The sequence below is a fragment of the Lissotriton helveticus genome, chromosome 2_1 (genome assembly GCF_964261635.1).
Source record: "Lissotriton helveticus chromosome 2_1, aLisHel1.1, whole genome shotgun sequence".
NCBI lineage: Eukaryota > Metazoa > Chordata > Amphibia > Caudata > Salamandridae > Lissotriton > Lissotriton helveticus.
In genome coordinates, this window is record NC_136059.1 from 282268167 (window position 1) to 282340255 (window position 72089).

Below are 72089 nucleotides of genomic sequence, written 5' to 3' on the forward strand. Positions count from 1 at the left end.
AGCCAGCATGGGCAACAAGTTTGTAACCGCCCCTGTGCAGAGCCATACAGCGCCTCCCCATGAGATGAGTCTCCTGCAACAATACAACGTCTGGCATTTGTCGCCTAATGAGCTGACTCACCATGGTTCGCTTTATCTCATCACCCAATCCATTCACGTTCCAGCTGAGTACGGAGAACCCCAGTCCCTGTCTAACGGAAGCCATTCATCATCTCGGAGCATAGAAGATCCACGAGCGCCCACATCAATCTCTGGTCAAACGAAACAAACCAAACAGAACACAAAAATCCCCAACACCCAGACCCACAACCCCCCACCCTGCACCCCTGCATGCAGCTAATGCACATCCCCAACTCGCAGTGTGCCTGTCACCCCCAACTAACTACAGATATCTAAAAGTAGAAAAACGGAGGAGGACCTTACAACAGGCCGCCCACCCCCACCACCCCAAACCAACCCCTGTTCCCCCCATTCGGTAAAAACACAAAAAGAAAAAGAGTCTTGATCAAAATTGGACCAGAAGGGGGAAAAATAACGGGGATAACCCCCACCAGACCCTTGTACGCCAACGCTACAGTCTGAAACAGGTCACTGTTCCTCGTTGTCCGATCGGGCCCGATCCCCCTGCTCTGACCCTACAATTCGATCCAGCCAGTCCGCAGCCATTTCAGGATTGTCAAAGAACCAAGTCTTTTCGTCACGTTCAACCCTCAAGCGAGCCGGATACATCATAGAGTACTTAATGTCCCGGGCCCTCAGTCGCCGTTTGATTGACAGAAACCCTTGCCGTTGTCTCTGGACCAACTGCGTAAAATCCGGAAAAAAGAGCAGCGAAGCATTCTCGTAGGCCAACGGGCCCGTTGACCGTGCTGTTTGCAGGATAGCGTCCCGGTCTCGAAAATTCAGTACCCAGGCAATGATGGGACGCGGAGGCGCCCCGACCTTCGGGCGGCCTCCGGGGATCCTGTGTGCCCTCTCCACGGTAAAGAAATTGCTGAGGCCCTTAGGCTTGAGATGTTGCAGGATAAGGTCCTCGACAAAGAGGTCCGGAGTCGCCCCCTCGGAACGCTCCGGAACCCCCAGGATACGGACGTTGTTGCAGCGGGCCCGACCCTCGTACTCATCGTGCTTCCCATCGAATTTAACGCGGGCCCGCGGGAAGATCATGCACTGCCTTCTGGAGCTCCGAGACATCCTCGAGGAGACTCCCCGTCTTGATCTCAAGGTTCTTGACCTTCTCAGTGGTTTTGGTGAGGTCAGCCCTGATGAGACCCACCTCAATAGTGACAGTGTCCAATTTGGTGTCCATCTTGCCCAATGAAGATTGAATCCCAGCGATAGCCACCATTAAGTCCTTCATGGTGGGGTCCTCGACGTCCGGGCCTCCCTCCGCACCCCCGGACGGGGTTTGTTTCGCATCCACTGGTGACCCTTTGGAAACGGCATATTTGTCTATGCGACTACACTGGACCTGCCGGACAGATTTAGTAGATCTCGGCGGAGGCTTCTCGAGATCCCTCGACGCCATCTCGACCACGAAGGCAGGAGAAACCCACCACTCATCAGTCGAGTGGAGGCGGGTCCTGCGATAGGTAACCTCAGGACTGAAGAAAGAGGCCCAAGACGTCTCGTCCGCCACCCGGAAGTGACAAAGTGAAATCCGACCGGCCACTTCCGGTCCCGGACGCCGATGTTGTTGCACTGCACCCCGGACAACACCAAACCAGGGGTCCCGGGCTCCGGGATCACAGGCCCAAATCTTGTCGGCGAGGATAGCCAGGCACCGAAACAGCCAAACGAGCCGGAATTTCACCTGGCGACTAAGGTACTGGTCCCCCACCCGTCTGTGGGGACGGGGTTCAGGATGTTATGCCGGATAGTCGGTCAGGAGGTGGCGGCCGGCGGAGCCGATGCTCAAGCAGCCACCTTGGTCGCTGGCGTGGCTCCTCCCCAGACTTGCTGTTCTTGAGTGCGTTCAGGGCCTCACGTTCTCCTTTGGTTATGTTGTATTTGACATATGCCTTAGTTGTACAAGCCTTAAGGACATCTCGAGCAACAACACTTTCGAATGTTAAGATCTTGTGTGACATCATGTAGCTGGGTGGCATGAATGTAGAGGGTGGTCTCATTCTGGTGGTTGATGTAGACGGTAGTGGGGTGGAGTATCTATAGAAGTGTCGTAGCCGCACTTTCCGGAAGAATCGGTGTAGTTCTGCCTTGACATTGAAGCAGTTGGGAAAAGAGATCGGTACAAAAGATAGTCCCTTGTTAAAAATGCTGGTTTCATCCTCTGATAGAGTGTGTCCTGATAAATCGATTATTGGGCTGTCACCCTTGTTACCATCTGTATGTTCTCTGTCTGGTAGTGATCTCGCCATGGTTCTCTGGTTGAAACCTGACCTGTTTTGGGTTCTGTCCTATTGACGTTCGGTCTCCCATGTCTGTTGATGCTGTCTGCGATGGGGCAGTCTGCTCCAATTGTAGCCGCGACCCCTGGGCAGTCTCCAATGGGTATCCTGTTAAAAAGGACTTCCAGAAGTGTATTGGCCTTGAGGAGGTTGGTACCATTGTTCCTGTTGTTGGTATGCACCGCTTGACCCTGCTTGTTCACTGTCGCTCCCTGTGCTGTAGGATGAGTCTGAAAAGTTGGTGGGACATCTGTTGCCTCTATATCCTCCTCTCCCTCTGTGAAAAAAGCGACCTTGGGTGTCCTGCTTATAGTAAACCTTATGGAGGTATGGATATGTGTTTTTTTTTGTCATAAAACCACACGTCTTTGGCTAATTTGTCAAGCTTCTTGGTTTGTGTATTTATTTCTAAGTCCTTGATGGTCTTCTCAAGTCTCTCAAGGGTCTCCTTCGCGTTGGTAAGTGTGGAGTCACCGCTTATTTCCAAATTTAAGTTGTGGATCTCTTTGGTCAATTTCTCTACTTACTCAATTGCTGTTTCCAAGCCCAGCACCATCCAATGGCGCGAGCAATTGTTGGCCACGAAACTGAACCCTTCTTTGAATTTGGGTTGGTCTACAAAGATAGCAGGTTCATTGTGGACCTGCAGTCCAGATGGCATTATGTTTGCTTGCAGGTATTTTATAAGAAGGTGGCCCTGGAGTCTGGTCCGTTTTTTTTCAAGACGTTCCAATTTATTCATTTTCTCATTCAAGGAGAAGTCAATATTGGGAGTGCTAGATGATAGGAAGGTCGATGTAGAATCTCCTTGTATAAAATTGTTTATGCATTCCTCGGTGTAAGAAAGTGTTTCCCTCTCTGACATTATAGGACCGATTCATTCCTGAGCAAAAAACCCTCGCAAGTGTGCACTTGCCCTTAGAGTATTGAGTATAAAAGGGGTTAACCCGTATATAACCTGACCTGGGTCAATAAGTACAGTACAAAACAGCATGGTCCTAGCCAGGTGAGGTAGTATATACGGGTTAACCCCTTTTATACTCAATATGCAGCATAATATAGCACATTAAGAGGTCCCACTGTGTGCCAGGTGTGGGCCATGCCCGTGCAAGGCCCAGGCCAAGGACAGGTTGGCCTGGGCCTGTCAATGACTAGCAGAGGTTGGGCCTGGCCCCCCTTCATTCGTTTACCACATGGCATTAAATATGGGCAAACGAAAATCCACCTGAAACAAATGCTCAGCAGATTTTAATGTCCCACATCTATTATCTCATATCTCACATCGGCAGTGCTGGCATTGACTGAAGAGATACAAAGTGCAGAGGAAAAACTAGGTCTAGGGGTGGACAAATGTTTACAGAACCCCGTATGACAGGAAAAATACCTTTTCCGACTGAGCAGGGGTGCTCGTTGACAACTGAGACTACTTTAAGTGGGCCCACTGCAGCCGAGGCCAACCTGACCTCTGGTCCCCAATTTTTTGAGTGGGCTACTCCAGCCTAGAAAAGGAAGAAGAAAGATCCGATGTGAAGCTCCACAATTGGCTAAATACATTTCGCCACCAACAAGGAGAATGTCTTGATTCTTGATTCTTGTGCTCCCCTTTTTAAGGCTACTTATTGAATACTATGCCTTTAGCCAAATTGGGGTGTAACATTCAATGAGTGTTGGAGCCTATGCTCAAGGATTTACATTATAGTACTGTGAAGCTAACTCACAACATAGTGGAGGGGCTGCAGGCGAAGATGGGAGTTTTAGAAGCCTCTATTGCTAACCTGAGTGCTATAATACCAGGGAACTTGGTGAGTACACCTGGCCAAATCTCTAATAGTCCCCTTGAGGCACAACACGAATGTATCACACCAAGTTGCTCCAAACCCAATGAGACCCCTGGAGAAAATCAAGCATATATGTTTGTTCCTATGAAGAAGCTAAATACAACTGAGTACCTATGTATTATTAGGGAATCAGGGGGCAAGGTCCTATCTCTTCCTCTCTCCTTGATGCCACTTTCCTCTTTGGCTGTTCCTTCTCATAGCAATAATGATATCTAGAGAACCCTTACCCACTCATCACCCAAACAGAAAAGGATCCTGGCAAAAAGTTCAAGGCTGCAGCTCCTTCTCAAATCCACCCCACTGGAGGCAATTCTGGTAGACATGGCTGAGGCAGGCGTATTGTAAACCAGCCCCAAACTTATTCACAAGGTTGCACATTGGTGTAACAACCAACTGTGGGATCGACAGTATGTGTCTTCACATATCATCATGGCCAGAAGAGTGGGATGGGTAGGATTGAGAGAGAAAACAGAAGAGAGAGACTGCATTATTACTGACTTTGATCAACCAAATATAGCAGGATTGTTGATATAGCAGATATGCATTGCTAGTGCACACTCTACTGGTATTAAAGTGTTACTGTTGGGTTTCTTTTACCTACCTAGGGACCTACACTGAACCAGGAGTGTTAGAAACCCATTAGGAGGGCATAGAGAACTGGCAAGAATGGAACAGGTAGCCTAGCCTCTATCCAGTTGACTAATCAATTTCAGCCTTTGAGTCTCCTTGATAATAATGACTGGCTGATTCCTGTGCCCATGAGGTCCATGCAGGCAGAGGATAGGATAGGGCTTAACGGGTTTCCCATCCAGTTAAGATAGCAATATGACAAGATTCAACCAGACAAGATTCCCAGTTGAAGGTGGTGAGTTGGAATATTGCAGGACTGAGTAACAAAAGGGAGAATGAGAGGTGGTTCAACAGCACATAGTGGGTTTACAAGAAACCTGGGGTAGAGACAATTCTTTTCATATGGATGGGTTTACTTCTTCTTTTTCAGCTGCCCTCCTATTACAATCGGGCACGGCAAAGGGTGGTTTACTCATCCTGGTTTCCCTAAACATCCCATGTAATTCTATGCAGATAAAAGGAAGAGCTAATAATTTGCTGGTGATCCAGTTAAATTGTAAGAATGTGCCTACTTTATTGATTGTAAATTTGTATAAGTCTTTTGCGTGGGTTAAACCTATAATCAGTTGTTATTTTTAAATTCTTTCCTTGAGTCATATGCTGAAAGACAGAATTCCCCTTAGTCAGTTATAATGATGGTACATTTTTTAACATTTATTTGTGTCATCCAGTATGTCATATGTTTGGAGATGTTTATTTGCACACGTGACCATAATATCAGACACTTTGAACATATCACCCAAGGTGCCCTGCTTTATGGTATTATTGCTGATTATAATTTGCATCCTATTGGGCAATGTACTGAGGTAGAGGATATTCCAACATTTATTGGTAGATGTTCTAACTCTACTATTGTTTATATATTTATGCTGGTTGTTCTGGTACAATTCGTTTGACATTTTTAGGTCCAATGGAATCAGTTTCATGATCATAACGCTAATTTTTACTCCAGAATGGAATTCTTAGCCCTACTTTTGGACCCAGGAATACTGACATTTCCCCCTCAGGACTAGGCTTGTAGCACAAACAATGAAACTACTGCCGCCCCAATTAGCTTTTTTCACTTGGGGGACGGTCACTTGCTTTGCTTCCGAGGAATGCAATGTTCTTCCGGGGACATACTATTTTAGGCGTTGTCTCAGATAGTCAGGGCTACTGCCCATCAAGGACTTAAAGACCGTGGAAAGCTATTTGAATTGTGCACGTTGTTTTACTGGGAGCCAGTGAAGATGTCGAAGTCCCTTGCTCACTGAGACGAACCTTGGTGTGCCCGTTAGCAGCCTGGCTGCCGCATTTTGCAACAGGTGGAGTCTGTTCAGATGTTTCTTTTGAATGTTCAAGTACAGACTGTTACAATAATCCAGCCGTGACAAAATGAGCGCTGTGACTGCTGTCCTAAAGCTATCCTCTGGTAAAAAGAATGTTATTTTCCTCAAAATTCTGAGGAGGAAGAAGCTTGTAGAGACAACCTTGCTGACCTAATCACCAAAGGTATGTTTGTTACACCTCCTTGTTGCTGAGGTATGTATCAAGTGTAGACCTAATGGTCTTTAATATCCTGCCTCTTCAAGTAGCATATCTCCTAGTATCTGATCTCACTTTCACAGTTTATATAAAGTGTATTTCATAGCATCTGTATGAATCTGGTGGACTACCTTTTACTTGGAACCCCGAGCAGGGCATATCAAGGGTAGCAACATTTGCTAGGCACATTAATTGAATGTCATGCTTCAGAAGAATTAATATATATTGAATTTGAAAAAGAAAGTAATGAAGATACTTTTACCTTTATGCTGCTGTTAATTGCAGTGCAAAAGAGGAATGCTTTATTTATTTATTTTGTGAGTGTTATACAGCGCTGACAAGAATACAGGGGGTATCAGAGCGCTTCACAGAAAGGTAGTTGTATAGTTACAAGGGTACAAGCAATATAAACAACATTACAGGGCACAAGCAATAAAAACGACATTAGAACAGGGAGGCCCGGAAAGAGACACCATCGGTCACAACCGTAGCATATTTCAACAGGGGGGAGAGTAAGACAGCGAATACTCTTAATTAGAACATTTAATTTACTTATAAGTCCCTAGAAAATGGTACTACATGTATCCAGTGCCTGTAAAGTAAATGCTACAATGGACTGCAGCACCCATTGCGTCAACTGCAAAGGTAGTGCTGCAAAACATGTCTCAAGCGTGCTACTACAGCCAGTAGTGCAGTTTTAAACTGCCATGTCGACCTAGCAAAATAAACCTTTGCCAGGGCTAAACCTTATGTTTTAATACTTATAAGTCACTCCTAAAGTAGGCCGCAAAGGCTGATAGGAGAGGGAGCATGATATTTGAAATGTAGAACATGTGTATGTAACATGTCCTGACAGTGAAACACACCTAAAATTGTTTTTCACTGTAGACTACCATTGGGTTACCTTATTATAGTTAATATGTGATAACTTCAGTTTGGGAATTGATAGAGAAATGCATCTTCCCCTTACTTCAACTGTAATTTAAACATCCCCTATGATGGTAAAGTTGGACTTTAAGTTATTATTCTGAAAATGCCACTTTTAGGAAGCTATTAATTTTCTTTCTAAATCAAAAGTGCTTTTCTGCCAGTGTCCAGGCTTACATGGCAAGGAATGGCTCTCCTGTGCGTTGTTGTGCATTCCTTCTAGACATGGGGACAAAAGGGCCTTTGTTGTGGGGCAGGGTGATCCTCTCCTGAGCAGGCTGTAATGGGGGCTTTTACTCAAATGGTAGCCTGAAGGCTGTGCCTCCCCCTTCCTGACATCTAAAGGCCCCTGCCCTGCCTCTCACAATCAATTGAAGGTCAGACCTAGGCCAACCTGTCTTTCCCCTCCAGATAGATTGGAGATAAACCCAGGAAACGTTAGACAAGGGGGGCATCCTCCTCCCACAGGTTAGCTCTGGGATTAGGAATAGCTCCATCAGAAATTATCATCCAAACACTCCTGGATCTGTGAAGATTTAGAAGAGGGACTGCCCTGCTGTGTGAAGAAGGAAGACTGCACCTGCTTCCCTTGACCTGAACTAGGACTCTCAGAAGTGACTTCAAGGGTCAGTCAGCTGACCTCCTACTTGAGCTACAAGGGCACAACAAGCTTTTATGGGCCTGTCTTGCAACTGCCCAGAAGATTAGCTCTAACTGGACCTGTCTGAGCCCTGCTGCTGGCCCCAGGAGGTTCCCCCAAGCGTTGGACACATGGCAGGCATCAGAGTGTACCCCTCCTGCTTCAAAACAAGCTCCAGGTGATGGTCTAAAAGTTGGGTCTCTTTTAACCACAAGAGGGATCCTCATGTCATCAAAGATCGCCACGTCTTATGCCAACACAAAGTTCTGACACCAACCTGCTCTTTGCACCAGTCAACGACCACTACAAAAGACAAAGGGGCAGATTTACAAACCCCTTGCGTCACTTTTTCGTCACTTTTAACACGGAAAAAGTGCCGCAAAAGTGGCGCGAGGGGCTTGTAAATCTGCCCCAAAATATTCAAATTTCAATCTGCAAGATAGTGTTTTAGAAAACGTGTGTTATAGCCGAACAAACTCATACTAGTACTTATACTAGCAAGTAAAGGGGCGTTAAAACACATGGGGCCATATGTATCAAGTACACGATTTGCGATTCTGAAATTGCGAATTTTACCAAATCACAAAATCAGAATCGCAAATCGGCATGTATCAACACAATCGCAAATATTTAGCGATTCGCCCATAATCGCTAAATATTTGCGCGATGGACAATAGCGATTCCCAATCTGTAAAATATCGCAAAATTGCGAGTTCGCAGCGAGAAAATCGCAAAATTTGCGAGATCGCAGCAAGAAAATCGCAAAATTGCGAGATCGCAGCGTTAAAATTGCAAAATTGCGATGTTCCATATGGAAAATTCGCTAATTTGCGATTTTCTGGAAACTTCCAATAGCAATCCTGATGCTTTATGATGACATCACCATCCAGGAAGTGAGTGATTTCCCATGGTGCTCCAGGATAGTCTCTGAGAGAGTGTGAGAGTGTTGGTTGCTACTCAGGAGCCATGGCAGAAGGTGGAAATAAGGATGTCCCAGCTACCCAGCAGGAGCAGCAAGAAGGGGAAGCAGCCAGGAAGAGAACACTGAAGTTCTCTGAGGCAGAACTTGAAACCCTCATCACAGAGATGGTGCCTAACCATGACATCTTATTTGGGAGGAGTTCACACAAGGTGCCTGAAACAAGGAAGAGACGGATCTGGGAAGGCATTCAAGCCAAAGTAAATGCCCTTGGAGTGACACACAGGACTGTAGAAGTGTTGCGCAAGCGCTGGTACGACCTGCGCCAGCGCTCCAAGGAGAAATTGGCTGCCAGGCTGGAGCAGTCCCAGCTCACCGGTGGGGGAACCTCCAATGTCACAGACTCCACACCACTGGAGGAACTGGTAGAGGGCACACTGCCTCCACAGAGTGTTGCGGGCGTGTCCGTGCTAGACAGCTCAGCCCAACCAGCTGCAAGACCAGGTAAGAAGCATGCCTTCCCCACCCTAAACCATCCCCAGCAACCCCCTGCAGAAACCTAGGGATGAGGGGAAGCACATGTCAGCCTAGAGCAAGTACACAGGCAGTCACAACAGTGCATTATGGGAGATGTAGTCACAATAGTCAGTAATGTTGGAAGTAGCATCCATCTAATGCAATTTTCACATGTGCAGGTCAGGAAAGGTGAATGACACAAGTAAAGTTAGGGTACACTGTGAAATGATTTATTTGTACGTCACATGACAGGAAAAAAAAATGTGTGCTGTTCTATCCACAGCACCTGCAAGTGGACAGGCAACAGCCAGTGCAAGTGACACAGGACCCCAAGCCTCTGGAGAAGCTATCCAGGGCCAGGACACAGATGGGGAGGACAGTCCTTTCATCACACCACAGGGACACAGAAGGAGGATCGTGAGGCCTCTGAGAATCATGGAAGAAGAGGATGAGGATAACAATGAGAAAGTGCAGGCTGAAGCACCAGTTACCCAGCAGCAGGAGTCAAGACCACAGGGCACAGGCAGGCGTAGACCCCGCACGGGCTTCAGCTCCAGGGAGCATCAGGATGATTCGGGTTTTGCTGGGCTCGAACTGCACATGCTTCAGGTACACCGCCCACAAGCAAAACATATAAGGGCAATTCAGCGAGAGATTAGGGCAGGGAACAGGGCAATTTGCCAAGAGATCAGGGGGGCTGTGCAGGAGCTAACTGCTGAGTTGCGTGCAGAACGCGCAGCCAGGCGCAAAGAGATTTCCCGCATGGACCACTACACTTGCGCAATTAACCGGCTGGCCTCCTCTACCAACATGCTGGCAAGGCGTACCATAGAGACCCAGCGTGAGTTCTCTCACGGAATTCAGGATATTGCCACTGTGGTAGTGCAGTCAACTGCTGCCCTGCATGAACTGCGTGCCCTGCGTACTGCTGGTCCAGGAATGCTGACCCCCAGTGAGTAGGACTCCCAGTCAGTGCGGAGCTCCAACACCCCACCACCCACTGCTGAGAGGCGCCGTAGTGGCAGGAGCAACCGGGCTGCCACACACCAATAGGAACTGCTGCCAAATGACAATTACTCACAGGGGAGAAATAGGGCCAGCAACAGTGTAGCATTTGCTGTTGTTACACTAAAATTGTTGCACTGTGATTTCAACATGTGCATTGGATTGGGAGAGTTATTTTTTGTTTATGTAGATGTGTGACATTGTTGCTATTGGGAATTAAACACATTAGCAAAGGCTTAAGTTGTCATTGTATCATTATTACTCACCTAGAAGTAGTTGCGCATGATCTCATCACGCCTCTGTCGCCCAGCTGCAGCACCAGCTACGCCAGCTTCCATGTGTACATATCCAGGTCCCTCCACGTCGGACGATTCTGAGTCACTCAACTCCATTGGTGTCCCTTTCCTGGTTGCAATGTTGTGCAGCATGGCACAAGCTACTACAATTTTGCAGCACGTTTCAGGGCTGTATTGGAGGGCTCCTCCACTTTTATGAATGCATCTGAATCTGCTCTACAATATGCCAAATGTTCTCTCGATGGTTCCTCTTGTTGAAATGTGTGCCCGGTTGTAGCGCCGCTCCCCAACAGTGGCAGGATTTAGGTAGGGTGTCAGGATGAAATCCCGGACTGCATAGGCACTGTCCCCTGTGGGTGGAAATGTTTAGAGGTCAGTCACTGTAATGCACATGATAGTCATTAGAAATGTGGCCTGTCATTGTGTGCTGTTACCTAGTAGGTATCCCTCTCCAAATTCACCTCTTGAGAGTCTACGGTATAGCCCACTGTGACGGAATATAAAGGCATCATGTGTGCTTCCAGGATACTTTGCCACTATGTCGGTGATTATGTTTTTGGCATCACACACCATCTGTGTGTTAAGTGAGTGGTAGCATTTCCTGTTCCGGAATACATACTCTATGTTTGAGGGGGGTGAAATGGCAACATGTGTCCCATCGATACATCCTATGACGTGAGGGAATTGGGCAATGTTGTAAAAGTCCTGCTTGGTCTGTGCTAGTTCCTGTGGTGTGCTGGGGAAGTGGATGTGGTGTTGCATCCTAAGTGTCATGGCGTCGAGGAACGCACGAAAGAAGCGCGACAGGGCACTTTGTGACACCCCTCCTGCTGAGGCTATGACCCCCTGAAAACTACCTGAGGCCAGCAGGTGTAGTGAACACAGGACCTGGATGTGTGTGGGTATGGCTTGTGTCCTGCGGGTGGGGTGTTCTAGGTGGGGCCTGAGTTCCTCAATTAAATCAAGTATGCTCTCTTCCTCTAGTCTGTAATGGGTGTAGATGTCCTCCTCAGTGCGCTGGAAGATGGTGGTGCGCAAACGGAATATCCTCTCCTGCCGTCTCCTCCTCTGCGCCACAGGTCTCAGTCTTCGCCTCCTCACTATCATGTAGAGCCCAGACATTGTGGAAAAGAGAGTGTTGCATTCTGGGCTTCATTTTATACTTTGCACCTGGTTACCACCTGCCCCCACTTGATGGTAATTGCGATTCCTTAATTTGCGATTTTCCTTAAATCGCTATTTGCGAATGGTTGATACATACCATTGCGAATTCTTAATTGCGATTTCCAGATTAGCGATTTTCGCTAACCGGTTTCAGCGCAAATTAGGAATTCGCTATGATATTCGCTATTTACCAATTTCGCTAGGTTTGAGACTCGCTAAATAGCGATTCCTTCTTTTGTATGCATTTTCGCATTCATACATTGGGATTAGCGATTTTTTAGTCGCAATCGCTATTTTTAGCGATTCGCAACGTTTGCGACGGGATTTTCGCTTCATACATATGGCCCATGGTGAATAAATGACATTTGCATATTGGCATTGCAGCTGTGGGTACTCTTGCTGTATGAGAGATGCAACTACTTGTGATTGAGTGTGGCGGGCCTACATTGGTTGCACCTGGCACAATCCAACAGTGGTTATGTAACTGATGTAAAATGCATCCATTTTTATCATCTCTTTGCATCAAATGTCCACATAAGGATTCTCTCAAGTTTCTGCAATCGAGAGTTATCTGGAAAATGGTGGAACCTAGCATAATGTTGTCTAAGAACAGATCAATGGGCAGTGGGTCATGTGACCACCATTAGACAGACAGCTGTAGAGGTCCTGTGTCTCTTGGGTGAGCAGTTTGCTACTTTTAACTTGTAGCTTGGTAGGAAAATGGAGCACAGTCTTAGACTGTCCGAGGCCGTGTTAGAGATACTACCATTATCTAACCACCACTAGGCTACTTGACAATTTTATGTGGCTATGAGCCATATGTATCAAGCCGTTTTTGAATCGCAAAGGCCGAAATTCTCAGAATTTCGGCCTTTGCGACTCACAAACGGCCGTTTTGCATGTTTTGGAATGTATGAAACATTCCCAAACTAAGGAATTGCAAACTTGTGCGATTCCTTATTTTTCCACAGCATTTAGGGAATCGCAAATTTGCGATTCCTTAAATGCTATGTATGTAGCATTTTTGGCTTGCGAATTTTGTTTAAGAATTCGCAAATTACCACCAACTTTTAGTTGATGGTAACTTGCGAATTCATCCAGAAATCCACAATTTGGCATTTTTAAAGGTGGCATGTGATGCACACACATGCCCATAGGGCATGTATGTGCGCCATATGCACACACATGTTATTTTCAGAGGTGCAGCAGGGTGTCTTTGAGACACCCCTGCACCCTTGCAATAATTCTCAAATTGCGATTAGCAAATTGCAAATTCGCAATTTGAGAATTATTTTGCATTCATTCCTATGGGCCTCCTGGCCCATAGGAATGCATTGGAAATTATTCCTTAATTGCGAATTCTCAAAATGCGAATTCGCAATTAAGGAAGCTTAAGGAATCGCAAATAAAAAGCGTTTTTTTTCATACATACCATTTTGCAATTCCTAAATAGCGATTCCTTAAAATTCGCTGTTTAGGAAATGCAAAATAGTTTGATGATACATATGGCCCTTAATCTTTACTGCCATAGCAACCCGTAGAAAATAAACAATTGTTTAAAAAAATTGTGTGTTCAGCATCATGAACCCCACAAAAATGTCAAAACAAGTAAAAAGAACAACTATGGAAAGGAGGTACAGTTTTGTATTTGGCTCATAATTACACTTAAACATTTAGGGCCTGATCTACAGTGGGGCTTAATGAAAATGCTATCCGTAGCAGAATCCATTACTCCCCTCAGGGGGGAGACGTTCAACTAGTGGATTTTTCTGCGAATTCAGCTCTACGCCCTCATATCAGATGCCATTCTTCTGTTTCCAACCAAATCTAAATATGGTCCATTGACTAGCAGATCGTAATGGGCGGATGGCATGGTCATGGCATGGTCATGTACCAAAGGAAATATGTGGGAGATAGAGACTTGCAACCTCTAGTATCACAGCAAGAATCTAAGAGCATCGATACAGTGTGAGGTGAACAAATTTGCAAAAATAGTTTGGGGGGTTCTATTTGCTACTACAAAATATTTGCCTATCCCAGAGGTAAATGTTCTCGAAGTTTCCTATTGAGTTTAGTAAATGTGTAAACTTCTTTTGGAAACGAATGCATTTCCGCATCCTGTGTGATCTGAGAATCTTTCAGATTCCAGCACAGATTCCCACACGCGGGTGCCTAATACCAGAGGAATGATAGGAGAGAGCTATATCCGTCATACTGGTGAGTCACAAGTACATCATGCCTCATTACCATAGGGATTCAGGCTGAATGACATCCAGTTTTTCCTGATTCAGGCAGCTGTATAAAATGCTTGTGCTCCTAAGTGCAATGGTTTTTCACTGGATGTATATTCACAGAGGGACACAGAGGGTTCACTATGGAAGACATTGCAGCGGACGAAGAAAGAGAACTCCGATACTACGGGGTACGTAACAGACCACAAGTGTGTTTTTCAGGGTATCTGCCTAAGTAGCTCATCACGTTTTAAAAAGTATTTTATTAAATAGTAAAAAGAAAAGGGTGCACGTTTCTAAAGGGAACTAACTTGTCAGTTAAGTGAAGAGACTCTTGGTAACCTTTCAAATTGTGTAGTTATACTAAGTTCATCTCAGAAATTATAAACAATGTTATTAGACAGTAACTTTTTAAAACGTGCACACCCATAACAAAGACCCAACTAGAAAATATATCAAGTGCACAGATGAGGGAACTGAGGGAGACATAAAGTAAGTAGTATGCCTAGTAACACGCAGCGTTAGTTAACAAGTGAATTTTGGTGCCAAAATCAGCAAGTTGTCATTGGGGAACATCTCCTCCCTATTTTACAAATTCTGTTTAATCCTCAGTTTGGACTTGCAAGGAATGCAGGACAACAGCATCCCCGCTGTTCTTCGTTGTCCCCGGACAATTCAGCAACTCAAAGCTTATGACATTTCATTGGTGTAAATGGGCTGAAAATGCCCCAAAATCTTAGCATTCACTTTTATTACACTTAGAGACAGCTTCCTCGTACAATTCATCACTACATGAAAAAGTGTGCCTCCATGACAGGCATCTCCTTTCAAATATAAACAGTGTTTTACTTTATTTAGTGACCAATCACTATTACCTTTGACATAGCAAGCACAAAAGCCATTAACAATCTTTTAATTTCCTGTGAGAAACAATCTAACCACTCAGTTCAAAATGCAAGGCAAAAAACCCCACAGGAGGTAAGGAGGGACATTTAAATAATGGAACAAGGAATATGGCCGCCGGAATGATGCCAATTACCTGTAAGTAATGAGAACATTAACTGTTGGGGTTTCTTTCTCAATCTCTACCTTTTTAAGTGAGTATGCACCATCCCCTTGCCTAACAATCAAAAACAAAGGAAGCTGTTACAAACGTACTGATTGTTTAACTTTTTGTGAAATGATTCTTTTTGGCTAAATTATTTTACAAAACATTGATGTTTCTATGGGAAAAAAATAACCTGCCCCCAATTTCCAATGTTTACCTGTAAACAAAAACATTTTGACTGGTACTGGCTGTTCAAACTTAGCAACAAATAAAATGATAAAAGTGCAATTCCAGAGACGTAATTTTGATTTTCTCATAATAAAACCAACAAAGCACATTTTGATTTCTTGTTCTATAGAACTTTAAAACATCCCAATTATGGAAACCACTACATTCTATATTATGTACAGCTTGGCCAATCTGAAGTGTTGCACCGTACCTCTCGTACATAGAAATCTGTAGATTTCCATGGAGGCACAAAAACAGTGAGATTCTGTGGAATTCCGCGAATGGGCGGAAATAGGCATATTGCACTGCTCGCGCTGTGATTTAGCACCAGGAACTCGTTCCACACTGATAAATCAGTGCGAAGGGCACCATGCAGCAAGCCAGAGGGCACAGCTTCTTGGGTTGATTTTGCTGCTGCTTGAGTAGATTTTCTACTCAATCAGCAGCTTTCTGACCGTGAACGGCCACAACTGGCTGCAACTATCCACAACTGCCCACGTTGAAGAAATCTCGCCATGTGCCCTCCTAGTGACCAAAAATCCCACCAAGGGATGCCAAATTTCACCTGCACTCACCAAACTGTTGTTTTCGAGCTGCACGCAGGGAAAACTCCACCACGCGACGGTTAGCAGAATTTGACCAGAACTCTGTGTACAAGAGTAACGCAGAGTGACCAAAATTCTGCCACTTCTGCAGACGGTGCAAAATATATCGCACATCCCTGGAAATGTGTTCATTTTCCTCCCCTGGGGACGTATCCTCGGACTGAACATGAGTAAATTTCTGACGTCAGGCAAAATATGCCTCTCTTAGGTTTACTTGTGTCTTTGTAAGCGCAATATTGCATATGTATCATAGCATTTACTCTATTGGTCATGGGGAGCATTTGTGTGGGGCAAAATTCCCAGTTCTTATGCTCCTGCTTGTGTGCCTTATATTTGTTCAGTGTTAATATGAATATATTCGTCCTCAGCTCAGGGTGGTCTCTCGTCATTACCTCATCATCCCCCTTTGCTTTCCTTACTGAATTGAAGCAGTCCTCCGTCACTAGACAATAACTTATGGCCACTTCTCCTGTTCTTTTTTGTCTAACCAGGGCATATGTGGGACAGCAGGCGCATTGCTATGCGTTAACAAATTCGATAAGACTCTACCATCAAGTGGACGGCCAGGTTAATGAGGGGCAGGCACTGAGCCGATTAATTGCCCAGTGGGGGCACAAAGCTGTGAACCTTTAAAGCACTTCCTCTGGCATTAATTGACTGTGATTTCGTTTGACCAGTCCGGGGCTAAACTTGCGGGTCCAGAGGGAGGGTCCAGCATAATCAGGAGGCTATCAGGGTGAAGCGATGCAAGTTGGTCACAAGCTTTCATTATTTTTATATGCTGGCAAAGGTTTCCTGTCGTTGACTGGTTATTGGAGGGAGTGAAGTTGTTGGTTTATATTGGGGCCTGTTCACAGGGGATTGGTACTTGACCAGAAACGGTATTCCTTTTCGAAGTAGACTTTTTCCTCTGGGGAGGTGTTATTCATGATAGAAGGGAAGAGAATGTGCAAGAGAAGATTCATTTCGTCACCTCCTGGGATGAGGGGGGGGGGGCAATTGCAGCCAAGAGAAATGGGTTTCCTCCTGTTCCTCAACCTCTAGTGGATGAGATGGATCTAATGACTGCAAACTTCTTGAAAATAGTCACAAAGAAACAATAGGTCTCTTTGAGTCCAGCCCATTCCAATGTGATGATGTTCTAAATACCCTGGATTTTCCATTAAATTCCAATGTTGATTTACCAAGGGAGCTTGTTCATGTAACAGAGGCTCTCAACGTGCAAGGCATCTTGTACTTTATTTTAAAACCTTTGGAGAAAGTAGTTTTTATTCTGACCATATTTTGGAAATTTTGGGTCTTAGAATGCAGTGGATGGGTTAATCCGTCACAAGTGTGATGGATATCCCGTCTGCCCTATTACATGTGCCCATGGATATAATACACTTGTAATATGGTGGATGGAATATCCGTCACTTTTGTGATGGAGTAATTCGTCCACCAAACTCTAAATCAGGCCCTTTTTCTTCAATTTTATTTTCCGTGTCACACAAGTCAGTGGGGATAATCCATTTAATGGAACAAGTTTTAAATCCAGTTTATGCATATGAAAATGAGATATCTAACCAAAAAGATTCTCCAAAGGGAGGAAAAAAATACTGCCAGTCTAGCAGGAAACCATAGGTAAATAAGGAAAATAAGGAGAAATAAAGGGATGATGATGAGGTGTACTCCCTTTGTGGGCTCTTCATGCTAGAGCAAAACTCTTCACCAACTATTCTCTATTATCTCCTGGGAATAACAAAAAAAGAATAGATCCAATTCTACCTTTTTTTTTATAATAATTTAAAAGCTGCTTCACCGGCGGATCATTCTCAATCAGAAATGTTGGAAGGAGACTCCATATGGAAGTTGGAATAGGTCCCAGATTAACCCCTTTGCTGCGGGGGTAAATCCCCCGCTGTGCTGGGGGGTGGGGGGGCGTGAACAGCACCCCCATGCTCATGACGAGCCCAGCTCGTCATGAGGCACAGTGCTCCTGCACTCATGACGAGCTGAGCTGAGCATGTGAGCGTTCCACGGCTCATGACGAGCTCAGCTCGTCATGAGCACAGGAGCCCCGTACCTCATGATGAGCTGAGCTCGTCATGAGCATGCAAGGTGTTAACGGCAAGGAAATTAAAGAAATTAAGAAAAAAAGCAAAGGCAAAAAACTCATGGGATAACAAAGGAAAAAGGCAGATATATTATATTTGATCATAGGTAGAATCAGTGGGTCTCGAGAATGGAAAAAATCTAGTGAACTACATAGAAAATGTTATAGTTATGACAGTTAATGATCAATCCTCACATGTGGACCATTTAAGAACTGAAGATTTACAATTATACTCTCCTCCCTCGACTTTGAGCGTCAAATTTGAATCTGTTCACACTCTCATTTGAAATGCATTTTTTACCAAGTACAATTAACTGCCATCTTCAATATTATAAAGAAGTGCCTCCATGACTTTGCCCTCTCACCATGATGAAAATTTAATTCTAGAAGATATTACCTATTTCGAGCTTACTTGAATTTAGAGAACTATTTCCTGTGGAATTTAATCCATTAAACAGATCAAAACTATTGAATTTGCTGCATATGTTTCCCCCCACTAAAATCTTTGTCGTCTGCTGAACTAAAAAGGGTTGCATTTTATGATGAAATTGGCCTACTTAAAGTTTGAGTCGAATTTCTGTCCAGTCTCGTACTTGGTATAATTCTGGGTAGGGAAGATTTGTTTCAGGAAAAAAATATTTTGATGTATTTTCCATTTATACTTTACTGAGTACATATCCAGCTAATCTCGTTCCCTAAACTGAGACATATCCATTTGACCATGACACATCGGTACCCAAATTGAAAAATGTTGTGGTCACTCTTTTGCATTTAAAACAATGGTTTGTTCAGTGGTGGTTCAAATCAGTCTGGAGGGCAGACAGGTAAATGCTAAAAATATAACCTTCCTTAATGAAAATCACAACTTAGACCATTCATGGTCATGATTAGTAAGTACTTTAAATTGGAGGGACTCCGAAAATGGGAACCAGGGGCCGTATTAGTGGACAAATTCTTCTCTGTTTTTAGCATTTGGCAGGGCTTGATGAAGAGAAAGTCAGGCATTTGGAGAAGCTGAAAAAATCAGTACCGGGTCTCTGTAAGCCATGGGCAACTAAGGATTATACAACAGATAATTTTTATGTATTCTCCTGTCTTGTGAGTCACTCATTATGAGGGCATGCAAAGGGAGATATGGCTATCCTTTTATCAGCTGATTGCTCTTATTACATTAATTAAAGCTGGTTAGATCATTGTTTTCTTACTTTTTATGATCTATATTCAGTCAGGAGAGGATTTTCATTCCCAGCTTATTTGTTTATTTAATCTTACTAGTTATATAATCGAAATCGAGATGGTAAAAGCGACCAAGATCCGTGTTTTATGCCTTTTCAAATGATGGTCTTGAGGGAAGTTGGACTATGACTGAAGCTGTAATTTTGGAAAAACTTCAGAAATTATAAGCATGGAACATTTTCCTTAAAAGAGATACATTCAATGGGTGCAGTGAATGGAAAAAATGATTCTGATTTTCTGGCAAATATGACTAGATATGCCTCTTCCCGATCGTCATTAATTGGCTACGTTATTACAACATATAGCATGTTTGAACTTCTGTCACAGTTAGATATATTTTATACTTCAAATTTTGATCACCACCTTAGAAATAGCCCTATGATTGTTTGATCTTTAGAAATTGGTTCTGTTCAATAGGATGTTCAATTAAATCATGCAGAATACACTGGAAACTAAGAAGTATTGTATTCTTCAACAAAATGATGCCTTGTTATTCAGACCTTGTGGACAAATTATCCTCTGATTCAATCTGTGTACTTGAGTCCTATTGTAAAGATCTGGTACAGCGCATGAAAGAAAAAGGTAACCATCAACCATCTATCAAAGGATGAATTTGAAACGGAATTACCTATAGAAATAAACCAATTTACCCGCTTTCAGATTCAATGGTTCTCTGCAGAAAGAGTGAAGGAAAAGAAATAAGTGTAAAAGACTGCACATTACACACAAAAATCTGGATCGTAATTGGCAAAAATTACACCGAGTTGCACAGGAAAAATAATTGAGGGCTTTTTGGTGAATTGTTGCTACTAACTGTGGTTCAACAGTGAACCCAACCATAAATCTGATCCCGGTGCAGACGGAGATCAAAAATATTTTTTAACCTGATGAGTTGAATTTAGATTCTAAGGTAGTCTATATTGAGCCTTTGCCATCTTCACATTTTTTAGTGGCAAGCAAGAGTTAGATTGCCAGCCATATAACAAGAGCAAGACTGTTGGTAGAAAAGGTCTGTGACGAAATCCCAGTAATGGTCCTAAAAGGGAATGTGGATTTATGGGCCAAAATCTTTGGCCCACCTCTAATATCACAATGTTATGCAACCGGAAATATTCAAAGATGATGGTGGGGTAGTGTCATCATGCCTCTCCATAAAAAAGGGTATAATAAGAATCCGGGGAACTACAGGAAAATCACCCTCTTTGATGCAACTGGGAAAATATTGGCTTGAAGTCTCTTGGAGCATCTGGAGGAGTGGGTATACTCAGTGAACACTTATCCTTTGAAACAATCAGGCTCTCGTTCAAAGAGATAAGTCACAGATAAAAATGCAATAATTCAGACTTATTGCTAGATATGTGCTTGGAAAGAATCAAGATTTTTATTCATGATTTATTGACTTTTCAAACGCTTTTGATAAAGTAGCTCAGCCCTCTCTGTGGCGCAAATTTAAGTAAATGGGTATCCCTTCTACTCTATTGAGGTTGATTGTTGAACTTCACTCATCTACATGGGGAAGAGTTGTATCAATGGGATCCATATTCCTTCTGTACCTATTACCACACAAAATGGTTTATAACAAGGTTGTCTTATAGCATCAATTTTGTTTACTCTGTAGTTGGCCAATGTACTGCAATATAATATGAATAGATAAAGGTTTCCACCAAAAATTGGGTTAGGACCTGACCATACTTTGATTTACACAGATGATAAGGAGAAGCGTGGCTCAGTGGTTAGAGGCGGCAGACCCGGAAGCTGAGATCAGCCGTGGACCAGGGTTCGATTCCCCGCCTCGGCGGGTCTCGGGCTCAAAAATTCCACAGACTCGACAATTCTCGCTCCGGTGCCTACTCAACTCACGGGGTCACACTCTGCGACTCTGGGCAATAGCTTGCTTAATCTCCACTATGGCCCCTCGCGGCGGGATGCCTGGCTTTCACCTTGTGGATACCCTGCCGGGGTATCTCACAGGGGAATACCAGGATGGGTTCCCTAAGCAAGCACCTTGATACCTTCGGGTGATACGTGCGCTATATAAGTCGCAATACATTTACATTTACATACATATGGTGTTATTTAACCTAATCCCAACAGGCATCTAAAGACATGTGGTTGATTGAAACCATTTTGCTGAAAACTTTTTTTACAAGGTAAATATTTACAAAACAACAATTCTGCATTCACTGGAAAATAAAGGGGGTCTTCATTTCCCTGGTTCTTGGGAAAAGAACAATTAGAAGTAGCGAATAGTTACATCTACCCAGGGAAGACTCTAACAGCTACCTAGGTAATCATTCTAACTTTGTAAATATAGGGACATAAGCTCTGGCCCACGCAGGTTCTGTAAATTTATAGATCCAGAGACAAGAGACATTTTTAACCATCTATTAGACGGGAAAATAATAAAATTGCCTACAACTTAAAATTATGCACTGGAATATATTCCTATCTCCAAGTGGTCTTTCTTGAATTTTTATGAAGGAAAGATTCTCTGATACAAAGTTGGAATTTGATGTATCCAGTATATTTGTTCAGTCATTGGCAAAACATATTTGTTAGGGATATAATCGCTGCCACACACTAAAAATATCATTTAGGGCTCTGTTTTGGTATGATTGAATTATTCACCAACAAGAATATATGTCCTTTTTGAAGGACCTTAAAATTGCTCTTGATAGTTTTAATTGTATCTTTGATCTTCTTAAAAAATTGAGCACCAGGACATTTATGCCAATTTCTTAAATACGGCTAATCGTATGCTCTGGAATACTGTAGAATATTTTAACTACAAATATATTAACTGATGTAAGAAATGGGGTCATTGACTGCCTGAAGTGTGAGCCCTGGTCAAGCAGCAATCACAATCCTTGTCAGGGTGAGCACAAGTCAACCCCAAACTAACCTGTGCTCAACCCTCTAGTAGCTTGGCACAGAGCAGTCAGGCTTAACTCAGAGGCAATGTGTAAAGTATTTGTGCAGCACTTAAAGCATGAATAAAGTGAAAAACACCACACAAAAAGGATATCACAGTAGTCCAGAACACTAGAGCGATTTTTAATAAGTAAAGCAAGACCAAATAGACAAAAATCCAATCAGTAGAACCAAGGATATTCAATTTAAAAAAGATTTTAGTAAAAATAGCACCAGAAAGCCAGAAGCGCCAGCTGTGGCTATCTGATTGCGCCGGACTGGGACAAATCACAATTTCAGGCAGAATTAAACTAGCCCACCAGGTACCTCCATTATGCGCCACAGAGCTGTGTTGCAGAGAGGTATTTCGAGGCCATGCCCCTTTTTACACCTCTCTGCAATGCAGCTCTGTGGCGCTTACTGGAGGTACCTGGTGGGCTAGTTGGCCTCCAGGGACCCTCAGGACTCAAGGGGAATTAATCCCCCAATTTACAATCCACCAGGGGGCGCGGTTGCACAGTGGTGCAGGGAGGGGCGGGGCCTAACAAAACAAGTGTGCAAATGTGCCCCCTGGTGAGTTGTAAATTGGGGGATTAAGTCGCCTTCAATCCTGAGGGTCCCTGAGTGCCAACTAGCCCACCAGGTACCTCCAGTAAGTACAACAGAGCTACGTTGCAGAGAGGTGGTCCGAGGCCACGCTCCTTTTTACAACACAATGCAAATGCGACTTCTGGCACACTGCTGATGGGGTGATGAGGTCCTCTTGTTTCCTGAGGACCTCAGGACACAAGTGAACTTCATCCTCTGAGCAGCAGTGCACTAGAAGCCGCATTTTCAGCGTGGTGTAAAAAGGGGCATGGCCTTGGAACACCTCTCTGCAACGTAGCGCTCTGTGGTGCTTGCTGGACGTACCTGTGGGCTAAGTGCCCCTCAGGGACCCTCAGGTTTCAAGGGGACTTAATCCCTTAACTAACAACGCGCCAGGGGGCGTGTTTGCACAGTGGTGCAGGGATGGGGTGGGCCTGATATAACAAGTTAGCAGTCTTGCTTTGTGGGACTTACTGGAGGTAATAAAAAGGGTAGTTGGCCCCCAAGGTTGACGTTGAGGGCTAACTACCCCTCCTGTGACCTCCAGTAAACCCCACACAGTGGGATTGCTAAATTGTGTTTGGAGGCCACGCTCACCTTTCTCTGAAAATGAGACTGCTGTTATAGTTAAACATTTGCATATCAAAAATCTTTAAAATTCACTGAAAATGGCAAAGGTTTCACGGATGTTATAGTTAGAAATTAGCATTTAAAAAACCTTAGAAATTTACTGAAATAAACATAGGTTTCAGGGACATTATCGTTAGTTGGACATTTCACTCATACAAAACCAGAGAAATTCCGCTATTATAGTTAGTTCAGCAAACTATAACTCGCGCCCCCGCAATGCACTGCTGATGATGTCACATATTACATTTAATATACCCACTGTAAAATACAGACTACCATTTTTGAAACCTCGAAACACCAATACCAGTTACTACATATGCACTCACTGATTCCTAGGTCTACACACACATCCACTCATTCACCCATACAATCACTCAAACATGCTGTCACTCATCAATACAGCCACTATCACATGCAGTCATACCCCTGTACAGACACTCACACAAATCTTCACTCATCCATATATATATTTTTTACAGAGTTTTATATAGTGCAAACTTGACCTGAATCGGGTATCAGAGCACTTTACATAGCACCAGATGCTTTACATGAGGACACATACATTTTTTATTTGCCCAGAATAACAGGATGTTCAGCATCATTGCCAAGACTCTAACCCAGTTCCCCAGATTCGAGGTCAACCACCCTAGCCGTTAGGCCAACTCCTCTCCCCATAGAGTTACTCACACACCTAGTCAATCGTGCTAAGAATCAATCTCACTTCCATTTATTCGCCTATACAGTTATACACACACCACATCACTTATTCATACAGAAAGAAACGCATACTTACTCTCTTATACAATCACTGATACAAATACACCCTCATCCATACAGCCGCTCTCACAATCACTGACTCTCACGTATAGTCATTTATATACTCCAACTCTCACATACACTGCCTTTCACATATGTAGTTACTTGGACATGTACCACTGAGACATCCATTCACTCACCAACACATCCATACACACACTCGCCCACCCATACAGCTTTTTTCACATGCACTCAAACCCATACACCCAGTGAATCAGCCACTCAAACATCTATGCACAGAGTCAAGCACCTCCCACCCACTCACAAACACACTCAGGCACCCATACAAATAGTCAGGCAACCAATCGATAACTCATGTAGACACTCATGTAGCTACTGACCAACCCATTCAGCAGCTTATACAACAACAGACAGACTGATACAGACATTGACATAGTTTAGTCACTAACCCATGCATTCAGTAAGACACACTTAATCACTCACATAAAAAGTCAGTCATGCACCTACTAAGTCCTCCATCCAGACACTATACACCCTCTCATTCTTCAATACACCTTGGCATATCTATAAAACATATTTACACTTTAAAGAAACACACAGTCACTGGATGATATCATCTGGGATGTTATTTGAGATGTCATCAGTGATGTCACTGACAATGTCATGAATGATATAAGATGTGATGTCATCAGCAGTGCATTGCGGAGGCGCGAGTTATAGTCAGCTGAACTAAATATAACGGCAGAATTTCTCTGGTTTTGTATGAGTGAAATGTCCAACTAACCATAACGTCCCTGAAACCTATGGTTTTTTCAGTGAATATATATACATATAAATAAATATACTTCCTTTAAAACAATTAATAAACTAATATTTTTTTTATATATACTTTTATGAATATATAAAAATGTACAAAGAAATATATATATATATTTACATACACTTATCAAATAAAATCTAAGAAAAAAATTATATTATAAATTAAAACATTCAAATATTTAATAGTCTTTAACATTTAATTTTGCACTCCATTAAATGCAACAGTAGGTAAAGTGTTGGATAGCGGAAGGGTAAAAATTACTATTCCCATCCCACTGAGTACAACAGTAGGGAAAGTGTTGGACAGTGGAGGGGTAAAAATTACTATTCCCACTCCAGTGAGTGCAACAGTAGGGATAGTGTTGGATAGCGGAGGGGTAAAATGTAATATTCCCACTTCAGTGTATGTCGACATTTTAAACTCGATATTATGTCTGTGCACCGGTCAAAGGGGTTATTGGTCAATGTAACCTGCAAGATCTTATCATAATGGCCTTACAACAGCATCCACACCACCAGGCAGGGGTCAATAGGTGTTCCTCACGCTGTCCTGCTCACTTGCTCCAGTCCGGCCAGATGCTTCTCCCCAACGAGGAGGATGGGCGGCTCCATGTGATCATGAAAGAGAAACCCGTCTTGCACCATGGACAGACCAAAGAACTGGAAGTGGAAATATTGTTATTCTCTTTAATGTCAGAGGTAACAGGGAGATGTCTTTAAATAAAAATCAATGCCTCGCTTAGTACGGAAATGGGCGAGGATCTGTCCCCAGGAGTTAATGGGGATTTATAGTGGAATAGGTGATCAGATTCCTGATTCCCACAGTAATTCCTGTTTTTAAGGGGACTATCTGGGGCAAAGGCTGATCCTGCATTATTCCTACGTCCTTGAGTTGCCAAACCCCATCGTATCTGCAATTTTGAAGGCAAGAGTACTCTATTAGTATTCCTTCCCTACATGCATATGGGTCCTATGTCTAAAAAGATACGTGCTAACAAAAATGGTGCTAAAAATCGTGTGCTCAAAGTGAGTTTTGCAGGTTTTAATGTGTAGTATCAATCATCTACAAACCTTATCATCCTTGAAATAATAAACTCAACAAAAATATCCAAGCACCGCAATAGAAAGTTGGGCCACCAGAGAAGCAAACTGTTCTGAAATGCAAATAATATACAGTACCTGTAATGTATAACTCCTTCATAAAACACTAATTATTGTATTTGTGCTCTTCACCTAATTTCTAGGATTAAATTACCTAAATATGATATTTGTTTACAAATTATGATTCAGAGGTTAATGTGTTAGACATTTTAAAAACTACTACAAATTACTGTGGTGGTTTTTGTCTTTTTTCCTGACAGTAAACCCAGCAACACTTGATTTCAGAGTCCTGCGGTGAATAGGGGGGCGTGGCTTGGCTGCCGAGCGGAATGGCTGCCTGACCTCGCAGCTCCGCCGATCGAGCGAATTAATCTGGCATTAATCCGCTTATCCTGACGCTGGGGCTCGGACCCCGTGCTCATTACAGCCTGCGGAGAACCCTCGATTACCCCTGTGACACTTTCGCTGCAGTGCGCTCCCGATTCTGGGTGAAACCTGACGGCCTGATCCGAGATAACTGTGCGGCCTGGTGGGGCGCTGAGACCCGGGAGCTTGCGCTGTTGCAGGCCGACCGGAAGTGGGTGTCGGCCCGGCTGCAAGCGACAGGATTGCCCCGCTTGGAGCTTTGCCGGGTGACATCAGCTGCGCCCTTAGCTCGGCAGACGCCGCAGGACCAGACTGGGTGACCGCGGCGGCGACCGCCTCCTACCCGACGCTCAGACCGGGACGGCCACAGGGAGCGTTGAGGGCACTCGGAGATTGAACGGCCACAAGGCTGCGGATGCAGCGGCGGCGAGAGGGAGGCCCCGCTGATACCTGTGATAAGTAGGTGAGCACCTGCCTGCGCTGCTCGGAGGCTGCCAATGCCGCCGGACGGACCGTGTTGAGCACTACCAGCAACAACGAGCGCCAGTGGGAGCACGTAGAGACAGAAAGGCGCGAACCGCCATCTTGTCCGCCTACCTGAGGCAGTGCCCGAGTTGTGGGAAAGTGAACTACGAGGCCCGGTACCTGGTCTAGAATAGCTGCAGCGGGGCCACACACGAAACATTGCAGTACTTCAGGGTTATTACTCATTAATTGCTGAGGGTTGAAACGCCTGGACACATCGGCAGCGGATGGGGTGGCATTTGCAGAGGCTACACTGAACACCGAACGTCACGCTTGCTACTGGTGGCGGATTGTTGAGGTGCCCTGAATTCTCGCCCACAACGAAAACTGCAGAGGGCGCGCTAGGAAATACCGCTACGGTCACTACCTCACAGCACCGACTGGCCGCCTAGTGCGCAAGGAAGAGGCGGTTGCGTGCTGCTGTCGGCGAGCACCGCATGGCCAGACGTCGCCATGGGTAAACCGGACACGAGGCAACCCAGAATCACGTTTGATAAGACAAATAAAAAACCGCCGAGCCCGGACCCTCTGGAGCAAGAAACGTCGGGGGAGACTCGACCAGTACTGCCGGCGGATGACATCAGGGCCATGTTCCAGGATTTGAAAACGAGTCTGCAAGGCATAGATACCAAAATGGACACATTAGCTGCACGTATGGACAGCATGACGAAAAGGATGGACAAACAAGAGGGCATAGTCGGAGTGCTGGAAACACGTGTGACTGAAACGGAGGAGTGCCAGACGGACTTAGACAAGAAGCTGCGGGGTATGGATAAAGTGCTGTCACTGATTCAAATGAAGAACGAGGATTTGGAAGCGAGATCAAGACGGAATAACGTCCGCATCACAGGCGTGGCAGAATCAACAGACATAGTAAATATGGAGCGCTACGTCGAACAGATGATGAAGGACCTCTTTGGCGATGGCCTGTCGTCAATGTTCTTGGTGGAGAGAGCTCATCGCACTCTGGGACCTGCGCCCAAACCGGGAGCCCCACCGAGGCCCATACTAGCCCGCATTTTAAATTACAGAGACAGGGACTCAATACTAAGGTTGGCACCTAACATGGTGGACTTGCAATACAATGGGAACCGGATAGCCATGTACCCTGATTTCACTCTCCAGGTACAGGCAGCCAGGCGAGAGTTCCTGCCAGCGAAAAAGGTGTTCCAGCAGATCGGCACAAAATACTCCTTGATTTACCCGGCGAAGCTTAGGGTGCAGGGTCCAGGAAAACCCACTTTCTTCACGGACGCCAAGGCAGCCTTGAAATTTGCCAAACAGCTTGTTAGAGAACAAAAAGGACAGCTGGCAGCGGACGAACGTGGGGCAACTGAGCAGCTAAGTGACGTTGAATAAAAATCTGTATTACTGGCTATAGTTATGATGGCAACGTAGTCCTATGTCGCTTGTTTAAATGGGGGGATGGTATTCTACTTGATGTGCTCCCCAAACACAGGTCAATGCTGCTTTGTTAGATTTGGGGTTCGGGGGGTCCTGGAGCACTCAGTGTCAGATCCGCGCTCGATCGCCCTGTCATAAGTACAGGGTTAGGGGGCGCCTACCTGCGTACCCCATGGGATGACTCCCAAACTCTGGTTGGCCCGACTACTTTTGATGTTCCTAGGTTTTGGTAGGGCGGGCAGCGGGGGGGATTGTGCACAACCTATTTGGGGGGTTGGAGCGGATGGGTGAGGTGGGTATGGGATCTGTTTTGTTTGGTTACCACTGTTAACCTGTGGATGTGCGCTGCCGCAACTGTCACCGACGCTCGCTCGAAATATGAACATTGACACTGATGATATGTACCTGACGGGGGGGTGGTCGTGGGTGAATTTTCTGTTGTTTGATGTGATAGCACCTCTGTGCCGCCAACTGCTTGCACTGTACACTCTGGTGATCTGCTTGCTATGTACCTTCACTATTTTGCTGTCATTGCGGCATTTGGAGAGAGATTTGCTTCTGGTGAGATTGCGACCCCAGGTGTGGATGCCGACAGGACGTCGATAAAGTGCTTATCATGGAATGTGAGGGGCATGAATGACAAGAGAAAAGCGAGACTTGTACACTCCTATTTGCTGCGGAAACAAGTAGACATTTGCATGTTACAGGAAACGCATTTGCATACCACGTGCGCATCACAGCTCAAACACACTAGATGGGGGGAGGTAGTCCATGCCCCCTATTCAAATTATGCAAGAGGGGTGGCTGTCTTGATCCGGAGGGGCCTGCACTGGATGACACACCAGGTATTGAAAGATGAGGAGGGTAGGTACATACTGATATTAGGGTTTTTTGCGGTGTGCAGATGTTGCTGGTGAATGTCTATGGCCCAAATAGCGATAATCCTGACTTCTTTGAGGGGCTGTGGCGCAAGATACAAACACTTGGCAATGCAGCGATACTATGGGGGGGTGATTTCAATGTAGTGCTCTCTGATGCAATGGATAGACAGGGCGCTGCCCGTGAACACCACCCAAGAGCGGCTGAGACGCTGGGGGGCATTATTACAGAAGCGTCCCTGGTGGACACCTGGAGGCTGCTACACCCGACTACGCGGGCGGGCACTTGTATTACGGCGCATAGGGCCGCATGGTCGAGGCTTGATTATTGGATACTGTCTAGGGACCTTCATGCTTCGGTACTAGAAGCTATGCACTTGTCGAGATCTCTATCCGACCATGCTCCAGTGGGCGTGACGCTTGCCACCCCCTCACAGCCGTTCAGCTGGAGGTTCCCCTCACATGCCCTGCTAGATCAGGTATTTAGAGAGGAGCTAAGAGATAAGATAGAGGAGTATTTTGAACTAAATGAAGGAACTGTAGAATCGCCTGGCACGCTCTGGGAGGCTTGCAAGGTGGTCACTAGGGGACACTGCATGGCGCTCAGAACGGGAGTGCTGCGGTCCATTAGGGGCACGCTTGATAGGCTAGAGAAAGAACTGGCAGCTTTGGAGGTCATTTTAACTGAATCCCCCACTGCTGGGTCCCGTGCTGAGTTCAGGACGAAACTCACCCAGTATCAGGAGGAAGCAGAAAGAGAAGTGAAATTCTTACATAAATATGCTCAGGCTAGACGCTATGGGGAGGGAGACCGCCCTGGACGGACACTAGCCAATATGCTTCGGAAACCTAGAGGTGCGGAATATATAATGGAATTGAAAACTGAGACTGGTGGCCTTGTCAGGGCGCCGCAAGGTATATTGCACACTATGGAAGAATATTACGAGACCCTATACACCTCCAAGGTGCAACCGGAGGACCAGGTAATTACAGACTACCTGGACACAATAGCGTTGGCGTGGTTCAACAATGGGGCGCGGGAGTACATGGATCTTCCGATAACACCGGAGGACATACGAGTGACCATAGCAAGCTTGCCCTCAGGTAAAGCGCCTGATGGTCTCACAGCGTCCTTTTACAAGGAATACGCCGACATCCTGGTCCCCAGGCTTCACAAGATGTACATGGAAGCGATTGAGACTGGGAGTCTTCCCCCGTCGCTTCAGGAAGCCATGATCATTACACTCCTAAAACCAGATAAAGACCCAACTTGCCCGGACTCGTACCGACCGCTATCACTGATAAATCTTGACGCCAAGATTTATGCCAAACTTCTGGCGGAAAGATTGAAACCAATGTTGCCCCAGATAGCACTGTCGGATCAGTCGGGATTTGTAACAGGCAGGTCCACCTCACACAACCTGCGCACTCTGTTCGGTTTACTGCATTACCTAGACCCCAAGGTGCAGGCCGCATCTGCCCTGTTGGATGCCACTAAGGCTTTCGACTCTCTTGAATGGAAGTTCTTACTGTCACTATTCACCAGAATGGGATTCAGCCGGTTATTCACGCAGAAAATTAGCATCCTATATAATAGCCCCACGGCGAGAGTGAAGGTCAACGGGCACATCTCGCAGCCTATACGGATTACGAGGGGGACCAGGCAGGGCTGCCCCTTGTCGCCACTGCTATTCGCCATCGCCACGGAACCGCTCGCGGCGAGATTAAGGCAACATCACACCCAACGCAGTATTGGCTTTACCTCCAGGGGGCTACTTGTGTCCCTGTACGCGGACGACATAACAATCTATATGCAGAAACCGGCAGAAAATTTCGACCCCCTCATGAGAGAACTAGTGAGATATAGCGGTCTGACTGGCATAAACATTAATTGGTCTAAATCCACAATGCTGCCACTGACAGACGGCACGTCTAAATGTCACACTGAATACCCCATAGCCTGGGTAACGGATGAGGTGAAATATCTAGGAATCCACATCAGTCGCTCGATACAGGACCTATGGCTATTGAACTATGGCGTTGCGGAGGAATGGCTCGAAGTCAAGGTTAAAAAGTGGGGGACCGTGCCGTTATCACTGACGGGGGGTATAGCCATAACAAAAATAGTTATCTTACCAAAATGTTTGTACCTCTTTGCGAATATACCCCTGCCGCTCACGCTCTCCTTCTTCAAATGTATACGTTCCGCGATTCTGGAACTGATATGGGCCGGCAAACAGCCTAGAGTTCAGTGGAAAGTGCTGACGCTACCTTTCCGTCAAGGCGGCCTGGCGGCCCCGGACTTTAAACTGTATGCTTACTGCGCGCAGCCATAACAAAAATGGTTATCTTACCAACATTTTTGTACCTCTTTGCGAATATACCCCTGCCGCTCACGCTCTCCTTCTTCAAACGTATACGTTCCGCGATTCTGGAACTGATATGGGCCGGCAAACAGCCTAGAGTTCAGTGGAAAGTGCTGACGCTACCTTTCTGTCAAGGCGGCCTGGCGGCCCCGGACTTTGAACTGTATGCTTACTGCGCGCAGGCCCAATACCTGCACTACTGGCAGCATCCGATCCCGTATCAGCCACATGTGGCGATCGAGAAGGACGTGTCGGCACCCACCCCCTTGGCAACGACACTCTATCGTAAATTTAAGTGTTCGCCGGAGGACGTGGACACGGTGGAAACGGTGAGGTGGGCTTGGCAAAATATAGCGAAGCGGGCAGGAATTGCTGAATTATACGCCCCGTCCATGCCGCTGGGAGGTAATCCGCTCCTAGAACCTTTGCGGGACACGGCAATATCGGAAAGAGCGCGCAGATGTGGTTTGTCGGTCGCGGGCGACCTTTACCCAGATGACACGTTTGTGGCGCTGGAGGACATCTGCGAGTCGGACGTACCCGCGGCCTCTGAATTGCTCCTCTATTACCAATTGCGAGCGGCATGTAAGGCCAGATACCCGATGTTTCCGGCTGTGCCTCCATCGCTCTCGGCGCTAGAGGACATATTAGCTAATAGCTCACCGAGCAAACTGATTACCCGGATCTATACAATTACGCAAGACACGGCGCCGTGGATACGACCAAGTTCAAAAATACACTGGGAGGCGGAGGCGGGAATCAGCATATCGGATAAACAATGGACGTTCTGCTGCACCCAGCTCGAAAACTTGTCGCCTATTTACAGGCTGAGAATAATCCACTTTAACTTCCTGCATAGAACGTACCGCATGCCTGCGCAACTCTTCAAGATGGGGTTGTTGGCTGAGGCTAAGTGTTGGAGATGTGGATCTGAGGATGCCAGTTTCTATCACCTAACGTGGCAATGCGCGCCTATTACTCGATATTGGGCCGAGGTCTTTACTAAGCTGGGACAAATTGTGGGGGAACAGTTGGCTCCTGACCCGATTATGGCCCTACTGGGCTTCGTGGCCAACATACCGAGTGCTTCTAGGAAATTAGCTGCCTTATTACTCTTGCTAGCGAAAAGACAGATTGCAATACACTGGAAGCAAAAGGCCCCTCCGAAGTAGGAAGGTTGGGTGAATTCTGCATTGTACTGTAGGGACCAGCTAACCACCTATTGGGAACTCCTACCTCTGAGATCTAGACCTGCTGACATCTGGCAGCCCCTGACGACATGTCTGACTGGGGAAGGGATGGACGAGTGAAACAGATGATGAGTCGGGTGAGTGACCGGGTCTCTATTGTGGGTGGACTGTATGGAGGCTAGGACCCGAGGGAGGATCAGAAATGATGGGGAAGTGACTGGATGGCATGGCGATGAGTGTGGATGGGCGCTGAGTGTGGGACTGGATGTAGATGACTGGCTGTAGTGAGCGACGCATGTATGTCTGATAGATTAAACAAAACCCCCCCCTTGAGAGGTACCTTACGACAGACTTGTGGTGATGATGTTTCTTGGTTCATGTTAAAGACATGACCGCACAGATGCACACAGCGTTTTTTTTTTTGTTTGGTTGTACAGTTCATAGTTAATTTAATCTTGGAAGACTTGTACAAGTGCGAAACTACGTGACCACGTGGCATGGTCCTAATGATCCTACTAATGCTGCCTGCCTTCGGGTTGTCGGCTAAATAGCGGTGTAACTACTTGTGCCAATCAATAAAGGTTTTTGAAAATTAAAAAAAAAAAAAAAAAGAGTCCTGCGGTGAACAACATGCAGTACCGTAGCACACAGAAACTTTGAAAAGTAAAAGTGGTAGAAAATTAAAAGATATATAAGTAGCTCTGTTCAGTAAAACTCGGGGTCCGTGTGTGGATTTTTCTGTACTTCTATCAATTGCTTTTGAGTAGTTTCAAGTTTCACGTTTATTGTTTATTGCATGATTACTTAAAAAATCATTACTAATTACAAGAAAACAGTTTCACAATAAAAACCATGGTATGAGGTAAAAATGAATCATTAGCGCATGTTAAGGATAAAGTATTAAATGCAGGATAGTATGCCTGAAAGCAAATGTCTTTCAATGTGCAAGTAAAATAGTAAAAATCATTATCACAACCCACAAACTGTCTCTTATTTGGTGGTAAGCAAACAGTAGAAGGGGATAAAAAGCTGTTAATTTAAAACCAGCCATACAGTTAAAGTGCTGACGTGCCTAGCAAAATAGTGCCTTTAAAGTGCTTAGTGCTAAATAGCCTGTTATGTTCGAACCTCCTACAATGAGGTTTTTCAGCCACCGTTCTTGTTTGTTAGGTCTGCTTGTCGGAGGAATTTCCTGATTTGTGTCAAATATTTTACGCCACGACAAAACAGAATAATTGATGAGCCCTCCATCCATCTAATCACGGCTACTCTGCATGTACGAATATTTAACTCATTAAAAATCAGTTTTAAAAAGGAGTTCCTTAAGTACTTAACAGCTGGGCATACACACAACAAATGGGTTAATGTTTCGTTAGGATAACCACATAATCAACAGTTCTCCTCTTTATTATTATGTTTCCATAATGTCATTAAGTCATTTGAGTCATGGATTCCCAACTGATAGTAGATGTAGCTCTTTTTTTATCTCAAAGCTAAAATGGGCTGCAAGGTAGGCTTTGTGTGAGTATAGGAGTTCATTACTGTCCAGCGTGGCGTCGTTTACACAAAATGTTTTTGTCTTCCATTTCTTCTTTGCGGACACATTACTGGCTTTGTCAAATGTTGTCTTTTCTGCCATGCTTTCCCATACTACTTGGATATCAAGTTCCACCAGAGATGTCCTCAAATAAGCTCCCCATGATATAGGTGTTTCTTGGGCCATTTGTGCTTTTATCTCTTCCCAGCTTAGATTGTTCAATGTGCCGGGCTCTGAGGATCTAAATTAGTGGCAGAGCTTCGTGAAGGAATTCATACTCCGGAACTTCTGGCTTTGAAGGCCAAATTCTAGCCATACCTGTGGGGGAGATGCATGCTTAGGAAGATTAAAAACAGCTTTATATATCTTGGTCTGGAGCTCATTCAATAACTCGGCCCCCTTGCCGCACCGTGTTTCCAAACCATAAGACAGAGTAGGTGAAGTTTGTGCTGCCATCACATTTAGGAGGTGAATGTAGGCTGGACAACTAATTTTTTTGTTCAGCAGTCGAAAGGCAAACAGTTATGATTGGGCTTTAGCGTTTAAATCCAATTTATGGTCCTTGTATGAAGTTCTTCGCCCCAGTTTTATGCCTAGATATATATAAGAAGCTTGCTATTCCACTTGATCGCCCTCAACGTACCATTTAAACATATTTTATTGGGGGTCCACTGGGCGTACAACCTTCTTTTTCTTTTTGTTCTGCGTTACGTTACTGTTCTAAGCCTAAAACTTCCAACTCTCGAGTTATTGATTGAAATCCCAGGACATCCTTCCTCTTGCTTCTAGACTGTTTGCTAGTAATGAGATTACTGTTCATTTCTCCCGAAATTATCAGATTACGTGAGTCATTTACAGCACCTTAATCAAGTTTCACCAATGTTAGGAATTTTTCCTTCTGCCGCTTTCTCTCTGGGTGAATGTATACATTAATTATTATTAGTTGCCAGTTTAGCTTGTTGGAATGGTATTTACCAGTCAGTGTTAGTGCTTGCAGCCAGTTTTCTCCAGCATCTTCATATGTTGCCGTGGCATAAATTGATGCCCAAACTTTGAGAATTTTTCTGCGGGGATATGACATCCTGGATAACCCGAAATTGGAGCTGATTTCATGTTCCATGTCTCTTGGAGCAATATTAGGTCTTGATTTTGAATGAAGGACAGGGTTTCGTGATCTTGACCCATTTCTCTAAATCCGTGAACATTCCAAGAGCAGATCTTTATTAATTCTTGGTGTTTTTCTGAATTGTCTGAACAAAAGATTTTACAAAGATACAGAGATCGCAAATATCCTGAATCCACGTTGCAGACAGCCAAAACACGCGCTGCTGCAAAGAATTGCCAAGACCTTCTGACCCCACACAGTAAACCCACCGATGACCAGAGACCTGTTTTCGTGTCCAAATATTCTACCAGAAGCAGTGCCATCAAGAACATCATTTTGAAAAATTGGGACATGATTCGTTATGAACCAGACTTTCAGGGTATCTTCAACCACAGAGCACTGTTCGCCTACCAGAGAGCCAAAAACATTAAGAACATTTTGGAGACAGAACCTACAGACTCTTCCAATAACCCCTTCAGCGCGGCGCGAATTTTCGCGCTGTGCTGAAGGTTCTAATGAGCCTATGGGCTCATGACGGAACGGTTCCGTCATGAGCACAGCTCAACCGACGCTCATGACGGAACCGTTCCGTCATGAGCATGGAAGGGGTTAACTACTCTGGCACAAAACCTTGTCTGAACTGCAGTCATTGTCATAACATTATCAAAGGGAACACCGTCAACCACCCATCATCAGGAAAAGTCATTAAACTGTTAACCAATGCAACCTGCGATTCTAAGAACGTTGTGTACCTACTAAAATGTCCTTGCGGATTACCTTACGTAGGGAAAACCGAAAGAAAAATCAAAGTCCGTTTGACGGAACACAAGAGCACCATTAGAAACAAGACCACCAAAGCACCACTTGCGGCTCACTTTACTACACATCATCATAACGTGAGTCAATTGCGGTTCCTCGTTTTGGAGATCGTACCGCTGAGACCAGGCATGGACAACAAAAATACACTCCTACAAAGAGAAACGGTTTGGATAAAGAGACTTGATGCCTGCCAGCCTATGGGCCTCAATGACAGGATTGAATATAGTTGTTTTCTTTACTTAATATGTTGTCTTACTTGCTGTAAACCATTTCTTGATTCTTCCGATTCCCTGTTCTACAACTTTTTTCTTGTTTACCACTATCTTTTCGGTCCTGATCCCTTTTATTGTGCTATTTTAGATGTCCGTTTGGGTTGTCCAGAACCTCCTACACACGCTTTTGATCCTCAATACAGTGTGTCATTGTTGATGCTATATTTGTGTATTCTAGGACTTATTTACTTACCCTTTAACCACAGTTTCTGTGCACCCGTTCATTTTTCTCACTTTGTCTGTATTCTTTTATAATCCTCGGATAATTTTCTTTCCTTTTATTGTACCCATTGTTCCTTTGACATCCTTTTATTCTTTTATAATCCTCTGGTAATTTGCTTTCTTTTTACCTTTTTGAATCACCGTATGTCGTTGTTGCCTCACTGATTCTGTCGATTGTTTACATTCAATTTTAGTCTGCCATCATGTATTTTGTTTCATTTTTCACTTCTTCCTTAATGATTTCCCTCTTTCTTTATTCTATTAATGTTGATCGAACATTTGTGCTGATGACTTTTCCAAGATGGCCGCCGTCACGTGTCTGTCCACTATGTTTACCTTTCTTTAAATTTGTTCGTGATTCTTGACTTGACTTGACTTGATTCAGCTTAGCAATATTTTTATTTTATTTTATTTTATTTCATGTACTCTCGTTGTACTTGTCTTGGGACTTTGCCTCAGTACACCTTTGATTTACCATTATTATTTTGGCTTCTGTTATCGGTGTGTGATCCCTTTTTTGTTATGGTCCGTTTTTAGTTTCGCTTAACTTCATTTACTTCCGTGTTCATTCACGGAGTGTTGACCTACTAGTTAGACCAGTTATGCGTTTTCCACGCAGGATATCTGGTAAGCCCTGATTATGGCATATGTCTTTGCCGTTTGATTACACGGGCACGTTATTTTTAATGCGACCTGTCCCCGTAACTTGTTAGTCTCGCTCGGGTCAACTTTAAACTACTCACGTACATGGGTGATGTGCACGCGTTCTCGTGCTTTACACATCGATTAAACTGCACGGGTCCCCTGTTATAACTTCACTGCCCTTTTGATTAATGTCTTTTCCATCACGAGGTTAATCTTTGCCATTATTCCACTGTTCTCATGATCAATATCTTTTTCATCACGTGGTTTTATATTAACTCGCATAGACTCTGGTACACTTCTATATTAAGATTTTGGTTTCACCTCTAAGTGTTACTCGATAAGTCACGATGTTGGTTTTACTATTGTCTGTCTCACTTACACACTTATTTCAGCATTAATCCACTAGTTAGGACATCTATTTAAGCTCTCTCTTCGATCATTGATTTCTTTTAGTGATGTGCTTTAATTGTGGTAGATAGCTCCCCTTCCTGATTTGAAATCTTTTATTTTCAGATTGTGAATTGTCCCCTGATGAAGGGCCACGTCCCGAAATGCATAGGGACATCATCATTACAATTGGATGTTGTTGAATAAGAAATTGCGTGCACCTTTCTTCAATACAGTCACTATGATGTAATACGTGACCTACAAAATAAACTCATTCCTAAATGGATTACCAATGAATAAGACATTTTTTGTGTTCTTGCACCTTAATTACTAACATTGGAATGTACTGAAGGAGTCCTTGTCTCCTATAGGTGTGCCTTAGGAAGTAGTGCAGGTGACACCTGCACTCCCCTTATCCTTGAGTTGAAATTTCGAGCCCCCACCGGCCGGGAGGGACTCATTCCCTGGCACCCAAAGATACGATTATTACCGTACTGATACTGACCTATTTGAACGTTTACCAAGGAGTGCCGCCATCCTCATATAACTTGTTGTTTTTCTACTAAGCCTTGGTTGGTTCTTGATGTATTCTTTAATTCTTCCCCTTTGCTCCTGTCTTGGTACTCCCTTGTTGTATCATCGGAATCAAACCATGGGTTTTCGTCAGGTACAATTTTTACTCGAGGACATTAGAACCCAGGAGCAATCCTTACTAGCTGCTGGTCAAGGTTTGATGGGATTGCTGTTTCAATTTTTTTGAATTAATAAGTTGTTTTTTGCAATTAGCGAGGAGTTTTAGCGCCATGTATCAATTGCTTTTGAGTAAAATATTTCTGTGTTCCCATGAAGTGAGGAAATATTTTTTTTTACCACAAAGGCAATTAGAATATAAACTTTTAACACTGAAAGGGGAGTGTACATTTTTTTCTTTGAAGGAGAGGAAATGTTTTAGCCAGCTCGATGTGGTGCATAGTTATGTTTGAGTGGTCACCGTCAGATTTGATAATATTCCTATTTTTTGTTATCTCTTGCAGTGGAGACGGTATTTGCCTTGGTGCAAAGTCTTCACGCTGTCATTGCTGGCAGGAGTTCTCACCACTGCCATTGGAGTACTGATTGTGTCGCTGGTCTTTAAAGAATACCTCAGGCCCTATCGTGACTCAGGATCGTCGGAATCATCAAACTCTACCACGACAGGCACGTCACCGCTGACGGGCTCAACGCCGGATATCACGTTCAAATTTCACTGTTCACTGAACCATACCAAGGTACGAATGTCACATATTAAATGTAAGACAGAGGTGATCGTGAAGAAATTCATTGTGAGCACTATCCAATGACTGTGTGGTAATTTGCTGACCATTTTCAAGGAACAATATGCAGCCTGGGGACACATGCATTAATAAAATTAAAATACGACAATATATTTTGGATGAGTGTTGGGCCGATTCTAAGAGGTTGAGTTTGGGGAAATGATTTAAACCTGTTTCCCACTCCCAGTAGTGAAGGATGGTTTCAGACAGGCTACGTCAATGAACTTATAGTGCAGTATACGATTTTAAAGCAATACCCGACATTGCACTCAAACCGTGCCTTATGTCCACCCTGCAATTTAATAAAGCAACACAAACAATAACAATAAATAGAGTATACGAAAACAAGACATTGCAGGATATTAATTTAAAACAGATATGATTCCGTTCCAAGCAGATTTAAGTCTTTGAAAAATGAGCTGTAATGCTTATTTGTCAACACTCTGACAAGTTTATCTATTTGTTCTTGGTGAGAGAATGAAGTTAATATAAGTAAGTGTTTATGTCTCGTCAGTGAGATGCTGCACCTAAAAAGCCATTGAACAGTTGCCAACAAAATATAATTGGTGGTTAAGTAAGTGATCATGACTAAGGCAAAGAGGAGGACTGGGGCCGCCTGTAACAGCTCATCTTAGGAATTAGCAAATTGCAAATTGCTGGCACTAAAGTCATTTGCCCACTTTCAAGAGACTGATTCATAGCTATGCATGCCTTAGCTGCTGGATAGCTCGAAGGTGAAAGGCTCAGGAGTGGCTAAAGAGTATTTCAGTCTTCCAAAATAAAGAATCACTTGATATACATGAAATGCCTACTAAATGTGTGCCTCTCTAATACTGCAATGTCCTCACAGGTACTGCTCGGAAATTACTGACTATCCACAATGCTACGACATTGTGCTTTAAGGGGATATTATCATGGTCATTAACAGAACAAAACTATTTTGCAGCATCTCCGGTAAAAAGGAAAAACATTCAAACCCAACTCATTACATGTCTGTTCGTCATTGTTTGTAGTGTTGGTGTCGCAGACAGGATTGCTACTGCTGCTTTAACGTATCCCAAGAGTATGCTTTGGGTTTTGTCCTTGCTCATGATTGGATGGCTTTCTTGTTCATTTTAATTCCCTGCTCCTCAGCTGATTGCTTTCCACCCTATTCTTGTGTGCGTACAGCCCCAGCTTTACTGATTTACTGTGTTTGTTATCGAATCAGTTGTAGCATTTGTGAGAAGTTGGGTAGTTAATTGAGGGGGATGTGAGCCCTCTAGTTGCTTGGCACAAAAACAGTCAGGCTTAAGTTAGAGGCATTGTCTAATGTTTTGTGCAGCACTCAAACAGCAACTCGATACAAGAAAAATCCCACACTAATTTAGAAAAATAGAGTAAATGTCAATTGTCTTTTTAATACTGAAATGACAAAAAATACAATCAGTAGAGCCGGAGTTTGTAAAGTTTAAAGTGAAAAATAGCACCTAAAAGATGAAAGCACCAACATCAGCTTCTGGTCGGGTGAGACCGGGGCAAAGTGGCTGGACCACAGTTCGGATACACTGAGTGGATTGGGCCCGCTCTAGGCTTAACTTTGGACTTGGGAGAAATTTTGAAGATAAATGTCTGAGGAAGGTAAAGTTTATTGGGGCAAGGCAACCAACAGTTTCCAAGGAGGAGGCAACGCCATCAGGGAGCCACAGGACAAAGTTGCATGAAGATTTCTAAGTTTGGACTTAGTCTCTTTTTATGAAGTAAAATAGAATACAGCTAGATGAAATCACAGGCTCTATCCGAGGAGGGCTCCTGGAGGCTGAATGCCATTCCTGAGAGGAGCTCCTGAACAAGATTTACTGCTGCGGAGAAGAAAGTAGCAGGAGCTACCATGAAGTCAGGCTGACCGGCGATGCACCTTGGGCTGTTGAGCAAGCACGTAGATCTTTGTCTCCTCTTGGTTATCAGGGCAGCTTTTTGGCAGAATCTGTTTTATGTCCCAATTTTTGGATTTGGGCTATCTGGGCACCTTTATCACTGCTTCCAATGAACCACGACTAGGAGCACCACTTGGAGAGTCAGGACTCACTCAGGCTAGGTCCAGGTGCAGGTTTGAGATTGTTGGAGCCTCTTCTGTCCTCGAGACTTTGATCAGGAGGCCAGCCAACTAGCAGTGGGAGTCACTCTGTAAATCCTGGGTTCAAGCAGAAGTGCAGGTGTGAAGCATCAGGACAGTCCCCTGAGGGCACAGGGCAGACTTCAGGCAGCAGGGAATTCCTCTCGGTGCAGAAAGGCAGTACATAGAAGGCCACAGGCAGCCGGACAGTCCTCTAAGAGTTCTTCCACAGGTCCAGAAGTGAACTGAAGAGTGGGCCTGAGAGCTATATTTTTATACCTGATGCCAGTTTTGAAGTGGAAGAAATCTAAAGAATTTTCCCCCACAGAATTGTCTGGAATTTCTTTGCCTCTCTGCCCTGGATTTTGTAATCACAAAAGGCGAGTGTGAAGTTCTTTATGTGTGTGCTGAGGCAGTGTCTTTGAAGTACAAGTGAGCTGTGCACAGCTCTGCCCCATCCTCCTAAGATGGTCCATCCTGCCAACACCAAATGCCCCTATTTTGTGGTTGTCAGGGAGGAATACACAAAGGTCAACTGCCAACTACACGTAGTGATTTGACCCAGGAACAGGCTTAAGACACCAAATGTTTAGGACAAGAAAATGCCAACTTTCTAATAGTGTCATTTGCTGAATTGTGACTTAAAGTCCGACTTTGCCAGTAAAAGGGAATTTTTAGATTGCAATTCTTTAGACGACAAACATAATATTTCTACCTGTTCCCAAACAAAGGTTATCACTTATTAAATGTAATAAGGTAACCCAATGTTATTCTATGGAAGAGGTGGGCCTCACAGTAGTGGAAAACAAATGTAGGAGTTTTTAATACCAGGACATGTAAACTTAAAAGTACATGTTCAACTTTTGAACTTGACTACATCTTGCCTTATGGAATGTTCAGGGCTTACTATAGGGGTGACTTATATGTATTAAAAAGGGAGTTTTAGGCCTTATGTTGGAATATGGATAATTAGTAGGTGTAATGATGCACCTACCACTAGCAACAAGACCACTAACACAATATAAGGCCCAGTCAATGTCTCAATAAATGATTCCCTTGCTCAACCCTTGGTAGCTGGCTGCGAGCAGGCATGCCTAACTTAAGAAACAGGTGTGTAAAGCATTTAGAAAAACCAATACATTTAATAAGTAAGACAAAACACACAATAAAAATCCACATTCAATTTATAAAAATAGGAAGTATTTTTATGATTTTACTGACACCAGAACCGATAAAATCCAATGTGCGGAACCGGAGAATTTTTAAAGAACATATTCTTTACAGTGCCTAAAAACAGAAAGCGCCAACTTGGGACATCTGGTTGCACCTGACCAGGACAAAGTCAAGGTTTGAGGCCGACAGCAATGGAGTGCGGGTCCGACACACTGAGCGCCAAGGCCCGGTCAAGTTATCACCTTCGCACTTAGTAGTTTTTCTGCAGCTTTTTATCTCATCATCGAGCGGGGCACTTCGTCAGGCCAGGATCTGGATCAACGACGACGGCTTGGATTTTCATGAGGCCTCGGAGGCGTCCTGTAAGTCTTGAATTCCGGAGCTTTCAGCGGGATGAATCTGAAATCCAGACTGAGTCGCGGTTCAATGTCGGCGGTGTGGCTCTCGACGATGGGTTGGTCCACTTATCAAGCTTTATCACGAAAGTTCTCCAAACTTCAGGAAGTGCTTCCTAAAATTCCTTTTGGGGGTACAAAATGTTCGCAAACAAAAGCCAAGGTTCCAGAGTCTCTTAGTCGCTCCTCAGAAATTGGGACTACAGTTACCATCATGCACCTGGCCAAATTCTTCAAAGTCCAGCTGAAGGTGTTCAGGTGTGTTATTCTTGCTGGAGATGATGCAGGTGGAGCTCTTTTAACCTGTTGCTTTCAGGGAGTCCACTCCTTCTATTTTTGAAGCAAGGCAAAGTCCTTAGGTTTGTAGCTCATTAGATTGCCGAAGGTGCAGTCCTTCAAAGTGCAGTCCTCTTGGTGCAGGCCAGGGTTTCAGCAGGGTAGTCCTTCTTCTTGTAGGTTCAGGAAGGGGATCTGAATTGCTACACAGCTCTCCCATATTTATCTAGTGTTCTAGGGAAACAAGCTGTGGGGGCACCCTTGACCAATGGGGTACAGGTTGCCACCCAAAATAATGACGGCTTCCGCCAAAGTGTGGCATATTTCTGTCCCACAAAGTACTGTACTTTAAATTCAAGACGGAGGAACTTTCTTTTTGGGGTTTATGATCTGGTGAAGCCAACCTACTGGTGTGGCGCATTTCTCCTAATACTCCCCTTCCAGACCTCCTGCAAATTCCATTCCTGGGGCTCCCATCTGGCTGGGGGATACAGGAAGAGGGGGTAGGCCCAGCTTACATCCTTACTGCCCTGATCTCTTTGAAGACCAGTTTTTTTTACCTAGCCCCCTTCCTGGCCTGCCTCCTTCCTGACCTGTTCTCTTCAGCTGCATATCTCTCCCCACCAGATAACTCTCTATGCAGGCCACTCATCACCCCATCAAAGCAGTTTGTCTCAGCATGCGAGGATTGACCAATCAGGAGAGGCTAATAGAAGAAGGCTGGATTATGGTTCACAGAAAATAAAGTTCTATAACTTATTTTCCTTATTAGTTATGATAAATTCAGCAGTGGCAAGTTTTTGGATTTATCATTACCAATTGTTTAAGTCCTAGTAATATTATTTTAGCTCACTCCTGTCAATAGCTATACTCCATTAAATTATTCCCATGTTGGCCTATATACCTAAAATGTTACAATGTGGAAAAACACAATTGGTAGTTTTTACCTCACCAGGGCATATAAAACATCTTAATTTTTCATGACACCCTACCCTACTGGGGGCACCTAGGTTATACCTTAGGGGAGACTTATATGTAACAATAAGGTACTTTAATACTTTGGAAGCACCTTTAAATCCAAAGTTGAAACTGCATAGAATTTCAATTCAAAAGTAACCTGCAAAGAAAGTCTGTTAAAATGGCAGCAGGCAACACAGCAGTTCACATTTAAATGCATTAAATCTGCTCTGCCACATACTAGGGACTAACAGGTAGGTTGTCAGTACCAATTGTAATTACACCTAATTGCCATATACCTCTTATTCGGAGCACTGGCATTGGGTCTGGTTATCAGAGTCCGGGGCATAGTCAAAGTTATTTACCACCAGTGTCAGTCAAAAAATGGGGGTGACCAGGGCATAAAGGAAGACTTTCTCACAGTTGGCAAAGGGGTTATTTATCCAAGTCAAATTTCCCATTTAAAATTGTTCCAAAGGCTACAATGGCATGCCTGAGACTTGTTTGGAAGGGCTACTTACGTGAGTGGCACAATACATGCTGCATGCCCACTAGGTGCAAACCTACTAACCCTGGTAAAATTGCATACCACTTTACTAGGGACATATAAGTAAATTAAATATGCCAATCAGGTATAAGACAAGTTTACTATGTTTTAGGGAGAGAGCACAAGCACTTTAGAACTAGAAGAGCACAGAGTCAAATGAATTCAGCAAAAACAGGAGGAGTGTGGCCAAAACGTTTGGAATGACCCTGTGAAGAGGCCCAAATCCAACAGCCTCACACTGCTGACCTCAGGGACCTAGATTTTAATGTACATAGTCATGTGAACGTTGGGCCTTGATTGGAGTGCATTTGCCATATTTTTCCCCTGGTACATGGCCCCTCCCCTTTGCATCACTTCCCGCCGCTCCTCTCTCTGTCCTTCTGCCTCACTTCTTTTTTCCCTCTTGCTTTCTCCTCCACTCCTTCTTTCTCCATGGCCACAAGACATCTTCACAGTGAAGTCTAGACACAACAAAGATAGCCACTCATCACTGCTGCATTCTGCTGCTGACACTATAGGCTTTACGAGTGCTTGTACAATTATGGTGCATGCATTTGAAGTAGTTGACCATTTTGACATTCAACTTTGTTGGGTATACTAGCCCGAGATGGATATCACATTGAGCAACGTTTCATATGGTAGCGTAACAATCAAGTCAGTAATTAAGATACATCAATGAAAGCAAAGAAGTGAGCCACACACTTTGCATTTGTGCACCATATACTGTTTCAAAGAAGGTGCATAGTGCTCATGTGTGTTCACACATTTGTTAAACACAAGAAAATATAGTGTCTGTACAAACAATCAGACAAAGGAACGACAATAATTTGTAATCAGTGACAGTGAGTATTCAGTATTTATGGGTCACTGGGAAAGGAAGTTGATAATGAGTTCCATTTGTCAGGTGAGTCAATTGCGTTTTGACCCTTCACATTTATTGTGTCATTATCAGGACTGTTGATTATAAGAAAAAGCAGTAAGTCATGTACTTACATAAAACAAGAAATAACATGGAGTTAGAAAAAAAGTTATTTGAAAAAAGAATAGTGTATGGGCAGTAAGTAACCAATTTGACTATTCTCCATTGCCGAGAAGCCAGTACTGGCAAAACAGATCAGTTTGTGTGAAATTACTTAAACTCATCAATGTCGAAAGGGCACTTCCTTGCATAGACTGCAAATGTTTTAAATGGAAGGAAGTTTCTGCTATGAATCAACAGGTAGTAGTGTTAATAGTAAATTATGTAAATAATAAATAAAAATAATGTCAGGGAAAAGTCAATTGCTGATCATGATGGGAAAACACAATCAATGTCAATACCTAATTGTGGTAAGGTCAAAGTAAGCAAAAACGCACTGCAAAAATGCCAGTGTTGTACCTTGATGTTAGTTCGGACATGATTCAAAAGAGATGACCAGGAATCGAGGAGGAATAAAAGCATAATAGCATCTGCTGAAGGGTCTGCACCAGTTGGTGTTCCAGAGCAGAAAAGATATGATGCACTATGATTGGGCCATCCTAAATATCCAAGATGGCCACCATCAGTGATGCATATGAAAATGTAAAAGACATTTCCCTGCCTGCCGGGGTATGTGGGCGGTAGAGGGAAAATTAATCGTTCTAACATTAACTGAGAAGACTAAAATGATGAAAAAGTAAACTGAATAATCAAAAAATTGAGAAAAAAAGAGGATAACGGGGAAAAATCCAAAATGCTCAAAGGAGGGTCCAACTCGCCGTGCCACACTAAAATATACATAGACCTCACTGGAAATTCATGTTATTTAAAGGATACAAATAAATTATCCTGGATTACAATAATAAATAGGCCTGGGCATGAAATTCTGCTCAGCTCGAGCTGTTTTCTGAGTTTTTCCCACTCTGTCCTCCACGTAGCGCATGAAGTTCCAAAACAGAGCAGAGTTTTTTCCTCACTCACCAATATTAAGTTGGCGAGTGCGAGCGAGGAAAATCTCACTCCAGGCCACCTCCTGGAGAGATTTCATAATGTGGGCGGTCGCGGATGGCTACTACCGCTTGCGTTGAGAAACATTCTGTTTGCGTTGGGGAAGCTGCTGGTCAAGGAGAACACCGATTTGAATGGCAGAAAGAAGCAGCGCCCTCTTGTGCTGCTCATGGTGCCGGTCGCGAGGATTTTCCAGCACAAGACAAACACCTTGCGCTAGAAATCATCAACACAAAAGCGTGACCTAATGCCCTCTGCCGCTTGTGGAATTCCATGTAGAGTTTTTGGGTCACTGGGCGATGTAACAGAGTAATTTAAAACCAAATAATACAGAATAAGTCAGAAGCATGAAGATAATGTAAAGTCGGACCAAGGACAACCTTGCACAGCTCTAAGAATTCCCTTGTTCCCGTGCTTTCCAGGGGGTTATTCAGACCCCACAATCCCTAGGGCCAACAGGCTGACCTCTGTATTCAAAGCTTTTGATTTTTATGAATAATGCCTTGAATTATCATTCTGCCCGAGAGTCAAATTCGTAGTAATTGCTACACTGATGCACTGTCTCTTTCTCGCTTGCTTGCTTCCCCACTATCTCTCTATTTCTCTCAGTTTTTGGAATAAAGTTGAAACAAGTGATTTTGCATTTTTTCCATTTGTCATTTTGGGCCAGATGTATGACCCTTTCATTTAGCGTCTCGCAATTTGCGACTCATTGCGAGTCACCAGTTGCGAGGCGCTAAATGAAACATACAAGAATGTTATTACACTGTTTTGCGAATCCCAATGTTATCGCAAATTGCGGGGCTCATTAATATTAATGAGCCTCTCACAATTTGCCAGCCCATTGAGAATGCCAGCACTCCCAGGGATGGTGGCCTGCTGGGGTCAGTAGACCACCAAGTTTGGGACTGCATTTTAATAAAACAGCTTTTCTTTTTTTTTTTTGCAGCCTATTTTCATTATGGAAAACGGGATGCATTTGAAAAAATAAAATGAGATGTTTTCGTTTAATTTTTTAAGGGCAGGTAGTGGTCCCTGGCACCACTGCCTGCCCTTAAAAAATATTTTTAGAAACAGTCACAAAGTGGTAGGGGTCCCCTGGGAACCCTTCCAAATTGCGACTGCATTACCACCCTCTTGAAGAGGATGATAATTTGTGAGTGTTTTGCAACAACAATTGCGGTCACAAAACATTCACACATAGCATTGCGGACGCAATTAGGAAGGGTACACCCCTCCCTAATTGCGACTCGCATTTCCTAAATAGCGAGTCGCAAGAAATTGCGACCCGATATTTAGGAATTGTACATGGCCAACAAAGATTTTGCATGCGCAAATAGGTTTGCAAACCATCGTACATCTGGCCCCTTCTTTTTCTGGCTCTAATGGTAAGAAGGTTTCTGCTCTATTGATAAAATATCATCTTGAGCGTAATATCACTTATGTGCATGCTAAGGAAAGGATTCCACTGAAGCCATCCTGTTAATGTTAGCTTATCTATCTTGCTCTCTCTTGCACAGTCTTCTGGAAATGTAAAGGTCATAACACTGGTTTTCTGACTGAGTCCCATGTTATGTTGTCTTAGGAGAAGGCATTCCAAGGTGGTTCCATTCAATGTGCAAGTTACAGGAAAAATTCATCAACATACTCCAGTGCAGAAGAAATGGCATTTGGGCAAACTCTCCATTACTTCCAATCTGAAATATCTGTGTGTACTTTGACCATCAAAAGTGGAGGGTTACGTATACCGCATTGGAATTTAAATGCCAACGCCCACGGACTTGTAATAGAGGTACTGTACATGTGACGTATTCAAACAATAAAAGTTATTTTGTTGGCATAGTTTTCTGTTTGATAATTTCATTTGCATTTGATAAGAGAGGGAAACAGTGGGCACAAAACATACAGTGACCAATACTAGGCAAGACAACGTTTATTGTGGGCAAAATACAAAACTATAAGGGCCTCATTATGATTTGGGCGGTCGGACCGTAGACAACACGTTGATGGCGGTCCGAAAGCCCTTCAGTCCGATTGCCGTATTTGGATTTTGGCAATCGGACCGACATCAGCCCAACGCCACACTGCCGCCTCCACTAGAATCCTGGATAGACGGTGCGGTGGTCGGAAGAGCGGCAGGAAATGGCAGCGGTGCCAAGATCAGGGCCCGCAGTTGGGATTACAATATCCATTTGTGACATTCTTTTAATGACAGGAGGGATATTGGGGGCTCCAAACAGAGCCCCCGTCTGTCTTGGGCAACTGAAAAGTGGCCTTAGGGTCACATGTAGTGACCTCAGTGCACCTTATGCCATGCACAGCATGGTGAATGGCATTTGGTGCATGGACATGCAGGAGGTGCTGCACAGAATCAGCATGTGCTGTGGCCTTTACTAGGGCCGCAGCGTGCCCCGATGAGTTTGTGGCCCTCAGCCTTGTGGTCACGTCGTAATTCTGTGGTTGACCCATTTCACAAAGAGAATTTTTAACATATGCCAGCCACAGAATAGTGAAAAATGGGTTTGGGTATAAAGTTGGTCCTCATAGTGGACAACACACTGTACCTCAGGTTACACATAGATGTATAGTCTTCTCTCATCAAGCCCTTTATGCACTGAGCAATTGTGATCTTTGTGGCTAGTAGTAGAACTATGTCTCAGGGGCCTGTTATGATGATGGACCAATATGGATCATCTGTAAGATACGGTGATACAAGTGCAGTTATGACAACGGCCAACATTTGATATTGGAAATTATATGAAAGGCCTAAAGAAGAAGTGGTCAATTGGTACTGAAAAGGAGAACACCACAAGCTCTTTCTATAGTGACTTTTAACTTGGGGAAATGGAAATATTTGATAGAGTTTGAGAGGGGAACAAATCAGTATGGGGTGACTATGTATGTAATCAAGTTTTAGTGTCTGGAAGGGGAGGGTAAATTAATTTCTATATTGTGATGTTTAGATCTTGTTCAATATCATGTTTTTTAATTGTATCTATGGGTGATGTGATGTACTGATTTTAATTAATCGAACATCAATAAATTCTTACTTACTTTGTGGAAGGTGGAGCTTGAAGCCACCATTCTGGGATTTTGCAGCCTTGAACATGGGAGTTCTCTAACATTTCTCCTACAATGCAGAACCAACTACCAAAAGTTAAATATCAGAGAGTTTCTTTCATGTGCAGTGCATGACTTTTACAATGACACATATTTCCCTTTTGCTAGCAGAGTTGATGCTTCTTTGCCAATGTTATCAGTTTACTGAATGAAGGTTAGTACTGCACATGAAAAGATGATCACAAACTAACATCTATGTTCCTAATAAGTGTCATAACCTCCCCATTGACATCAGAACTGCCCAATCCTTCTGCAGTTCAGAAAGACTTTCAAGACATTCCTCTTAAGAGAGAACTTAACCTCAAAATGGTAACATGTAACAACGTTTTGAATGATATTATGCTGATACAGTCTGTTTTCGCCATCCGTGCAAGTGACTAACACTGTTTGTCCGACTTCAGTGTTTATATTTTATGCACTATAAATGGTGGATGTGTTTTTATATGAATTTGCCTGTTAAGAAGACCATTCCGGTCAAAACGTGTTGCTGTTTTCTTTAATACAGTAAGTATCCGAAAAGTGACCCTGGTGTGCGAGTTTTTTCTGTGTCTTATCCTTAACATGGAAGTTCTTTCATTTACAAATGGGTTTCGGCATCCGTACGTCCCACCAACCCCATCCGGCGAAGGAGATCAATTTTGCCAGAAGTTTTATATATTGCCAAGATATATATACACACTTTTGGTTAAAGTAAATCTATCTTTACCTATGGATACTTATCTTCTCAATATTTGGTTCCCCCATATTTTGGCTACAATTTGCAGGTAGCAAGGTATCGTGCAATAAACATAGCCCCACTAATGTTCATTATAGCAGAAAAGGCCAATTTATTTAGGACAGTTGCAGTTTACCCATCGCATATTTATATACAGTATGAAATAAATTGCATTTTCACCAAAACCCCAAACTTTAGTCCAATAATTCAATCAAAACTTCATATAATAAACCCCATGTCATTGTAAACCCCAACTTCTCTCCTCCCCATCCCCGCTTTCAGACATTTCCACCCCCGCCCCTAGGAGTGGGTGAGACCGCTCCTGACTTACCCCCCCAAAAGAACGCCATAAATGACAACAGGAAAATTGGGAAACTTCAATACCATCCTAACATAACGAGCACAACAAGAAGATTTCCACCACCCAATGCGCCTAATGTCATCCCATGCTAAACCCAACATTGCTGCTTCTGTAGCAGCCCCAATACGAAAGGAATATGTGCCAAACAAAGCCGGATTTAAACCTATCCTAAGGAGAGCCTTCCGTAAAACTGCCAACATGTGGGCACTAGTGAACTTGAAGCCATCCTTATGACAAAATATGGCACCCGAAGCAGGACCTCCTGTGCTACTAAAATGTTCCCACTCTACCACTAGGCAACATTCCTCTACACCACTCCTGTCCAGGTATACCCAAGTTCCCCTACCTAACTGGTCTGTTTTAGATGCCCTATCCTAAATTTGGACTGCTGCAAAAACACCGCATTGCTGCAAATGCCAGGTTGGCCACGCAAACCCAAAAGCTCAGAAACTCTAAATGCTCCAAAATATAGCCACATCATACACAAACGAAAACGGAAAATGTCCTAATCATTGTAGCAACAAACAGGCAACTGAAGCAAAAGTTGTTGTAAGAGATCAAAAGACACTGGCTGACATAAAGCTGCTGTAGGTTTCCGCTCTCTGCTGAGGCCTTTTAAACCTTTCTTTACTAGGCAACCTACAACTGAATCGTGCCCCCACCACAGCTGACCGTAAAACAAAATTCCTGCCAACTTCCCTGCTAGGGTGGAGTGAGATAGACCCTTGTTAATTAAATGTAAAACAAAACCCAGAATAAACTGTTCAAAAGTAGCCACCCTCCCAGACTGAAAATCAAAATTGCCATAACTTATGAACTCCAACCAAGCGTGACAATAGCTTCTCCTAGTAGAGGGTGCCACAGATTTCTCCACTAACTCTGCGATCTTCAATCCCCCAACTCTCAAACACTCTGTGCAATCGAAGTCTTGCTGGGGGCAGCCCCTGACGCCAAACTGTGGATCATCTGCTAATGAAAACGAGACAAAGCGTCTGCTATTAAGTTATCTGTACCAGGTGTATGTTGAGCCTTGAAAACAATGTTTAACTGTAAGCTCTTTAACATAAAAGACCGCAAAAGATGCAGAACTCTCAGATCTTTAGCTCTGTCTGTTGATGAGCTCAACCACTGCCATGTTATCAACGTGAAAAAGGACCGACCTGTCTCTGAACTCTTCCCCCCAAACCAACAGAGCCACAATCTGAGGAAAAGGTTCTAGAAAAGCAATACTGCGTCCCTGCTGCAACCAATGGGAAGGCCAGCGCTCTGCACACCACCGCCCCACCCAGAAAAGGCCAGACCCATGAGCCCCTGACGAGTAAATTTGAACCTGCCACAACATTTTGTCTTCGACAAAATAAAGGGAGACTCCATTGAAATCATCCAGAAATTGCAACCAGATACGGAGATCGTCCTTGACAGCCTTGGAAAGCCTGACCTTATGATGCGGGAGGAAAGCCCCAGACATGGACATCCCTAACCGTCTGTAAATAGTCCTGCCAGCCCTGACGACTCTGCATGCAAAGTTTAAATAACCTAATAGGCGCTGAACCTGCCGAAGTTCCAGTTTCGTCTGATCAAGAACCGATATCAAGAAGGACTTAAATTATTGTACCTTCCCTGCGGGCAACCTCGCCTACATGTCCAATGTATCAGTTTCAATCCCTAAAAAATGTTAGCATGGTGCTGGGACCCTCCATTTTCTCAGGAGCTAAAGGAACACCCAATTCCTGAGCCATATCCTGAAAACATTTCAACGCCAAGCTACACTGATTAGACTGCCTAGCACCAATGAACATGAAGTTATCCAAATAGTGGTATACAAGAGCCTGTCCACTGTGCTGTTGAAAGCACCACTGTAAAAAAGTGCTAAACCCTTCAAAGAGGGCACAAGAAACAGAACATCCCATAGGAAGGACTTTGTCAAAGTAAAAGCCTCCATCAAAAAACATGCCCAGTAGCTCAAAATCTGAAGGATGGATCGGCAACAGGCGAAAAGCAGATTTAATATCGCTCTAGGCCAACTCCGCCCCACCCCCACCAATCTCACCAATTTCAGTGCATCATCCACAGAAGCGTATGACACACTGGTGTCTGCTGGGGAAATGAAATCATTGATAGATTGACCCTCCGGCCAAGGTAAATGGTGTATCAAACGATAATCCCCTTCAGTTTTCTTGGGGACCACTCCCAGTGGTGAGACAATCAGATTCACAAAAGGACCCTGCAGGAAGGGGCCAGCAATCCTACCTGCCTGTAATTTGGACTGAAGTTTTTGTTGCACCACCTGAGGAAGTTCCTACGCTGAGTTAGGATTTTCTGCCCATCTCTGCTGACGTGCCCTTGGTATCCAATTTTAAACCCTTCCTTGAAGCCCCAGTACAAACTAGATGCCACTTCTTCATCTGGATAAGAGCCCAACAAATGTTCTAGAACTTCCAGTCTAATTGGAGTAGGAGACCTTTGGTTGATACTGGAAAAACGTCTCTCTCCCCCTCTGGAACCTGCTTTGATCTCCGGCTTTAGTACCTGCGAAGCATTAAGTGAATGGGTGCTTTCCCCCACATTGTGAGCATTCATGCTTGTAGCGACAAAATTGTTGGCTACAGAATCCTCTATTAAAATTCCAGCAGGCCCCTGGGACCTGTGGTGTTCCCCTCCTATGCCAACCCGGCCCATCCTGGGCGTGACGAGGAGGAAAGGGCCGGTAAGTGATAGGTAAGCCGCTGGCCCTGTGAGTTGTTGCCGGCAGGTGATTGGAAGACATCCATTGGAGCCACAGTTCAGAATCCACCTCCCCCATGGCTTGTCATTAAATATACTGAGCCGGGCCCTTAACTCCTCATCGTAGCTGAGCCATGCATAGCCACCAAAATGCATTTGGGCCTTGCGAATTATATCAATATATTTGAACAAAGCCACTGCCCTGTCCTGATGATGCTCACAATATACACTCGCATATATGAGGAAAGTGAATGTCCAATTGTCAATATTTTTAGGAACCCTAGGCCATTTGGGCAGCTCCCGCTCCTCTTCCTTGGACCCCTCCTTGGCCTGAACATCCCTATGTAATAACTTAAAAACATCCACAAACTCATGCTTCCAAATCCTAGCCTTAGTTTTCTCTGAAAGGTGGGACCCCATAGGCATTGAAAGACCCATATAAGGCAGCTTTTTATGAATATTCCGATCTTCCTCCTGTACCTATTTCCCAGAATGAATTAATTCAGCCCCCTGTTAGGATTGACTATTGGGAACCACATCTAATGTGACACTACCCGTAACCTTGGCTGGCACAACAGAAATACACCCACTTCAACTTGAGTTGTCCAGTCAGCAATCAACAGCCCATCCCCAACACCAATAGGACGCTTACTGGGCTGTCTAATATCCGAATAAGTCCATGTGTCCCACCAGTGTGACTTACCTGATGGTAATTGAGCGGAGCATTTATGGAATTCCTATGGGTCATCCCGCTGACGAGGGCCGCTTAGTCGGTCGTGATCTGATGTTCGCTCTAGACTGCTGTAACACACTAAGCACAGCTGTTGCCCCAAGAAACCCTTTTTAACCCCACTCTTTAAGTGCGGAACCGTCAATGATTCAACACCGCCAACGTCTCTCAATTCCCCTTCTTCCAGTTCATCCAGACCCTCCAGGATTTCGCAATTTGCAAAAAAATCGCGAAATCAGCAGTTTTGTAAAAATGCCGCGATTTTTACAAAACTGCCCGCGAAATTTCGAAAAAGTTATGTTTTTTTTTTTTACAAGATTCACAAAGTGAAAACAGATATTTTCACCTCTCCCTTCCCAACTTTTGGGAGACTAGGGTGGTGCTTACACTTCTACTCCTATGACTGCATGTTTCCTCTTTAATAAACAGCCTGTAACTGAGACGCATAGCCTCGCCCTTAGAAAACAAAAGTACACGCATGTGTGGACTCCCAGAACACCACCCATGTGTGATAGGTGGCCGCTTCCCTCCGAATCCTGCCAATGGGAAAGAAAAGATCCCTGTATAATGAACTGTCACTGCCACCTGCACGGTAAGGTCAGAAGTCCCATGACGCAGGAGGAATCACCTGGAAGCCCAGCAGGCAAGGGATATCTCTCCCAAAATAATAACACAGGAATATTCATGTCTCCAAAGTCCTGCGTTATCATCCCATCCGGAGGCAGGAAAAAGATAACAGGATGATTCTTGGCACTTCTAACGTGTATATATAGTAAGTAAGTAAGTAAGTATACTTATAAAGCGCACTGTTACTCCATCTCGGAGTGTCCTGGCGCTGTATACCGCTGGGGAACCCATCCTGGCTTTCCCTGTGAGATGGTCCCTTCTGGGCACCTCCAAGGTGAAGCCAGGCATCCCCGGCGCTGATGGGGCCATTGTGGAGATTAAGCAAGCTATTGCCCAGAGTGGGACCCATGGTTAGCGTAGGTACCTCGGCGAGAATTATCGAGTCCGCGGACATTGACCCAAGACCCTGCCGCGTCGGGAATTGAACCCTGGTCCCTGGCCGATCTCTGCTTCAGGGTCTGCCGCTTCTAACCAGTGAGCCACACTTCCCCTGTAGAACTCAGGAGGGTGGGTGGTGCTTCATTTTAAAATTCCGCTGCATTAAGCTCATAATGCCATGGTGATCAGTGCATTCATCCTTGCACACTTGTATGTTCGAGGGAGTTCTGAAAGATCCATGCTCCAAAAAAGTAAAACTGATGTTGGAGGTCACTAGGTGTACATAAAGAACCTGGAGGGAATACTGAAGTGAAAGTTTCACACGCTGGTACATCTGTGGGAGCACTTTTTGTTTATTATGTGATTCCACGCTTATTGTATCTTGCATTTATTGCCATTGTATAAAAGAATGAGATGTGTTGTGTTCTGGACATTGTCTCTACACATGAGGTTGTTACGAGCGTGTGGAGAGAATGCCAGATTAGTGGAATAGGAATGTTGATGATAAGAATATGAACATTAGTAACGGGACATTTGAGACCTGAGTCAGGCTTAATATGGACGCTTGTACCGCTCTCCTTTTCAAGAAATAAACTTGGAGTTACCTTTAACTACGTTCTGCATCCTAACTATCAACAGATAACACCACCAACATGGCCCAGGTTCTTATCTCAATGACAACAGGATATCTCAACACATTCTGCCAAAGTTGTCGCTACAAGTGTTAGCCCGCATCAGTCTTTATGCCAATAGCCTCACATTCAAACATCGCATTACAATTACCTCATCTCTCTGCATCTATGTAAACAAATGATCCTCATAGCACGCTCATTTTAACGCGTCCCCAGTGTGTTACTGGGCATGGCTAAGTTACCGAAAGATACAAAAATGCATGGGAGAGCCGGCGCCATTTTAGAGTGTTGTCTTCATTAGATTAAAAAGATAGTTGGAATGGCCACAGCCCAACCTCAAACAAAGAATTACTCAAGCCATGGAATGGATTGTTATAGATAATTTAATATGTAAGGTCCCCCTGAAAACTACATATATTAGAGGATTGTCACAGAAAACTCCTATATTACTTAATGAGCAATATACTATGTCCCAAAGGAAGAGTAGGGGTTTTATGTCTGCTAAAATCTATATGGGTAAATGCAGAGCAGAGTAGAAAACATCAGATGTTACTGATAATAATACTACTCGAAAGCGAGACAAGTGGAGATAGGTTAGAATTATATCCAAACTGGTCTCAGCAAATCATTTGCAGACTACACATATTTCTTTGAGTCTCTACCACTTGTCTGCCAACACAAGAACCTAGCATATCTCTTGTAAGAAAATAAATCACCAGAAAATTGGTGGCACGGGGGCCGCCAAAAGCTATCCTTTGAGTCTGTGTCATGCAAACATGTCATTCAGGCTCCTTGATCTTTAAAATGTTTCATCATCTTCCACTTAAATGAACCCTTTTACTTTATTCCTATGAACATGTTTGTTCACGGTCAACCTGCCCTTCCCACCAGAGACCCTTGATAAACGCAGGCGCGGCGAGGTAGTGATAGCGTCCTGGGTGCTGACGGAGACCCCAGCACCCTGGTGCACATTAGTACCCTTATCTGTACCCCCTCGGCGGGCATCCGACATGAGAGCTCTTGCACACTTGTGCATACATGATGGACAGCGGATCTCGCTGGCACACGCTTAGCCAGGGTCACTAACACATTTCACATATATTCGAGTGTAATTGACCTCGTGCATGCGCGTCTAAAAGACACCAACATGCTTGTGTGCACACATGGCTAATCGCACCCTTTATACATGTTTAAGTGCAGCACACACTTGTCTACACGCTTCCATAAGAGAGATGGGACACACAAGGAAAGTAAGTGGTTTTATAACAAACCCTTTACGTGTTCTGGCCATTTTTAATCCACTTACAAATTCGACAGAGTGGGGTAACACAGCCCTCCCTCGCAGTGGGTGGGGGGGCAAGCTCCGGGAGCTAAAGCAAATGGAGAAATGCATTTCCATGGATAACAGCCTTCACCTGTGGGCTGCTTCCTCTGTTCCATATTCCAGGTTGCCTATTCAAAGTGGCACCCGTCACTTCCGTACTATACTGACCTTGAGAAAACACCACTTGCTCATTTTCTGTGCCAACATACTGGTCATCATACATCAATTCATCTGACCCCACCACTGAGGGAGAGACCACAGATCCCAAACCAAGGAACACCCCTTCATTAGTGGTCACCTCCCAGGGGAATATTACCTGCCAATGCAGACTGGTGCAATAATGTGTCATTAGTCTCCAAAAAACAATCCTCCCCACTGTCACTAGAATAAACTACTAACGAGGAGGGGCAGCTAGAAAAACCTGGACTGGGCGCAAAGTTCACTGATTGTAGCCCAAAATTGACTCCTGCCTGTGAAATACCAGCTGGTGTTGCCTATGACACACTGCAGCCTGAAAAAACGGGCGTCCCCCTGCCTGAAACTCCAGGAGACTGAATCCTCAAACCCAGCCCCTCTCTGAGTCAAATCTCGAAGAGGGAACCAGCTCTCTTGACCCTGGAAACCCCTCCTCCCCGGGGCCGAGAATGCCTCAGTCTACGACCCACACGCGAGCCGGGCAGGCCTGAGAGCTGTTCTTCATGCAGCCTAAATGGAGCTGCTGAACAACTTCCCTCCCCCCACTTGGTCCCAATGAAACACTGCTGGGCACCGCTCCGGTAGGCAACTCCAGCGCAGGACGCTGCTGCTCCGGTAAACACGCCCCTACAGCCTTCTCCACCCCCTTAGCCATCTTGCCGTTTAGGGCAGGCACTACCCACCCAAGCCTCGCCAGGGACCCCAGGTCGCAACAGGTCCTCCTGCCCCACGGTGCACAAAACCGGGATAGCCGCGTGCACCTCCTCATTGCCAGCTATAATAAATAAGACTGGACACAATAGTAAATATCCCCCCAGTAAATACCTGGTGCAGTAGGCAAAATGGAAAAACAGCAGTGAACCGCAATGGGAAAACAGCGACGACACACCCCGGGCACCTCCGACGCAAGTATCTTCCCGCTAGCCTGCCTCTAATTACCGCCTCCTGAATCCCTTCCCCTGCCTAACTAACTACACCTGGCCCCTTGTTGGCGGTTTCCCTTGCGCGAAATAGCCCAGTTGGAGACCGGCTCGCGACCAGCTCCACCTGGGGTACCATTCTGATGTCAACATTAAGCTGGAATTCCTAATGTACTGTAGGGAGTACTTTGGTATATATATATATATATATCTTGACTCTTATAGCTTCCACTGCATGATCTCTTTTTTCCTTTCTACTGTTAGGTTGCTGCATCTGCAAATAATAAAATCCAGTCAGGTTTTCAGGCTATAAATATTCAGTAAAAAAAGGGGGTATATTTACAGGTAACATTCAGACATAATCAATGGCACATGGGAGAGTTTGAACTTACTCACCACAAGAGAAAATGTATATTGTAACAAGACTGAAATTGAAATGTTTTGTATGGCATGGCAGCACGGCTGGTTAATTTAACAAAATAGTGGTACATTTCTCATATACAGAATGTAGTTTACCACACTTTATTCAATATTATGTTCTTATAAATATATATTTCTCATATTTTTCTAGGGCATCGTATGGGTGGGTGTTGTTGAAGTTGGTAGTACAACTGCAGTGACGTACAATGCATCAATGGCTGACGTGCTATTTTTCCCCCGAAACCGACCATACTGGATAAAAAACATTGGAAACATCAGCAGTACCATAGTTTTATTTTTCTCAACATCAGAAGAACCTTTCTCCCTGGAAGTTAATGACGTGTTTTTCACCACACCAGAAGACATCCTCGCAAGGACATTATTGGTTTGCAATTTATAAAGATATCATTTGAAAGTAGGCATGTATATAACATCTATAATACATGATGTTGTTCTTGTACTCCGCTATACAGCTGTGATTAATTTCTCCTTATTTCACATATTCACAACTTATGTCAAGAAAAGTTTTATGAGGGGCAGTCTTAGTGTTAACTACAGATATGTTAGTTGTAATGTCTTGTTCCTCTAGCCTCATGTTCTGTGCACCTGTTAGCTTCCTACTCTGCCTCGCTCTCCTCGTTATACCTAACTGCTATTGGCTTTTGATATAGATCACACCATCTTCAGCAGATTTAGCTTTACCTGGTGAAATGCTGTCAGACACAGAGTCAATTCATGCTTTCTGCATTTGACCACTGATAAACTATGGGTATTTATGGTTTCTCAACAAACAGAAGTATCATTTCTGGCCTCCAACTTTAAAATTCCATCAGAAACCTTACGGCCAGATTGATTAAAAAACTGGTGTTGGTGCTCGTACAATGCAAATGACACCAACATCAACAGTCAACTTTCACATGCAAAAAGTAATTTTATGTTGAAAACTGACCATAATGAAGCACTAAAACAGCTTTGCACTGATCAGCGTTTAATTTATGCAAAGGGGATGTGACTGCAGCAGGAGAGCACACGCCGATGACCTCGCACCACTTAAGAACCCTCCAAGCAGACCCGGCGGCAAGAAAAACACCTGGTTCACCGAAGAACTCAAGGAATCAAAGAAGAACTGCCGCACCCTCGAGAAAGCCTGGCGGCTCGACCAGACCACAGACAACAGGACCGCCCTCAAGCACGCCACCCGCAAACACCATCAGCTGATCCACGCCACCAAGAAGACGGCACTCAAGGAACGACTGGACAACAACGCCCACGACAGCAAGGAACTCTTCAGCATCGTCAAAGAGTTCTCCAACCCCAGCGCCGGTAACAACGACATCACTCCCTCGCAAGACCTCTGCAACTCACTCGCCTCGTTCTTCCACCGCAAGATCGCCGACATACACAACAGCTTCGACGCACAGACCACACACCCTACCACCGAACCAATGCCAGCCACCACCACCCTCTGCAACTGGACCCCGATCAACACCGAAGACACCACCAGCACGATGAACTCCATCCACTCCGGATCACCAACCGACCCGTGTCCACACCACGTCTTCAACAAAGCCGACACCATTATCGCACCCCATCTCTGAGACACCATCAACTCCTCCTTCCACACCGCCACCTTCCCGGAGAGCTGGAAGCACGCCGAGCTGACCGCCCTCCTTAAGAAACCAACGGTGGACCGCACCGACCTCAAGAACTACCGTCCCATCTCGCTCCTCCCTTTTCCGGCCAAAGTCATTGAGAAGATCGTCAACAAACAGCTTGCCGCCTTCCTCGAGACAAACGGATCCCTCGACCCCTCGCAGTCCGGATTTCGGGCCAACCACAGCAGCGAGACCGCCCTAATTGCAGCCACCGACGACATCAGAACCCTGATCGACAACGGGGAAACAGCAGCCCTCATCCTCTTGGACCTCTTTTCAGCGTTCGACACTGTCTGCCACCGCACCCTATTGAAGCGCCTCAGCAACATCAGAATCCGAGAGAAAGCGCTGGAGTGGATCATCTCGTTCCTCACCGGAAGAACCCAGAGAGTCCGCCTCCCTCCATTCAGATCAGAGGCCACCGAAGTCATCTGCGGCGTACCACAAGGATCTTCACTCAGTCCAACCCTCTTCAACGTCTACATGAGCCCCCTCGCAGCCATCGCACGCCAACACAACCTCAACATCATCTCCTACGCCGACGACACCCAGCTCATCCTCTCACTCACCAACGACCCCACCACCGCCAGAGCCAACCTACACGAAGGGATGAAAGACGTCGCCGACTGGATGAGGAACAGCCGCCTCAAACTGAACTCAGACAAGACGGAAGTCCTCATCCTGGGATCATCACCCTCCGCCTGGGACGACTCCTGGTGGCCCCCTGCCCTGGGCAGCGCACCCAAACCAACCGCCCACGCACGCAACCTGGGCTTCATCCTGGACTCCTCCCTGACAATGACCAGACAAGTCAACGCCGTTTCATCCTCGTGCTTCAACACCCTGCGCATGCTCCGCAAGATCTTCAGATGGATCCCCACTGAAACCAGGAAGACCGTCACCCAGGCACTCGTCACCAGCCGACTGGAATACGGGAACACCCTCTATGCCGGAACCACAGCCAAACTTCAAAAAAGACTCCAACGCATCCAGAACGCCTCCGCACGACTCATCCTGGACATCCCTCGTCACAGCCACATCACCGGACACCTGAGAGACCTCCACTGGCTCCCCGTCAACAAGAGAATCACATTCAGACTCCTAACCCACGCACACAAGGCTCTCCACGACCTCGCCCCAAGTACCTCAACGACCGCATGACCTTCTACACGCCCACCCGCCAGCTACGATCGACCAGCCACGCACTTGCCACCGTATCACGCATCCACAGAGCCACCGCCGGAGGAAGATCCTTCTCCTACCTGGCAGCCAAGACTTGGAACTCCCTCCCCACCCACCTTCGACGAACCCAAGACCATCTCTCCTTCAGGAAGCAGCTCAAGACCTGGCTGCTCGGGCAGTAACATACCCCTCTCCCCCAGCGCCTTGAGACCCTCCCGGGTGAGTAGCGCGCTTTACAAATGCAGTGATTGATTGATTGATTGAAACTAAGGGCCTCATTTATGAGGGCACTGCACCATTGGAGTGTCACTTTTTGTCGATGCTCCGGTGGCGCAGTGTGCTGACGCATATTTACAAGGCCACGCAAAGCCACTCTGCCTGGCCTTTAATGGCCTGGTAAATATGGTCCCCTTTCACACAGTAATCTGCATGAAATCCATTTTAATGCATGAAACATAAAATCCGAACCGCGTCAATCAGAAGCCTTCTCCGCATCTAGGGCAATAACAGCAAAGGAATGAACCAGTGTTGAAGCTTTGCTCAGGATGTTGAAAAGGGCCCTAGCATTGTCTGAAGCCAAATGACCCTTAATAAAACCAGAATGCTCAGAGACCCCTTCATTAGCAAAAAAGGTAAAAGAAGCAAGAGATAAGGAAGAAGAATTTTAGAAAAACGACTATAAAATGTAATAGTAAAGGAATCTGGCCCAGGAGCCTTCCCTCTACGTAAGAGGGAGACTGCATGAGATATCTCTGAGAGTGTAATATCAGCTTCTAAAATATCAAAATTAATATGATGGGAGGTAGGAGAAGGAATGCATTGAAAATAGTTAATAAGATCAGATTTTTTAGGTTGTGATTCTGAAGAATATAATGTAGTCCAAAAATTAACAAATTTGTGTAAAATATCTCTATCTTTAAAGAGAGTAGTCCCAGCATTACTCCGGATAGACACAATTTTGGTTCTATCCTTTCTAATTTTGAAATAATTTCCAAACTATTTCCCCATTCTTGTTTTGCCCACCATAATAATACGGCAAATAATTAGAAGAGGCATTCATCGTCAACCTATTACATTGCAATTTGGCTCTCATTAGTTGTGTTAAAGAGTTATCATTCTTAGAGTTCTAAAAGGTATGCTCCGAAGCTCTAATGTTAGCAAGCAATTGATCCGAGTGAGACAGCATATACTTTTTCGTTTGTGAAAAAAATGAATTATAAATCCTCTGGCCTCTGCTTTAAAAGAGCCCCAAACCATTACAAATGAAGAGTTTAGGGTAATGTTAAAAAGAAATAAAATCGGAAAAAAAGATTCAAATTGAGTGGTGAATATATCAGCTAAAAGAAGTGAGTCATTGAATTGCCATCTATCTGCATGGGGGAGAAAGGAATGAGATCAAGATCTGTACATACTGGTGCATGATCATAAATGAGTATAGATCCTTTGTCAGAATGAATAATATGTTGAGCCAAGGATTTACGAAGAAAAAGATAATCTATAAGGGATTGTGAGTGATGTGAATTTGACTAGAAAGTGTACTCTCGGAGGTCTGGGTGATATAATCTCCAACTATCAACTAGCGTTTTATAGTGAATAGTGGAACAAAATTGTGAATACATTTTAGTATGAATAAATGTAACTTTTGAATTCCTATCCAATACAGAATCATGAATTTGATTACAATCACCACCAAAAATAATACAGTCATCATCATAGGTTATCAACTAATCAGATATTTTCGGCCAGAAAGTATTATGAACTGAAACTGGACCATAAACATTAAAGATTGTTAAAGGTATATTATGAACCAGGAGTTTAACAAAAATCCAATGTCCCTCAGAATCGGCCTCTTGGGAAACAACAGTAACATGAAGCTTCTTATGACAAAGGATAAGCACACCATTTTTTTCTCTCGGCAGGTGCAACAAATAAATTACCTACCCAACATTTTTTCAATTTAGCTGCTTCTATCTCTGAAAGATGATTTTCTGGTAATAAGGCAACATCTGTGTTGAGTCTGGCTAAATGAGAAAACACTCTCTGCTTCTTAATAGGGTTGTTTAACCATTTAATATTCCATTAGGTGACCCGAAATGGATTATTAAAATAATAAAAAGTACATTTATTCCTTCTACAGTATCATACTTAATTGGAAAAAGAGCAGAATAGTAAAAGGAATAGAGTAATAGCTTACAGTAAGGAAAGATTAAAAGAGGGGAAAAAGAGAACAACCTGTAAAGAAGAAGGGAAGAAAAGAGGAAGTGGGAAATTGAGAATAAGAATAAGATGAAGTAGTAATAGGTAAAAAAACAGGAAAGAAAAAGACAGTACAAGTCATACAAATGACGACTGGGGAACATAGATACAAAACACGTTAATCTGAGGAGGATTGGCGACACCAAAAGATGACAGCAACAACATCCAAACTCCATAGGACGGCAGAGCAAATTTGACAAAGGCGAGAATACCACACAAGAACTTTATGGGGACAAAATGCAAGGACAAACAACCTGTAATGAAAGAAAAAACAAAAACAAATTAGAAAATGCTATAAAGAGAGAAACAAAAAGCATCATAAGAAAAGACAATAGAGACAAACAATACATACTCTTTAAGCAGATTCCAAAAACAAAGAATACAAAAAGATGTCAAGTAATCCTTGAAGTGTCCATATCAGTGATTCCATGCAACTGTAGAAAATTCTTGAGTGCAGCAGGCTCTTCGTAAGTTGTTGTTTTATCCTTATATATCACTTTATATAACGTGCATTCATGGCTCTCAACTGGATCGCATATCTAGAAATTGTTTTTGACGATCCGCAGTAACTTTAGCAACATCCTGAGAAAAAAACAGCTTGTGGCCATCCCACACGATTTGCTTTTTTGATTTAATGACAGACAGTATTTGTAGCAAGTCATTATACTGCAGGAAAAAAAGAATCACTTCACTTGGTTTCACAGAAAGTTTAGGATTAAGTCTGTAAGCCCTTTGTATGTTAAGTGGAGTAGATGTAGGGATACCAGAAAGTTTTGGCAGAACAGTTTGAAAGTAAGGTGTCAGATTAGATCACTCCACATTTTCTGGAAGCCCAAAAAATTTCGTAAATTATTTCAGCGATTTCCGATTTTCAAGGTCCTCAGTGTGTTTTTTAAGCATACATACTAACGACTCCAGGTGTGAGATATGCAGGGACTCGTGCTGTAGCCTTTCAGTTTTTTGTTCTACTAACAAAATACAAGACTTCAAAGAGGACCATTTGTCATCTAGCTGTTGCCATGTTTTAGTAGTCTCTTCCATAAATGGTCACAACGCACACATTTCATCAAGGATGACCTCCATAGATACTGGTGCTTGTTTTATTGGTGAGGGACGGTCGTTTTTGGGCTTTTTGTTTGTACCCAAAGTCACTTTGGTACAAGAAAAACATTTAGGATGAGTACCTGAAAGAGAATCAGATTTCTTGTGAAACAGCGTCATCCATGTCGCTGGGAATGAGGTCCGAATCTGACAATAAATGACGCCTTGAGGCACCTGAAAGTGTAAGATTTTGTATTTTTTACATTAATGGAAAAAAAGAGAAATGCCAAACTATCCCACGGAAGATATTCTAAGAGAGGAGAATAAACCATGAAGGAAATGGTCCAAGAGCCAAAAAAATGGAATGATAGCTGCTCAATATAAATTAAATATCAAGCAGGTCGAATAAAAATGTTGAAAAGTAGTAGCTCACTTCAAATAAAATATAGGATAAAAGAAAAATATATGAGCATTGATTACTTAATACGCCATGAATTTCAAAAATTATAAGAAGCCATTTAGAATTATACACGTTCAAAGTATTGCTTCTGAGGTAATATAATTGAAGAAACGGGTTTCCCTGAGGGGAGAAAATCAAGCGGTCATGAGATGCGCCCTCTGCATTCTAAAACTCCTCTCTCAGTGTAGAGGAATCCCCTGGAACAAGCTGTGAGTAGTGCAGGAAGCACGGTGCTCTCTAAAGGGCTCCAGCGACTCAACATATCAAGGGCTTGAGACACATGTTTGTCTCACAGCCCGGCGAGTGCCAAAATTGTCCCCCGTGTAACTGCAAAGCTCCTGCGTCCATGGAGCGCAGAGCAACATCGCCATCTTGGTCGGCGCCATTACCACACCCCTTTTGTGCCACTCCTAATGTCAAGGGAAACCAGGTCCAAGTAAGGAGCCAAGTGATATTTGTAAAGTCATGTATGCTTTACCTTTAAGCTTCCATTTTACATATCGTACTCCTGCGCTATTTCCTACATATAGGGATTCGTACTGAAGGGTATACCTCGAGTACAGACCCTACACTACCCACTGCTGGCTCGCCTCGGCACGCTAGAGCGAGGCTGAGAGTCAAATAGAACAGCCATTGTGACATCATCACAAGGAGACTCCTGCCAATTCTAGTGTTGCGCTATTTTCTGTCACTCTGTCTCTGTTTCATGAAAGATAATAAATCTGAGCCTTTATATCCAAATTTTGCATTTTTACTTAGTCAATATTTGTATTATAAATCTACATTAATTGTGGACGTTTTTGATTCCGGGGTATAGTGTAAATAAAATTAATATTGAATAGTGTACACTGCTCTTATAAATCAAGTCAAATGCTTAGAGTGAAACTACTACAAATTTCATAACTAAAAGCATATCTACTATTTATTGAAATACACACATTATATATTTAGATATGTGTATAGTTTACCATGCTGCACTCATTGTAGATCAAAATACTTATGCTGTATATGGAGAAAACATCTTTTAATTAGGGGGTGTATAAATTAAACAGTGGGACTCAAAAAATTACATATTTAAACACAAACAGTGCAGTAGATTGCTGTCCATAAATTAAAAATTGGAAAATAGATGGATTGCAAACTGCTGCATAGTATTTATATTTTTGAGATGCTCTTGTTGCATACTACACTCTGTTGAAATGCATACATGAAATAGTAAGCAATTAATTTATGCTGTATAATAAAGGACTTCTGAAAAGCTTGCACATCAGATTTTACGAGAAGGCCTCCAAAAATGCATATTTTTTCCCAAGTACAGTATATTTTTCAACAAAGAATTTTTATTATTTAATCATCAACAAGAGAAAGAAAGTCATGTTTATCTCAAAGCATATAGTAATGGGAAATGCTGCATTCTCAGGACAACCTTTGATAACAATTTGCTTTAAAACTGTGCGCTATTGTTCTGTAATGGAAGGCAGTGAGCTACATAGTTGCCGGCAAATTTGAGTAAAGTTCACATTACCCCCTGGTCCCTCCGTCCCCGACACCTTCTTAATAACATGTGGAGATAACTATCTCCCGACAGAAAAAAAGAACAGAGGCATGCTGGGACCCTAATACTGCCCCTCCCACCGGGAGTACATAAGCAGTACTTACCCAGTGTTGGACAGGCCCCATGAAGGGCTCGCTCCCTCCCCGCATGACAGGGCCCTGGTACCGGCCTTCCAGGTACTACCCGCAGAAGCAACCCCCACCCCGTCCCCCATGGGACGTCTGCTCCCGGGAATCCCTGTGTCCCTGGCCTGGGCCACCGTCAGCACCCTTGCCCGGACCAGCCGCCATCTTAGACACTGCGCCACGAGGCCGCGTGGCCTCAGCTCGACCCCAACCCCGGGCCTGGCCAGGTCCCGACATCCCGGCACCACCATCCACCCAGGAGGTGAACGGACCACTTGGCAGGTCAATGGGAGTAAGAAGTGTCGATGGCTCTCTCCCGCCAGGTGCCGATCACCCCCAGCCTCCCCGGGCGCTGGCTCCACCCCCCTGCTGGGTGTCTGGACTCCCTCATCCCGGACCTCCCGACCTCCAAGAGCGAGGGTCCGGACATCAAAGAGCGCCAGACCTATAACTGAGGCAGGCCCAGAACAGGAAGGCAGTTGTATCCTGGAGTCAAGAGACACCGCAACGAACTCATCCTTGTCGGACTGCTGGCGCTGCCGCAGCCCTGCCTCGTGAACTATTGTCCTGCCTGCTGGCGCTGCCGCGGCCTTCTGCAACCTTCATCCTCGTGGGACCTGCTGGCGCTGCCGCGGCCCGTTGTAACCTTCATCCTCGTGGGACCTGCTGGCGCTGCCGCGGCCCGTTGTAACCTTCATCCTCGTGGGACCTGCTGGCGCTGCCGTGGCCCGTTGTAACCTTCATCCTCGTGGGACCTGCGGGCGCTGCCGCGGCCCGTTGTAACCTTCATCCTCGTGGGACCTGCTGGCGCTGCCGCGGCCCGTTGTAACCGTCATCCTCATTGGGACCTGCTGGCGCTGCCGCGGCCCGTTACCACCTACGACCTCTTCGGGACCTGCTGGCGCTGCCGCGGTCTGACCCGTCCGAACACCGAGCTCGAGGATTGTGAGCTACCACCGTTTCACCTCCATACCTGCGGGTACCAAGACTGTCCCACTACCCCCTTTCCCTAATAGAGACTAGAATTGAGAGGATCATCGTGTCCTGATCTCATTGTATCGTACTACCTTACTTCCAGAACTGCCTATAAAAGGTGTTAATCTGATCTTCGTGTGGTGTCCATCTGTGGGGGGGAAGTTACTTGTCTGTACGATCGCTGGAGACGGCCCTCACCGGAGGCCTCTCCCCTTGTGCTCGGCCGACCCTCCAGGTCCCCGTCTAACATTGGTGGCCAGCGGCGCGATCCGAACCAACGCGTACCGTACAGATAGTAACTCACCCTACGACTAAACCACAATGACGACCAAAGAGAGCGGATCTGCAGAGAAGTTCCAGATGGAAAAGCTGGAAGAATACAGCCACCGAGAGCTAAAACAATTTTGCATGGACTTAGGCATTGCTACCACCGGGCTAAGCACAAAAGAAGACTTCAAAAACGCCCTAGAGGCCTGGACAGAGACGAATACCGCCACACCCCGTGACCTCGAAGCCCCGGAAATCCCCTCCACCCTGACGGAAGAACGGAGAACAGGTCCCTCCCGAGAAGAGATCCAGGAGCGGGAAAAAAATAGACTGCACGAGTTAGACTTGGCACGGCTCAAATTAGACGGAGAATTGAAGCTGGCGGAACAAAAAATAAACTTAGAACACTTACGGCTCAGAGAAGAGCGAGAGGAAAAACAGAGACAGAGGGATCTCGAAGAAAAAAGACTGGCATACGAACACGAGTGCAAACTAGCAGAGATAGAAATGCGCAAACTGAACAAAAACCTAGGGGTGCCCGAGCCACCGCGCTCCCCGGGTACTACCGAACAGAAGGTCCACATCCCCAAGGATGTGGTTCGAGAATACCACCAGAACGACGACATACAGCAGTGGTTCAAGGCCTACGAGATCGCCATGACGGCCCACCGGATCGCTCGAAGTGACTGGGGAGCCGGGCTATGGGGAAGATTCGTCAATGAGGGCCGTGATGCCCTGCTGCAGCTTCCGGACCATCAAATGACGTCCTATGACCACATGAAGGCCGCCCTCCTCAGTCGATATGGGCTTACGCCCGAAATGTACCGCCAGAGGTCCGCAACTGCACCCGGATCCCAGGTACAACTTGGTTGGAATATGTAAACTATTTCAGCCGAGCCTTCGAGGGGTGGATCAAGGGTAACAACGTAACCACCTACGAACAACTCTTCAATCTCATTGTGTGGGAGCACCTCTCCAACAACTGTTTCGTCGAGCTCAGGCAGCACCTCCTCGACAGTAAATTGACTGAACCACGGCAGCTCGCCACCGAGGCGGACCGATGGGAGAGCACCCGAGTGGCCCGGGGTGGGCCGAATGAGCAGAACAGAACCAACCAAGGTCATCATCGTCCCCGAGGAGGAGGAGGAGGACCGGGCCGGGGCAGAGACGCTGTCCCGGTCACTCCCGCTAACACCACCCCGCCCCCAGCCGGCCGGGGAAACCCCCGATGCGCCCGGGGTTCCGAGCCAAGGTTACGTGTCACCGATGCCAGCGAGTCGGCCACTATGCCAGTGACCCGACCTGCCCGAAGAACCCGGCTCCCGGGCCCCGCCAGGTGGCGGCCGCCGCCCTAGGAGAAGAACAAGTCTCCGAAGACACTGAAGCATACGAGTCGGAGCAGTTCGAGTGGGAACCTGCCGCCATGACCCTGGCCTGCCTAGGGGGAAGAGACATGGTCCCGCGGACTCCCCTGCCAGCCAACACTCGGAAGTACAGCCAATGGGTGAGCATAAATGGGCGCAAGGCCAAAGCCCTGCGTGACACCGGGGCCAGTGTGACGGCCGTCCGCAATCACCTGGTGACCCCAGAACAAATCCTGCCAAACGTTCTTTGCCCCGTCCGATCGGCAGACAATTCGGAGAGCCTGTGTCGGATGGCCTGCGTCCCCTTCGAATGGGGAGGAGTGTCCGGCATGCTAAAAGTAACTGTCCGCGACGATGCCCCCGTGGACTGCCTCCTGGGGAACGATCTCGAGAGCTCCCCGTGGGCAGCTGTTGAAAGAAGAGAGCATCTGGGGATGTTGGGTCTCCCGGACTGGGTGTGCGTGACCACCCGGTCCATGGCCACCCGCACCATCCCTAGACCGGAAGAACCCGAATGGTCAGCACCTCCTCCCCCGATCGCTCCAGAAGAAGACTCCATCCATACCGACCACCCGGAACCAACCCCAGAGGGGTCCGCACAGCCCCCCGAACTTCCCGACCTGGCTCAGTGGCGTCAAGAAGGGGGGCCCACCCAAGAACAATTCCGGCAGGAGCAAAAGGCCTGTCCCTCCCTCGAGGGACTGCGACAGCAAGCGCTCGCCCAGGACCAAGGAGACACCACTGGGGCCCACTGGGTTTATTGGGACAATGATCTCTTGTACAGCGAGCAAAGAATCGCAGAGCTGGGGGCCGGTCGAGTGCTGGTGGTGCCCCTCCACTTCAGAGACTTCCTGTTGAACTTGGCCCATGATGTCCCCCTGGCTGGGCACCTGGGGCAAGACAAAACCTACCACCGCCTGGTGACTCACTTTTTCTGGCCCAAAATGAGAAATGACGTCTCCAACCACTGCCGGTCCTGCCCGACCTGCCAGGCCAGCGGGAAGAGCGGCCGCAAACTCAAGGCACCCCTACAACCATTCCCCGTGGTGACCACCCCGTTCGAAAGGGTGGGAATAGACATTGTAGGGCCCCTGGACCCCCGAACAGCACAAGGGCATCGCTTCATCCTGGTCCTGGTGGACCACGCCACCCGCTATCCTGAGGCGGTTCCCCTTCGTACTATAACAGCCCCAGTAGTGGGTCGAGCCTTAATGGGGATCTTTTCTCGAGTGGGCTTCCCCCGAGAAGTCGTCAGCGACAGGGGTACGAACTTTATTTCAAAGTATATGAAATCCCTCTGGCAGCAGTGCGGGGTCACTTACCGATTCACAACCCCCTATCACCCCCAGGGAAACGGACTGGTTGAGCGGTTCAACCGCACTCTCAAGGGGATGATCATGGGGCTAGAAGAACCCCTACGCCGCCAGTGGGACGTGCTACTACCGTGCCTCCTCTTCGCCTACCGAGAAGTCCCCCAGAAGTCCCTCGGCTTCAGCCCCTTCGAACTCCTGTACGGACACCCCGTTCGCGGGCCTCTCAGCCTAGTGAAGGAGGAATGGGAAATGGCCCCCCTAAAAACCCCTCCAGACGTCTACAAGTACCTCCTGACCCTCCGCAATCAGACCCGGCAATTCAGGGAGATCGCCAAAGCCAATCTTGAGGCCAGTCAAGAGGACATGAAGAAGTGGTACGATCAACATGCCTCCTCCATCGAGTTTGAACCGGGTCAGCAGGTATGGGTGATGTCCCCCATCGAACCGTGTGCCTTGCAGGACAAATGGACCGGGCCCTTCAAGGTGATCGAGCGCAAGGGTCCCGTCACCTATCTCATCGACCTGGAGTCCCCCCGGAACCCCCTCCGGGTTCTCCACGCCAACAGACTCAAACCACACTTCGCGCGCTCAGAGCTCAGCCTGCTGATGGCTACCGACAGTGGCGCCGAAGGAGACTCCGAGCCCCTCCCTGACCTACTGAGGACACGTGATAGAGATGGTTCGGTGGACGGGGTCCGACTCTCCGAGGCCCTGACCCCAGAGCAGCGTCAAGATTGTCGGGCCCACCTGCTGCCGTTCGCAAACCTGTTCTCCCTCGCACCCGGAGTCACCTCCTGGTGCCTGCACGACGTGGACACTGGGGACAGTCCTCCTGTCCGACACCGGGCGTACCGAGTACCGGATCGGGTACGTACATGCATCCAAGAAGAAGTCTCCAAGATGCTCGCCCTCGGGGTCATCGAACCTTCGGACAGTCCCTGGGCCAGCCCGGTCGTCCTGGTCCCCAAGGCCGCGGCCCCGGGCACCACACCTGAGCTCCGATTCTGCATCCACTATCGGGGTCTGAACGCGGTCACCCGAACCGACGCTCACCCTATCCCCCGAGCAGATGAACTAGTCGACCGCATGGGGGCAGCCCGCTACCTAAGCATCTTCGACCTGACAGCGGGCTACTGGCAGATCGGCCTCACCCCCAGGGCCCAAGAACGCTCCGCTT

At 45.2% G+C, this 72089-nt stretch overlaps 1 protein-coding gene across 1 annotated transcript; it reads left to right on the plus strand.

The window, feature by feature from the left end:
• Nucleotides 1-8933: 8933 nt before the first annotated feature.
• LOC144820106 (uncharacterized) lies at nt 8934-59438 on the plus strand. Its single transcript, XM_078677749.1, has 6 exons — nt 8934-9199; nt 14017-14084; nt 14222-14289; nt 38886-39119; nt 48159-48365; nt 58871-59438. Exons 1-6 carry the CDS (start codon nt 8934-8936, stop codon nt 59117-59119), a joined length of 1092 nt encoding a protein of 363 aa, XP_078533875.1. The 3' UTR covers nt 59120-59438.
• The last annotated feature ends 12651 nt before the right edge of the window (nt 59439-72089 follow it).

Excerpts from the sequence above, each read along its gene's own strand:
- LOC144820106 (XM_078677749.1), top strand. The coding sequence starts at position 8,934 with ATGGCAGAAGGTGGAAATAAGGATGTCCCAGCTACCCAGCAGGAGCAG. Across the intron at positions 9,200-14,016 it reads GAAGTGTTGCGCAAGCGCTG|CACAGATTCCCACACGCGGG; the intron begins GTACGACCTGCG and ends TTCAGATTCCAG. Across the intron at positions 39,120-48,158 it reads GTTCACTGAACCATACCAAG|GAGAAGGCATTCCAAGGTGG; the intron begins GTACGAATGTCA and ends ATGTTGTCTTAG.